Source organism: Ceratotherium simum, chromosome 3 (assembly GCF_057802395.1).
Source record: "Ceratotherium simum simum isolate JZ-2026a chromosome 3, ASM5780239v1, whole genome shotgun sequence".
NCBI classification, from domain to species: Eukaryota; Metazoa; Chordata; class Mammalia; order Perissodactyla; family Rhinocerotidae; genus Ceratotherium; species Ceratotherium simum.
This window is the reverse complement of record NC_141902.1, coordinates 18,021,236-18,093,324: the sequence shown is the minus strand read 5'-3', so window position 1 is coordinate 18,093,324 and position 72,089 is coordinate 18,021,236. Positions and strand designations below refer to the sequence as shown.

Below are 72,089 nucleotides of genomic sequence, written 5' to 3'. Positions count from 1 at the left end.
CTTGTCTTTCTTGGTTCCTAAAACATGACAAGGATTCAGCTCTTTGTTGGGGAAACAAATTATCAGGTTTGGTTCTGATGCTTTCTCTCTTTTTTAACCTTATATTTCACATGCTTTTCTTCCAAAACTCTGTGTCCTATTGAAGCCAGGCAAAGAAAACTTGTCCTTTCAAGTCCCAGACATATTACTAAGGCTATCCAGTCTGCCAATTCAATTTGCCTCATAGTGGGGTTTGATGTTCTTCCTATCAAAGTGGCAACTAATTCTCCGATTCCTGATTATGGGCCGACCTTACAAACTTGCTTCTAACAAATAGAAGGCAGCAGAAGGGATGCTGCATGACTTCCAAGGCTAGGTTAGGAAAGGTGATACTGCTTCCACCTGGCCCACTCTTGGAACCCAGCCACCAGTAGGATGCTGGCTCTTAGAACTAAGCCACCATGCTGTGAGGAAGCCATGGAGCTACATGGAAAGACCACCTGTAAGCGTTTTGACCACAGCCACAGCCAGCTGACAGACAGCATCAAATGGCAGATGTGAGTGACCCAGCCCTCTCAGCCGACGCTAAGTAGAGCAGAGGAGATCTGAATTGATGAGCCCTGCCAAAATGACAGATTTGTGAGAAAAACAAATGTCATTATTTTAAGCCACTAAGTTTTGTGGATATTTATTAGGTAGCAATAGACAACTGGAACAACACTGAAATGAATTGCAACCCAAATGCTAAGAGCAGCTCCTCAGAGAAGCTGCCAAATGGGCACAAGGGCCGTTTTGCAGAGCCTCAAACCCAGAAAGCACCAGAGTAGCATTGGTTCACTTGCCCTTTAAATTTACACTTGGATTATATTATCAGCAGAGCATAAGATGCAGAGAGTGGATCTAAAGCTTTTCTACGTCATGTTATTTATTACAGGTCTCCCCGCTTCTTCTCTTAACTCCCACGTGCTCTGTTCTCAACACAGCAGCCAAAGTTATGTGTTTCAAACATTAGTCAGATAATGTCCCTTTCCTGCCCCCAAACCCTTCAGTGGCTTTCCATCTTACACAGAATAAAATTTGAATTACTGTGGCCTAAAAGTCTACATAATCTGGCCCCTCAGCTACCTCATCTCTTCCAGTTCTGTCTCATTCACTCTATTTCAGCCAGTTGACACCTTTCCTATTTCCAGAACCTGCCAAGCACATTTTTGTCTCAGGGTCTCATTCTCTCACCTTATTCATATCTCTTTTCAAATGTCAATTTATCAGAGAGGACTTCAATGATCTCTCATTTTAAAATAAAACCTCCCCTCTCTCTATTACTTTGCTCTGTTATAGTTTTCTTCACAGCACTTGCCGTCATCTGACATATTACATATATATTCATTTACTTGTTTATTTTGTGTCTCCTTCCACTAGAATGTGAGCTCCATGGGAAAAGGGACTTTGTTTACTGCTCTGTCCTCAGGACTTAGAACAGTACCTGGCACTCAATAGTTATTGTTGACTATACGAATGAATGAATATTTTTAAAGAGGAGAGCCAAGATATAAACATTTTAAACCATGTATTATTGGATTTTATTCAGTCAAAATTCCATTTATACTCATTCTGATTGTCACCAGAGTACTAGTAAATGATGTTAGCCATATGACTACTGCTTCTGTTTACAGAAAAACAAGGACTTGTAAAGTGATTTTAATAAAAATCATAGACTATGAATTGACTATGAAATATATGAAATGAAAACTATCACATACTTAAAAGATACAGCTTGAAAAAGCTGAGATGTAGAAAAATTAATTGGCAATATTTCAGGGGATGTAATAGGAAATGTTTTTCCATTTATTTTATCTGTCATAAATTTGCTTCAAAGATATTTAACTTAATGCTATAGTTAAAGGCTGAAGGGGCACAAGCAACAGACAATTCCTGGAAACAACTTATAATGCTGTGATCATTCTTGACACTGTTTTACCCATTTCCAGAACTCTTCATCTCTTTGCAAAGATCCAAATCTCCATCTGGTATCATGTTCATGTTCTTTCTGTCTGAAGAAATTCCTTTAACATTTCTTATAGTAGGGGTCTGTAGGCAATAAAAGTCTTAAGAAGTTTGGAAATATCTTTATTTCTCTTTCATTTTTTAAAAAGATTTTCATGGGGTATAGAACTCTGGGTTGACAGTGTTTTTTCTTTCAATACTTTAAAGATGTTGCTTCACTGACTCTGGCTAGTGTAGTTTCTGTGGAGAAGTAAAATGATGGAAATAGATATATCACGCCCACAATAAACAAACAAACAAAAAAGCTATAGTGGCTATGTTAATATATTCATGGCATATAGAGTAGACTTCAGAACAAGGATTACTGGAGACATAGAAGGCCATTTCATAAAGATAAAGGGGTTCAATCGTAAAGATGACATAACAATCCTAAACATATATGTACCTAATAACAGAGTTTCAAAATAAATCAAGGAAAAACCAATAGGACAGCAAGGAGAAATAGATAATTCACAATAACAGTCAGAGATTTCATACCTCAGTCTCGGTATTTCATAGAAGATGTAGACAGAAAATTAGTAAGGATATAAAAGAATTCAACAGTATAATCAACTGACTTGACCTAACTGAGTTTATAAAAATACTACCAAAGAACAACAAAATACATATTCTTTACAAGTATATATGGAACATTTACCAAGATAGATCACACTCTGGGCCATGATACAAGCCTCAATAAATTGTTTTTAATTGAAGTATAGTTGATATACAATATTACATTAGTTTCAGGTGTACAACATAGTGATAATCTAAATGATTCAAGTCATACAGAGGATATTCTCTGACCACACGGATTTAATTAGAAATTAATAACAGAAAGATTTCTGGAAAATTCCCAAATACTTGGAAATTAAATAGGATAGTTCTAGGGGACGGCCCAGTGGCGCAAGCGGTTAAGTGCGCGCTCCGCTGCAGTGGCCCCGGGTTCGCCGGTTCAGATCCCGGGTGCACACCGGCGCACTGCTTGGCAAGCCATGCTGTGGTGGTTTCCCATATAAAGTGGAGGAAGATGGGCACGGATGTTAGCCCAGGGCCAGTCTTCCTCAGCAAAAAAAGAGGAGGATTGGCAGATGTTAGCACAGGGCTGACCTTCCTCACAAAAATAAATTAATTAATTAATTAAATTAAATAAATAAAATAAATAGTATAATTCTAAATAACCATGGTCAAAGGATAAATCAAAAAAGAAATTGAAAACATTTTCAACTAAAAGAAAATGAAAATACAACATATCAAATCTTGTGGGAAGCCATTAGAGCAGTACGTAGGGAGAAGTTTATAAAACTACCAACTATATTAGAAAAAAAGAAATGTCTCAAATGGCCTTAGTTTCTACCATAAGAGACTAAAAAAAGAGATCAAAGAAACACAAAGTAAGAAGAAGAAAGGAAATAATAAGAAAAGGGCAAAAATTAATGAAATAATAAACAGAAAAATGATAGAAAAAATCAATGGTTATGGTTTTTCAAGGATATCAATAAAATGGATAAACCTCTAGCGAGAGTGACAAAGAAAAAAGGAAAGAAAACACATATTACCAATATCAGGATTATCTTTAGGTAATGTCACTAAAGATACTCCAGATTTGTAAGGAAATATTATGAACAACACTATGAAATAAATTTGACAATTTAGATAAAATGGAAAAATTCCTTGAAAAACACAAACTACCAAAACTAACTCAAGAAGAGAGAGATAGCCCAAAATAGTCCTATATTTATTAAAGAAATTGAATTTGAGGTTGAAAATCTTACCAGAAACAGAACTCAAAGCCCGGTTGGCGTCACTGGTGAATTCTATCAAATGTTTATAGAAGTGTAATTGGACTGCAGAGTCCAATCGCCCAGGTTCTTGGTCAGCGTAAGAGAGGAATTGAGACACCTACACAACAGCAACAGCACGCAAGCCAAGATTTATTAGAGGAAAGTTCAGATACACTCCAAGTGAGGAGCAGGCAGTGCCAGAGAACGCATCTGCCCCGTGTCTTGGGTTAGTTTTATTTTCATTTGGGCCGTTTAGAAGGAACTTAGCATTATCTAGTTATCTGCCAATCATGGTTTTTCCTCCACCCACATGTCTAGAGGGGGAGTCCTTGACCTTCTAGGGGAATCTCCAGAACTGTCATGGCAGTCATCCCCCATGGGAGGGGGGCTAATGCATATGGAATTTGTATGTAAATTAAAGAAAGGTCAATGTCCTCTAGAGGTGTCTAGCAGAAGGCTTTGTATGCGCTGTTTCTGCACCTGTTATTTTTATCATCACGGTTGATGGCCTCAGACTGTAGTGGTGGCTCCAGGCAGGTCTCAGCTCCCCTTCATCTGCATTTGTAGGATGCCAGCAAGACGCTTCACTGATGCAGCAAGGTCTCCAACTATGATCCCCTGCTCATGTCTACCTAGCTAACTATCTCAGAAGAATTAATACCAATCCTATAAAAACTCTTCCATAAAATTGAAGAGAAGGGAATATTACAGAATAGGACCCCACCTGAGGATGATGGCTGGTTGCCAGGAAAACCAGCTATGTAATTAGAGGGTTGAGGCTTTCAGTGCCACCCTCTGACCTCCAGGGTGGGGAGAGGGGCTGGAAGTTAAGTCAGTTGCTAATGGCCAATAATTTAATCAATCATGCCTATGTAATGAAGCCTCCATATAAACCCAAAAGGATGGGATTTGGAGAGCTTCCATGTTGGTGACCATATGGAGATTCAGGAAGAGTGGCACCTGGAGAGGGCATGGAAGCTCTGCCCCCTTTCCCATATACTGTGCCTTGTGCATCTCTTCCATCTGGCTGTTCTTGAGTTATATTCTTTTATAATAAACTGGTAATATAGTGAGTAAATGGGTTTCCTGAGTTCTATGAGCTGCTCTAGCAAATTAATTAAACCCAAGGAGGAGATCATAGGAACCTCTGATTTATAGTCAGTCAGTCAGGGGGATAGGTAGAGTCTGAAGTCCAAGGAGGGGTTTGTTGGAACCACCAATCTATACCCAGTTGGTCAGAAGCACAGAGGATAAGCCGGGCTTGCATCTGGTATCTCAAGTTTGGGGGGGAGGGGCAGTCTTGTGGGACTGAGCCCTTACCCAGTAGAATCTGATACTATTTCCAGGTAGATAGTGTCAGAATTGAGCTGAACTGTAGGACACCCAGCTGGTGTCTGAGAGTTGCTTGATAATGTGGGAAACCATCCCTCACCACACACACACACACACACACACACACACACACACTGGAATTGGGTCCAGAACATTTAGGCTGTGTTGGACATCCTTTACGTCTCGTCTTACATCCTCTTGGCTCACCTTTTGTACAATAGGATAAAAATAAAGAAATATTTTTCTGGCTCATATTTGACTACACATTCTTATGAAAGATCTAATGTATTAGCTGTCTAGAAAAATCTGCTTTAAAAATTTCATTTAAAATTAGGAGCCTGGAAAAACACCATGTGTAGTGTTTGGCTTCTAATCAGAATTTTTATTGGAATGAGCCTATTATTTCTTCTGCAATGAAAATTTTTATTTACATCTTCTCTCTGCAACAAAATGTTAGCAAGAGTTAGCAAGGGTTGATTGAAGGCAATAGAAGGATAGCAGGAGGGAACCTGAATAAATGCTGGCAAGGACTTCCCTCCTGCTGACTTCACTGTTTTCAAAAGGCAAATGAGGAAGTATGGAATTTATTTAGTGGAATGTTTAATAGTTTTTAAAGGGGTTAGTTTCAGTGTTAAAACATTGACAAGGGCTATTGACGTTAATTTACTTGAATAGATGGAAACATAGTGAAACTTTTATTCCTGGATGTTATAAACAATAAATTTCATGAATATTTATTGCAAAATCTACCAAATTATGATTCTTTACAGTGCATCGTTCACCTAAAATTTCGCTGTCATAAAGTCATAGCACAGTTAGAGTCTGGAATGCCTGGTATAAACATTTACTAAATCAATTAGAATCAGGGGAGATTTCCCCACTATTCTGACTCCTTCCGATACCACCAAGGCTTTCTCTTCTGTACTGCCACACCCAGAGGTGCTCTAGGAGGTAAAGGACCCCATCCTCCAAGAGAGGAAGGTGCTTACTGGTGTCCTGTTAATAAGAGGAACGTGTTCATACGGTACATTAGATTGGATCCTCAACAAAGTCTCAAGGCGAAAGTAGATGTCCTGAGGAGGTGGCAAGGGAGCTTGGAAGAGAACAGGTATATCTGCATGTATTTTAGTCTCTTAGCTTTGTCTTGGTACTAATTATGGGCTTCTATCCTTTCAGGACCCTAATATTTTATTCTTAAGAGACTTAGCTGAAGTCTTAAAAATAGTAGAACTTGCATTGGTTTCTGTTATAACAATTTTAATTTTGCCCAAGATAATAAAGATAGCACTATCAACTAGAGAACACATTAGGAAGTTCAAGAAAGAAAGAAAAACACACAACGAAAGAATAGATAAGTCAGAGAATCAGAAAGTCTTCGTGTTGGAAGATGCTGTAAAATAGTTGTTCCCAACTACTTTTCAGTGGGCCAATGCAGAGACTGAAAAAGTTTTCACCAACCTTTGGTTGATGAGAGCGACAGAAAGAAACAAAGGAAGGGAAGCATAAAGAGGAGTCACGTTATTTACAAGGTTTCTTTTTGAGGTAATCAAAAATGTCCTAAAATTGGATTGTGGTGATTTTTGAGAAAATCTTTGTATACTAACTACCATCACATTGTACACCTAACATGGGTGAATTTTACGGTATGTGAATTATAGCTCAAGAAAGATGTTTGTTAGAAGTTAAAATCAAAGAAACAAAGACAGATAAATTCAAGAGTTTGCTGAGCACTGACAAAGTAGAGAAATGCATTGTTCTGAGGTCTGGAGAGAGGGGTGGATATTGAAGAGTCAGGGACTTAGAGAAATATTGTCTAGCACTTGCACTAGATATTTCCTTTGCTGGAAGGCTCTTCTCATTCCTCCACATCCATAAGGCTGGCTCCTCTTTATCATTCACATCTCTGGTTTAATATCACCTTTTCATAAAAATCTTCTCTGAATGCTTAATCTAGAATAGCCACCCATTCACTCTCTATCACATACTATATTTTAATTCTGGCATCACAGTTTTAACTATCTGATGTGTTTATGATTTAAAAGGATATCTATTGGTTTTAAAAATTGAAACCACACACACCTATAAGTTACTGTCTACATAAATATTACTTTATTATTCTGCTGTCTTCACTAACAAAACTTTATTATTGCTCTATCCTCATTGACATGATTTATTTTTCCAGGAAACTCTTATCCAAGAAGATAAAAGTTACAAACAATTTGTTTAAGTAGCTTTATTGAGATATAATTTACGTACCATAAAATTTACCCATGCCAGATATACAATGCAATGGCAGTTATTATATTTTTAGACTTGTATAAAAATCACCACAATCTAATTTTAGAATACTTTGATCACTCCAAGAAAGAAACCTCATGCCTGTTAGCAGTCAATCCCCATGTCCTCCTGACAACTCTAGGCAACCACTAATCACTTTCTGTTGTGAAAGATGACATGTGTGGAGCCATATTATAATAGACAGCTGGAGCAGCCATTTCAGATGAATTGCCTTGCATGTGTTGATTTCTTTATCTTCCAAACTGGACCAAACTGCCAACATTCCAAGAAATCAGTAAGGATAAGAATATCCTGTTTGTAAGGACTGATAAAACCGGACTTTGCTGATGACCAAATCTGAAGCCAATCTATGAAGCACAAACCTAGCCTTACCTTATCTAGCACCAATGAACTCTTCTTTAACACAATTTACCTCATCTTCCTCCCTTTTTCCCATAAAAACTCTGAGCCCCTCTTCTGTAATCGGGATGCTATTTGGGTTTCTACCTGAATCTGTGCTCCCTGAATTGCAATTCTTTGATCCCAAATAAATTCTTTGCCCCTTAAGCTGGTTTCTGTTTTTGTAGGTTGACACTGTCTCTACAGACTGGCCTATTCTGGATATTTCATATAAATGGAATCATACAATATGTGATCTTTTGCATCTCATTTCTTTCACTGAATATTATGTTTTTGAGACTCAACCATGTTGTAGCATGTATTAGCACTTCATTCCTTTTAATTGCTAAATAGTATTCTTTGTGTGGGTATACTAAATTTTGTTTATCCATTCATCAGTTGATGGACATGTAAATTGTTTCCACTTTTTGGCTATTATGAATAACAATGCTATGAACATTTGTGTACAAGCCTCTATGTAAGCATATAATCTCATTTCTCTTATGGAGATTCCTAGGAGGAGAATTGTTGCGTCTTATGGTAATTCGATGCTTAACTCTGTAAGAAACTGCCAAACTGTTTTCCAAAGTGGCTGCACCATTTTACATTCCCATCAGCACTGCATGAGGGTTCTGATTTCTCTACAACTTTGCCAACACTTGTTATTTTCTATTTTTTTAATTATCCCTCTTCTAGTGGCTATATTTCTTGTGGTATCTTTTGTGGTTTTGATCGGCATTACCCCACTGCCTAATGATATTGAGCATTCTTTCATGTGGTTATTGACCATTCGTGTATCTTCTTTGGAGAACTGTCCATTCAAAGCTTTGGTCCATCTTTTAATTGGGTTTTTTGTCTTCTTATTGTTGAGTTTAAAGTGCTTAATATATTCTGGATACAAGTATCCAGATTATATGATTTGCAAATATTTTCTTTCAGACTGTGGGTTTGTCTTTTACGTTTCTTCGTGGTGTTCATTGAAGTGCAAATCTTTTTAATAATGACGAATTTCAGGTTATCAAATTTTTATTTTATCACTTGTGCTTTGGTGTTAAATCTAAGAAATCATTACCTAACCCAGAGAATTTTATGAATTTCAATTTCTAATTGTTCATTGCTGGAATATATAAATATAATTCATTTTTGTGTATTGATCTTGTATCCAAAAGCCTTGTTAAACTCATGTATTAGCTCTAGTTGCTTATTTGTAGATCCCTTCAGAATTTTACATAGACAATCATGTCATCGGCAAATAAAGTTTTACTTCTCCCTTTCCTATCTAAATGCCTTTTATTTATGTTTCTTTAAATCCCTTGTTCTTAATATTAGTTTTTCTGCTTTTAGTCACTTGTTGGTACGAATCCAACATCTGGCTGCAGTTTACTCACGAAGTGACTAAAGCAAACAATCTTACTGACTCTTGGGTTTGTATATATTTTCCTTTGGGAGACGCTCACTTTCCTTGGCACCAGTTTCTTGTAATGACTCAGTTTCTTGTAACGAATGTCTGGGTAACTGGACTCAAACATTAGGCAATATTTAGGTGGTAAACAACATAATAAGCCAGATAGCCATAAATCTAAAATCCCCTATCATATCATTTCTGTGATAGAAATGGAATTGTCTATCTTTGCTGAAACAATATTTGGGGTGCTTTCACAGGAGCTAGCTTTTGTAACCAATTTTTTACAGAAATAGAACTTCAAAGAGCTCTAAGGAGCAGATAGTATATATTTGGAGGCTGTCTCACTGCCACAGACTTTACAAGTAAGACACACTATCTCTCTTTTGCTTTCAGTCTATCTAAGCATCTCAGTTTTACAAATAGCATTGTCTAGTGCCAGACCATGACTGATGCCAAAATGTTACCACACTATTTGACAACTCCTGCAGGTATTCTAGCAGAAAACAGATCATTGAGTGGCCCTCAATGACTGATATTGGATTTGTGGTACAAAAGCCTACTGGCTACTACCTGAAAACTGGGCAGGGCTTGTACCTTGGTGAGATGATGCCAGACATCACTTGGGATTCATTTTAGTCATCAATGTCCCCTCTTGGAAAAATAAATCTTTAGATAGCTTAATTAAATGGGCAGAAGAACTGAAGCTTGATTTGAGATCCAAACACTGTCTACTCAAGGGCAATTCTGGACTGCTTCCTTTTCTCCTCAATTTTCTTAAATATATGCTTTACCAAAGGCCCAGAAAGTTGGTAGGATGTTAAATGCGATGGGTTAGAGAATAGTAGAAGTGTTAGACAATGCCATCTGGGCAATTGACCTCCTCTCATGGGAGGCTCATAAAATTGGACAGGCAGTGCTTCAGAATAGAGCCACATAGGTATGATATTGGCCTCTCAAGGGGAAACACATGCTATTTTGAGAGAAGGGTGTTGTGCTTACACGCCTGCAGATATCTCTGGAATCTTTACTGTTACTAAAATGATCAAGGAAGCAAACAAAGAAATCTGTGGTATCTCCACATTGGGGATAGGATTTATTCTCTTGGTTTAATTTTGACACTTTTGATTCCTGGTGAAAAGTGGACTTCAAACTCTGATCATGACCCTTCTCTTAGCTAAATCTCTTCTCTTAGGTAAATATCTGTGATGTAGCGTTCATATGTGTTGTCTCCAGTGTGTTAAATGATGCTGCATAGCCAGTGTGCCATCAAATGATTCAATAAATAATCCTACTAAAACAAAGCAAAAACAATATCAACAACAACAGGGAACCTGAATATTTATGGAGATTGAAAAGCCAAAACCACACCTGGAAACCTGATTCGCAAACATGACACCTCAAATAGAGTGGAAGGTATGACTGATATGTCCCCAGACATGAATGGTCTATCTTTTGGCTTAGACTGAAAATGACCACAATGGAGGAATATTGAGAACAGGAACCATCTACATGCACCCAGCTTACTGTCTTCATTAATACAACTTTATTATTCTGCTGTCTTCACTAATATAACCTAACTTTCTACTGTCTTCTTCAACTTGATTTCACAATTCCAGGAATCTCTTGCCTAGGAAGGTAAATATTACAAACGACCTTATTTTTGTTTCAGGAACTTGCTGGAAAAATCCATTTAAATGAAATCAAACTCTTCAAATTTTCAGTAGATGGCGTCAAATAACTGTTAACTCCCCAAATCTCTTTGAAACCCTTGCTTCAAAATCTTCACCTTGCTTTGTCCACCTTAAGCTTATATAATGATCCTTACCCAATCCTAACCAAGTCTCCCCACCTCCATTGAAAGAACTCCCTTAACCCAAACTCTAAAACCTTTTGCTCTCTTCCTTTGGAAATGGAATGAATATTCAGTGAAGGTTGTGCTCTCCTTTACCATGCTAAGAATAAATGAAATTTCGTCTTATCAACCAGTTGTTTGGCAATATTTTAGGGGAGCCTTTCAACAGTATGATTATAGTTTTTCTCTTCCACTATTATGTATGCTCCATGAGAGCAGAGGCCTTGCCTTGCTTGTTCATCACTGAATCTCCAGAGCCTAGAATAGGCCCAGCAATATGAGGAGCTCACTACTATATACATTATTCATTAATACACTCATATTACTGTGCATGGGAATTAATGTGAATTTTTAGAATAATGTTTACTATGCTTAACTTAATCTTAATCTGCTGTGCTAAATTTAGAACTTAATTCCCTGGCAAAATGTAATTTCACCATATTGAATTTTTCCTAAAAGCTAAGCATTTCAAAGTACAGTCTTCTTAATTAGTTCCTTCCAATTTTTTTTAAGGCTTCAATACATGGTTGTGTATCCTAGTTGTTAGTTTTAGTTCTCTCTGTGAGCCAGCGCCACAGTACGACAACCAACAGATGGGTGATGTGGTTCCACTACTGGGAAACGAACCTGGGTCACAGTGGTGAGAGTGCTGCTGAATCTTAACCACTAGACCACCAGGGCTGGCTCCCTTCCAACTTTTTTGGTGGTAAAATATCCTTTCTTTTGTGAAAAGATCCTCCTGATAATGATGGAAGTCTGTTTTCTTTTCAGTGTTCTTACTTGGTGTTATAGGTTGGATTGTGTGCCCCCAAAAAGGATAGGTTGGAGTCCTAACTCCCCATACCTCAGAATGTGACCTTATTTGGAGCTAGGATCTTTGTTTTTTCTTTTTTTTGTGTGTGAGGAGGACCAGCCCTGAGCTAACATCCAACACCAATCCTCCTCTTTTTGCTGAGGAAGACTGGCCCTGGGCTAACATCCATGCCCATCTTCCTCTACTTTATATGGGACACCGCCTCAGCATGGCTCAACAAGCGGTGCATCAGTGCGTCGGTGTGCGCCGCGGATCAGAACCGGCAAACCCTGGGCCGATGCAGCGGGATCTAAAGTCCAAGCTCTTGAGGTTGTACTATTTGGTCTCCTTGAAGAATTTTCCTGAAAGAACAGCCATAAAGGTCTAAGCTAAGCTTTACGTAAGTGTCTGCCTCCTAAATGGTAATTCTGTGCCCTGGACCTTTGTGCGAATTTGAAGTTTTCTTCCACCCCCATCAAGACATGCAGGTGAGAATCCGGCTCTTTATAAATGAATCGCTTTATCAACTCACTTGAGAAGTCATTTTCCTCGAGTATTCTGGGAGGGATTAAAAAATCAAAGTACACAAAATAAACTGAAAACAGTTTTGATTGCCAGCAATTGTATCCAAGCATTTTTAAGATTCAGTTCAAACATGTTGTTCGTTACTTAATTTATTCCAGGTGGCATTACCAGTGTGTGCGCTTGCATTTGGAGTTACTCTTAACTGGAAAGAGGCTCTGATTTCTGTGTAAACACTTCAGGCCAAAAGATAGCAATTAAGAAAAGCAATCCAGACAACCATTTGTTTCAAACACCAACCTGGAGAAGAGAAATGTTACCGTGAACATATATACCTTTGACCTATATTGGAACATCGTGTCTCATATTGGCTACAAGCAAACTTTGAGCCCTTCTTGCTAAAATCACGCAGTTACCCAGCAGGAACAGTATCATTCCAAATCACTGCTGTTAATAAACCTGCTTATTATCCAAACAACCCTGAAACAAGAGACCTGAAACTGCTGTTTTGGGTGGTGCTTCCTGCTGCCAGGAGGTGGTGTGTTTGACTTAAAAGACACAGAACCACAGTTAGATTAAAAATTTAGATCAAAACATTCACGTGACTGAGACATTGAGAAAAAAATCTGTTTGGTAGCAAACAACAACCTGCTTTTCCTAAAATATATTTTGATTCCAGTTCAAAAATTGATGTAAAAAGGCTATAAGGAACATTTTAATGTACACATTGAAAACTCCATTCAGAAATTTATTAGCACTGCTGATAGCATAGTAGATGCTTGAAAAATACTTATTGATCCTGGGATCATACGCTAATAATGGTCATATACTTATTTTTACAGTATTCTCATTATAACTTGCACACAAGTGGTGATCAATTAATGGGCTAATTTCTTTTGCAACCATGGGATGAAAACTCTGTGGCATTAATGCCAAAATTAGAGATATTAAGTATATTCCAAAGTATTCAAATATTGCTGAGAATCATAGAAGAAAGCTTAAGAAACAAACAAGGAGAATGAGCACAGAGAGGGTAAGAAAAAAAGACCTTCATTAAAGGAAGAAGTGAAAAAAACAAATCTGAGGTAAATATGGAAGGAATAACAAAAAGATCATGAGTAGATTAGGAATATTTAAGATACAAAGTTAGTTAGGGAAAAAAGTAATTACTTCTATTTCTTGCTTTCAAATGTTTGTTAGAATTTAGTAAAATAGGGCCGGCCCCGTGGCTTAGCGGTTAAGTGCACGCGCTTGCTGCTGGCGGCCCGGGTTCGGATCCCCGTTGCGGATCCCGGGCGCGCACCGACGCACCGCTTCTCCGGCCATGCTGAGGCCACGTCCCACATGCAGCAACTAGAAGGATGTGCAGCTATGACATACAACTGTCTACTGGGGCTTTGGGGGGAAAACATAAAAAAATAAATAAAATCTTAAAAAAAAAAAGAATATAGTAAAATAGAATTTGGGGAATAGAGTCCCATTGTAAGTGAGCATAAGTGAGGCCATCTTGTTACACTAAATGGCCCCAGCCCCTCCTCCGTGTGACTACTCACTGTGCTGCACGTACTCCAAAAAGTTCCCATGCTCTCCTGATTTATGGCCTCCATTTACGTATGTACTCCCCAGTAGCTTGATAAATTAAAAACTTGGTTCTATGAGTTTCTCTCCAGGAACAGGCTGACCACAGGCGGGAAACACAAAGTATCCATCAGAGCTGACAGAAGAATGGAACAATGTAACGCCTGGGGCTGGTCATACCTGGAGACCAACATCCCTGGACCCCCTCCTCACTGCCCATTTTCTCTATATAACTGCCTCAAGATTCTGTAATCTTTGAAGATGGGTTTTTGAGACATTAGTCACCTGTCCTCCAATTTGCCGGCTAATCTAATTAAATTTCGTTTCTTGATCTCTAAGTTGTTTTGATTAATTGGCTCAGATCATGGCGAGCAGAGCGAGCCCATTGCTCGGTATCACCATGGTAACCTGTAGTCTTAAGAGGGACTAATTGTGACATATTTTAAGCTATGCTGGCCAATATGGTAGCCACTAGCCGTGGGTGGCTAATGACCACTTGAAATGTGGCTAGTACAAATTGAGATGTGCTGTAAGTGTAAAATATACACCAATTTCAAAGACTTAGCACCAAAAAAAAAAAGAATGTAAAGTATCTCATTAATAATTTATTCTACTGATTACATGTTAAAATTCTGTTTGCTAGCAAACATAATATTTTAGATGTATTGGGTTAAATAAATATATTATTTCAATTAATTTCACTTGTTTCTTTCGATTTTTTTTTTAATGTGGCTACTAGAAACTTGAAAACTAGATATGTGGCTAACATTTGTATTGGGCAACGCTGGTCTAAAGAACTGCTGAGGAGAGACTGAATGGGACCTATTCTACAGTTCCAGAAAGCAGGAGCAGACACCTTGCCTGCTTGTTGTTTCTTTTCTCCTTTTTTTAGTTGTTTTGTCACCATTGCACATAGTAGACTAGTAAGTAGAACAGAGGAAAGGTGGCATATAAGGGATAGGAGTAGAGGGAGAGGGGAGCCATTTGTTGCTCCCCTAGCATAATCTCCAAAAGAGGTACATTTTTTGTGAGGCAGTATGTTGATATTCGAGTTAAGTCTATAACGATATAATAAAAGCTATTGAAAAAAGAAGTGTGAAAGCAAGACTGGGCAAAATAAAAGTGACACCTTCTTTACATATTTGCTCACTTCCCCATCTACCAGTAGCCTCAGCCCCCTCCTAGCCCCCCAACAAACACCCACCCTCTCTTTCTAGGCTAGGTATCCTATTATAAGAACCTGAGTAAGCCTCTGATTAGACTTTTTGAATGGTCTCTTCTAGAAGTACTCTTCTCATTGTATGACTCTGCTAGGGTTCTGAGTAGCAGGAAACTTAATGTAATAAAAAGTTTTGTTCCAAGATCTCAGAGATGGTCACTAGTCATGGGAGCAGATAGATGAAGTGACCTTGGGTACCAGGCAGAATATTGATAGGGATTGATTTAAGGGCAGAAAGCTAGAAATTTATCCTCAGCGTGGACAGACATTCACCTAGCTGGGTATAAGAAGGGGAGACGAGGACCTGCCAAAAGTATGAGTCAAGTATTTGCTACAAGTATGGGTAGGTGTTATGAGAGGTTCGGGGATTCGATCGGAGACGTAAAAGACACTTCCACTCCAAACAAATGGACTGAAGGTATATTTTATTATATAGAGGATAGTAAAGGCGATAGTCTGCAAACAGATCTAGATAGGTCAAATATTAAGAGGGAAAAAAAATCAGCCCGACTGGAAAGGGAAAACACCCACATCGGCTGAAGAGAAATGACACAAATCAACCGGAAAGAGAAACACCAGGTTGACCGAAAAGAGAACACATCAAATCAATTACTTCATATCAAATCAATTACTTCACATCAAATCAGTTACTCACAACATCCACGCCCCACTGCCGGGAGAGCCCTGTCAATCGACGCGGCTGGGCAAGGATCACACGTCCTGGGCAAGGTGTCCCTTCCACAGGTGGAACTCTCACCAGGTCTCAGCTTCCAGCAGTTTTTATACCATCAGTGATTTTCAGAGTAAGCAATTACAGAGTTTGCAGAGCAAGCATTTAGTGTTTCCATGCACAAAATGGTTATCAGTGGCGTATGTGCACTGAGCCCCCTGGCTAACGTCCCAGCCCAGTAGTTGTGTACGTGCATTGTTCTCTTTGGTTATCGTCCTAGCCCGGCACAGATGGCCAGTCTATCCCGTGCTACGGCGCTCCAAGAGCCTTGAAATGTTACAACTTGCAACTCTCTCTGTGGGGGAAGGGCCAGTTCCCACCACACAGAAAGCAGCTTGGTATTTCTGTTTGTGCTGGTGGCTGTAGGTCAATGGAGCGGCCAAACATGGCTGTACTCATGTCAAGACAGTAGGAGATGATGATCAAGAAAATCTGACTCATATGAAAGGCAGAAAAGCTTATGAGAAGTTCAGTATGGCTGACCCAGGGAAGGAATGAGTTGCTGTAAAGGACAATTTAGTCCAACAACGTGTACTGATTCTAGGCGAGTGCTAATGGAAAAATGAGTGCCATGCTGCAGGGCCATGTTTATCAGCATTACTACAGAGCAGAATATTCCTACATTTCTAATTAGATAATACCGTTCTTCATTTTCATTTGTTTGTCTTTGGGGGTTCAATAGCCCTGACTCTGGAGGCAGCAGTTTAGGGGGCAAAGCAACACAGCTTTGTGAAGTCTCCTAATAGCATGGATGTACCACAACTTATTCAATCACCGCCCTCCTGATAGACAGTTGTTTCTTATTAGGAGTGCTTCAAAAAGCACTCGGATGATTAATTCTATGGGAAAATCCCAAAGTTTAGAAGATTTGGTCAAAGTGACTTTCCAAAAGAGTTGTAGCAGTGCATGCTCCCAGTAGCTGAGGATGTGCCTTTTACCACCACACTCTCCCAATATTGGATGTAATGAATTGTTTGAATTTTTGCCAATCCAAGAGAGGAAAATTCATTTTTGGTTGTATGGTAGTGAGATTGAGGATTTTTTTGTTTATTGTCCTTTCTCATTTCTTCTTCTGTGAATTATTTGTTCATTTCTTTTGTCCATTTTTATTACTTTATGAAAAAATAAAATTATAAAATTTTTTACATGAGTTGTTAACCTTGTATCATATGTATTATAAATATTTTCTCACAGTGTCTCATTTATCTTTTGATGTTTTATGGTGAATCTTTCCAAAAAATTACTTTAAACTTTAACATAGTCACATATATTTGGAGGGGAGGAAAAATTTTTTCTCTACTCTCTTATGTTTAGTATGAAAGTCCTGCAAATTAAACTGATCAAAGGCAGATTAATAGAAAAAAAGGCATAAAAATTTTCGTTTTAATTTTACATGCACAGGGGGGCCACAGAAAAGAGGTGAAAACCCAAAGAAGTAGTTAGGCTTGAGAACTCATATACCATTCTAACAAAGAGCAATAAATTGTGAACTGGCTAGACAAAGGAAGAGGTTTGGGCTTCTAGGAGCAGTAAATTGTGGGATGGTAAATATACGGGAGAAACCAATGGTAGATAAGTGGAGAAACCAATGGTAGATGTGTTACTTAGTAAAGCTTTCTTATGCAGACTCATCTCCGTGCCATCTCCATCTCCAGTGATATGGGGTGTTTTCTTCCTCCTGATACAAGAGAGAAAAAGGGGACACCTTCACAAAGGTAAATTTATGCCCTGCTCTTAGTTAGATAGGGAGAGGGCAGAGAGTTCTTCCTGTGTCTGCTTTTCCTCAACTGCCTTCAGCTCAAAATAATCTTTATGCCAAAGTGGCATATTTTGGGGTGGCATATTTATCTTTTATTTCATGGCTTTAAATTTCCTTCCTTCTTTAAGAAGTCTCTTCTAACCTAAAGTTTTCTAATTTTTCTCCCAATACATTTTTGCTACCTTTTTTATATTTCAATCTATGATCTTTCTAAAATTTATTTTGGTATATGGTGCAAGGTAGAGGCCTAACTTTGAATCTTCCGTATAGATAGCCAGTTATTGCTATTTCTTGTTAATTTATGAATGAAAACATCCTTTTCCCACTAACTGAAATGCTACCTTTGTAATTAATATTCCATGTATGGTTGATTTTTTCTGGATTCTCTATTTGTCTTTTTATGCTAATAATTTTTTCTTTCACTACTACTCTTTGATCATAGTAGCTTTGTTGCAAGTTGTACTACTTAGTAAGACAAATTGTCTCTGCTAATCTTCTTTTTCTAAAATGTCTTTTTTTAAAGATTTTTTTTTTATTTATTTTATTTTTCCCCCCAAAGCCCCAGTGGATAGTTGTGTGTCGTAGCTGCACATCCTTCTAGTTGCTGTATGTGGGACTCGGCCTCAGGATGAACGGAGAAGTGGTGCCTCGATGAGCACCCGGGATCCGAACCCGGGCCACCAGCATCGCAGCGCACGCACTTAACCACCAAGCCACAGGGCCGGCCCTAAAATGTCTTAACAATTCTTATATATTCATCTTCCATTTATAAATATTGAAATCACCTATGTTCTCCAATTACATCTTTTAAAATATCAGAACCTATACTTTTCTATAAAATTTATTTCTAAGCATTTTATTGTTATTGTCATTCATGTCAGTTGTGATAAGAAACTTTCAAAGTAGGTTCCAGGAGCTTTTCTGCTAAATCACTTTGTATTGGCTCTTGTGTGTGAGCTGATGACCATTGGCCCCACAAGTGTTTTTGTTTTGTTTTCTACTGCACATGGTGTGAGTAGGAGGAGGAAAGCAGGTAAGAGAGAAGTAATTTGATTCAAATTTTCTATAGATTCAGTTCTCAGCTAGTTCAGATAACCGTGGGGTTATCAGAAACTAAGTAAAATTCTTTGTCTATTTTTCTTCCATTTTTGCAGCTTTTATTAAGTGGAATACTCATATCAGTATATTTCACTTGACTAAAAAAATTTGTTAGCTATCAGAATGTCCAGTCTGATGGCTTGATTAGATTTAAATATGTCGTATAATGAATATTTTCTTTAGAAATTTCTTAAATCTGTATGTGCTCAGGCTCCTTAATTTAGTCAGTGGGTATTTATTGCAGATCTTCTTTGTTCACGAAATGCTGTCACATTACTTGAATACTGATTTGTATTCAAATTCACCTATACTCACTCTTGGAAAAAAACAGGAATAACAGTTTAAATAGTGCAAATAACCTGATATTCCGCTCAATAAACACCAGCCCTAGACAATTTTTGCAATTAAGCCTGGCTAGTCCTGTGGGAAAAAATATGTTAATGACTTTAAGGGGCTCTCCACTGCTGATGAGAAATTAATTGCATTGGTCTGGCTGATGGGGGATGATAACTTTATCAACATTTTGAAGGAAAAAAATTGAAGAATTCATTAAGGATCCTAAAGAAGGACTGCCTAAGGAAAACTCAGAGGACGAACATTAAAAAAAAAAAAAGTATAAAAAATTATATATATATGTAGTGTTTTACGATTGTTTTGGGGGCTTTCAAGGGCAATTTGAGTATATTTAACTTTTGCTTGCAGATTAACTTGAGAATTTAATTCCTGTGAAGGATGAAACTTAATGGTCGAAAGGTGACAAGAATTATGAAAGACGTAGGAAAATATGTGACAACAGTTTCTGCCTTTAAGGAACATGAAAGAACAATACATTTAATGGGGTCATATTAGAAATGGGGGACACTAAATAATACAACACATCATGAATGACAAAATATGCCGTCAAACCATTACCCTATAATTGTTGAATGAATCAATAAATGAATGAAGGGACACAAACTATTCAAACATTATACATGTAACATTTATTAAACCTGATTCTGTATCTAGAATATACTCAATTTCTAACAATCTTCTTTTGAGGCCGGCCCTGTGGCTTGGTGGTTGAGTGCGCGCGCTGCGATGCTGGTGGCCTGGGTTCGGATCCCGGGTGCGCATCGAGGCACCGCTTCTCCGTTCATCCTGAGGCCGAGTCCCACATACAGCAACTAGAAGGATGTGCAGCTACGACACACAACTATCCACTGGGGCTTTGGGGGGAAAAATAAAATAAATAAAATCTTTAATAAAAAAAAAAAAACAATCTTCTTTTGAAAACAATTAAAATTGCAAGAGTAAAACATGCTTGTTATTTTAAAAATTCACCTAGTTATAAAGCAAAGGGTAAACAGTGTCTTCCCATCCCCATTCACCAATCTGACTCTCGGAGATAACTTTTTACAATTTATGTATCCATTCAAGAAACTTTGTATGCCATTCGCATACACATACTTTAAAAGAAGGATACAACATACAGTCCTCCTAAAGCTGATTTTTTTCGTTATTTCATTTGAGTACCTACTGATCTACTTCATTATTTTTAGTGCCTGAACAGTGTCAGTATATTAGATCCTAAAGTATCATAACTTATTTAATCATTTCTGTATTGGTAGACATTTAGGTTATTTCCTATGTTCCACTATTAAAAACAGTATATCACTTAATAGCTTTGCACTCCCTTGTGTCAGATTATGTGTAAAATAAATTCCTAGAAATCGAGTGAATCTTTCCAATGGCAGTTTTGATGGAGGCTTGAAGGTGTTCTGTCATGGCTTGGTCTGAATTGAGCGGTTGAGGTAAATCAATGCTAGCAGAAGTGAGGATGATCTAGGGGGCAACGTCAATATCAGAGTCGTTTACTTTCCTTTTTTTCTTTTGGCCTAAGAACATGTTCAGTCCTTCCTTTCCTTTCTTAAAGCTCCCAGATGTATCCCTTCAGAAGCTTGAGACGTTTTGGATCAAGGATATATCGTGCGATCCTTGGTAACGGAAAATTACACTGTTGTCCCAAGAATCTCACAGGACAACTACGTAACAATCTCGTAAAACGGTCTCCTACAGAGGGGGAAAAAAGCTTTCTAACACTTATCCTCAAATATTTTACTTGGGACCAAGAACTGGTCGGACCACTTATTTTCAATTTGTGGCTGGAATAAGGCTGATTGGTGCACTTGGCATTTTTTCTTCCTCAGACAGGGGAGGGAAAGAGCTTAAAAGCCCTGACTGTGCGGGGATAAGACTAAGGAGGCCCAGGGAATCCCCGTACTAAGTGTGTGGAGGGCTTGTGTTTTCTTTCTTGCTGTAGCGTTGTGTACATGAGGGCGAGGGGAGGATAAAAAGTCTGGCTCCATTTCTCTTTTTATTTTCTCCATTCTGTGAAGGAAAGAAACTTCAGCAATGCTCTGTCCATTTCAGACACAAGAGAATCCCCTCAAGAGCCACGGGGCAGAAACACCAACCCCCCACCCGTTCTCTGTGGACTTAACTAGAGAAAGACATAAGAGAAGCTCTGGGGAAGACGAGCGGACCTCGCGGCTGAGGAGCAGCGCCACGCCTCGGCCTGCCCCACCTCCCGCGTCGTCGCGGGCCCCGCCTCCCGGGGGGCGGGGCCAAGCACTGCTTCCGGGTCGCGGGCGGAAGTGGAGAGATTTGAATCGTGTGGGCCGTTGGATGGGGCTGCTCGAGGTTGGCGTGTGGCGCTGCGCGAAAAGGGAAAAGTGTCGCGGCGGCTCTGGAACTTCTGCCCAGCGCGCCTTGGTGAGTGGACGGGGAACGGGAAGAAACGGAGTATTCCAGGGAGAGAGGCGGGCCCGTCGGGTGGGACAGGGGATCGGGAGGCGGGACAGTGTAGCGGGGGCCTCAGTGCTTTTGGAGGTGTGGGGCGGTCGGCGCCTTGGGAAGTCGCGGCGCTGGGGAGCGTGTCCCGGGCCAGCGCTCCCCACGGTCGGCGCTCACAGGCCGGCTCTGAGTCTTGAGGGTTCGGAGGCCTGACTGCCGCCGAGACTAAGCCTTGTTTAGTCTCTCATTTTCGGGTAATCGCAGTTCAGTATTTCCGCCAGTTTGGCTGGAATGCTGAAGCTTCATCAGCAGTTAAATCTCATTGCGACAGCGTTACCACAGGAAGAGAATCTGCCTTTATTAAAGATGGAAGGTTAGGGGCAGGTTTCGAGTGAGGAGATGGCCTACGTGGCTCCGAGTTCTAAGAGGGGTACCCGGAGTAATCCGTATTACTCTCGACTGCAGGCAAGTGACAGTCTTTGAAATGCTGGTGGGGATTTAAACTGAAATCTGAGTATCCTGTGTATTTAAAACCCGGATAGTGTTCTTTCGTGGTTGACATTTTTCGTAGACCGCAAAAATCCGAAACTGTTGCTCATTTAAACTGGTAACAGCGGTGACTCACGAGGGTCTTGGTTTGCCAACAATAGGGATAAGGTTTAGTTAGTTCCGCAGACCTGCCTTTTCACCCCGTTCATTCATTGGCCCGCGGAGTTATTGTGGAGTCATTTTGAAAGTACTCGACTAATATTTCCAGCATCGGGTTTTCTTTGTTTTGGTTCTTTGGTGTTTTTTGTTTTTGTTTTATTTATTTTTAGTGATGAACTACCTCACATATCTAACTCGATCCAACCCCGTAGCAAAGCCGTAACTTCTGAAATAGTTTAAACGTGTACCTTAAATGTAAACTGTAAATGAGTACTTTAAATGTCTAGAAATTCTATATCTTGCCTTATTGAAAACTGTCAGACTAATTTTTTGTTTCTTTAGAGGAACAGGTATTTTATGTTCCTTTAAAGATTTTAACACCACGGTGTGTATATCCCATACTATATAAATGTATAAATATCTTTTAAAAAGTAGGACTTAATAATATTCAGAATAGACAGTTCTCCATCCAGTGTTGGCTACTCCCACTCTCTGATCCCTGGTAATGAACTTTTGTTTCATTATAAGCCAGGAAAAATAGATTTACATATTCAGCATGTGTGATAGTTGAAATTTAAACATTTTGCGTAAGACTGCAGGAGACTTAGCTATAGTACTTTCCTAAGGATTGCAGACAACTATTCAGCTCATTTCATATAAGCTACCAGCAAATGGTAATATTTAAAAAAAATTAGTCTCTAGATTTTAATCTGTTCCTTTTCCTTACCTGAACTCTTATATCATTGAGTTTTTGCTCTATCTACCGAGATCAGTGAGTTTCAAATTTCAGTGTGTGCACATTACCTTGAAGGGTTTCTTAAGTGCTGATTCCTGCGCTTCAAATCTCAGAGATTCTGATCCAGTAGGTCTGGAGGATGTGGTTGAGGAATCTGTAAGTTTAACTGGAAGGCTAGAAAATTTGACTGAAATTTAAATTCAGAATTTTAAGAACACTGACTTGATCTTTCCTAGCGAGTCATCATGATACATTGGTTAAGGGCATGGAACTGGAGCCAGATTGCCTGGGTTTGAATTCCATCTCCAACCACTGAGGAGCTGTGTGATCCTAAGCAAGCCGATTAACCAGTCTGTGCTTCAATTCTCTCAACTATGTAACGGGGATAATAGCAATACCTATCTTGTAGGTATTGCTACCTACCTGTGAGAATCAAATGTGCCAATATGTATAAAAATCTTAGAATAGTGTGTGGCACATAGTAAATGATACATATAATCTCCTATTATATTGAGTTACTAAACATTGTACAAAATACATTACATACATTATCTCATTAATCTTTACAAATAACACTGCAGTATGTACTATTTTCGGATAGAAAACTGAGGCTAAGGGGGCTTCAGTAATTTGTTCTCACACAACTAATAAAATGTTTGATCTGGGTCAGGAACTAGATTTAGTATAAGAAAGTTTATGCCTCTTTTTTTTTTTTTTTTGAAGTAATGCTTCCTGCCTCTCTTTGCAGTCTCTCCTTCCAGATGTTGCTCTGTAAAAATCTCTAGTGGCTTCCCATTGTCTACCATATATAATTCAGATTTCTTAGCTTTTTCTTTTTTTTACGAAGCCTGTTTCAATCTGATTCCAACCTCTGTTTTGGAGCATCATCTGTATAATATTCCACCCCTCTTTTCCAACCTGTGAGCTCTAATCATACAATTATAATTCTCCAAATCTATTCTCTGTCTTTTTTATGCATTCTTACCCATCAATCTTTTTTATTTCCCCTTAAAATTTTACCCGGTGGGATTCAGATACCTTCCTAGACTTCCCCAGGCACAGAGTACTTCTTCCTCAGTGCAGTTTAGTTGTAAACATAGCCCTAGACGGAGAGCTCGTGTCCTGTTTGCCTTTATATCTGCAGTTCTTGGTGCAGAACAGTGAGTGCCCTTCTACTCTGAAACTGTGTATGTTCAATGAGTGCTTGTTACTTCTACAGTTGAACACATTGTGTCTTGTTAATGCTGAAAAAGTTAAAAGAAAAAAAAAGAGCTTTGCTTTTTTACTGAGATGATAGACTATAATTCTGTGTGGCTTAATAGAAAGATTTTAGTGATATCATATGGTTTGTAAATTTCACAAATGTGGAAAAATAAGTATTGAAATTATAGGCTCAGAAGACATTACAAGTGGGAAAAAAATTAAGAGCAGTATTTGGTAACATTCGCAGAACTCCAAATGCTTTATATGTGTCTGCTCACTCCTTAAAGCCATTTTAGTATTGTCCCCATATTAAGATGAAGAAACCGAGGTGAAAGATTTAGTAACTTAAAATAATTTTTTTTTTGCATTTAATTTCTCCCAGTGCAGTTTTTTTAAATTATAAGAATAATATATGTGTAATGAAAAAATTAACTTTATAGTAGAGAATTACCTTCATTTGTTCATGAATGTTCATTTCTACATTAATTCAATTAGAAATTAAGAAAATATTGGAGAATTAAAAAACAGAAAAGTTTGCCTTTCCTTTTCAGTTTGAACAGTTAAGACTGTTGTTACCTGACCTCCTTGCCCACAACCTTTTCTTTAAACACCTGCCCAGCATTGTAGGAACATCATTCTAAGGGCCAGTGAGTGGGTAGGGGTTGATCAAAGGAGCATATGATTCTAATATGCTCCCATCCCACACACCTTCTCCAGCCAAAGTAGTACCAGGTATTTGAATCAGAGCTGAATATCTGGTGTAGGCTAGACGATTCACATTATTTTTCTTGAATTTTGGAGTTGGGATACCAAAAGACTGTTGGGAGCCAAGCTGGAAAGGTCTTTATGTGCTGAGATGACAGTGGAATCATGAAGAAACATGGACACTGGGCATAGGGAGCCAATATGCAGCGCGGTGGGGGAGACCTGTTTCCTGAGGACTAGTTAGTTATAAAGTAAGTCAGTATAAACTTGTAATTTTATTGCTTTCCTCTTTTTTGTTGAGGCTCTATTTTTTTAGAGCAATTTTAGGTTCACAGCAAAATTGAGGGGAAGATAATAAAGATTTCCCATGTACCCTCTGCCCCCACACATAAGTAGCCTCGACCATTATCAACATCCCCCACTAGAGTGGTACATTTGTTACAATTTATGAACGTTCGTGGACACACAATAATCACTCAAAGCTCATAGTTTAAACTGTGGTTCACTCTTGGTGTTATACACTCTGGGTTAGGACAAATGTATAATGACATGTATCCATCATTATGGTATCATAGAGAATATTTTCACTCTTCTAAAAATGCTGTGTACGGTGCCTATTTATCCCTCCCCCCACTTCGCAACCACTGATCTTTTTACTGTCTTCATCGTTCTGCCTTTTCCAGAATTTCATATAGTCGGAATCCTACAGTATGTAGCCTTTTCATATTGGCTTTCTCACTTAGTAATATGCATTTAAGTTTCCTCCATGTCTTTTCATGGCTTGATAGCTTGTTTCTTTTTAGCACTGAATAATATTCCATTGTCTGGATGTACCAGAGTTTATTTATCCACTCACCTACTGAAGGACATCTTAGTTGCTTCAAAGTTTTGGCAATTATGAATAAAGATGCTGTAACCATCCATGTGAAGGTTTTGGTGTGGACATAAGTTTTTGCTTCCTTTGGGTGAATATCAAGGAGCATGATTGCATCATTGAGGTAAATCCCACTTGGTTGTGGTGTATAATTCTTTTTATACATTGTTGGATTTGATTTGATAATATTTTGTTGAGAATTTTTGCATCTATGTTCATGAGATATATTGGTCTGTAGTTTGGTTTTTTTCTTGTGATGTCTTTGTCAGATTTTGGTATTAGGATAATAGTGGCCTAATAGAATAAGTTATGAAGTGTTCCCTGTGCTTCTGTCTTCTGAAAGAGATTGTAGAGAATTGCTATAATTTCTTCCTTAAATGTTTGGTAGAATTCACCAGTGAACCCATCTGGGCCTGGTGCTTTCTGTTTTGGAAGGTTATTAATTATTGATTTCTTTGATACAGGCCTATTCAGATTGTTTATTTCTTCTTGTGTGAGTTTTGGCAAATAGCGTCTTTAAAAGAATTGGTCCATTTCATCAAATTTGTGGGCGTAGAGTTCATAGTATTCCTTTATTATACTTTCAATGTCCATAGGATCTGTAGTGATATCCCTTCTTTCATTTCTGGTATTAGTAATTTGTGTGCTCTCATTTTTTCTTAGCCTGGCTAGAGGCTTACTGACTTTATTGGTCTTTTCAAAGAAACAGCTTTTGGTTTTGTTGATTTTATCTGTTGATTTCTTGTTTTCAATTTCATTGATTTCTGCTCTAATTCTTTTTACTACTTCTGCTTAATTTGGATTTAATTTGCTCTTCTTTTTCTAGTTTCCTAAGGTAGAAACTCTAGATGATTGATTTTAGAGTTTCTTTTCTAATATATGCATTAAATGCTGTAAGTACTTTTCTGAGCACTGCTTTCACAGCATCCCCCAAATTTTGATAAGTTCTGTTTTCATTTCCATTTAGTTCAAAATATTTTGTATTTTCTCTTGAGATTTCTTCTTTGATGCTTGTGTTATTTAAAAATGTGTTGTTTAATCTCCACGTATTTTGGAATTTTCCAGTTTTTTTTTTGTTATTGATTTCTAGTTTAATTTCGTTGTGGTCTGAGAGCAGATATTGTATGATTTCTATTCTTTTAAATTTGTTAAGGGGCCTGCCCGGTAGCATAGTGGTTAAGTTCATGCGCTCCACTTCAGCACCCCGGGGTTCATGGGTTTGGATCCCGGGTGTGGACCTATACACTGCTCATGAAGCCATGCTGTGGTGGTGTCCCATATACAGAAAAATGGAGGAAGATTGGCATGGATGTTAGCTCAGGGACAATCTTCCTCACACACACAAAAACACATTTAAATTTGTTAAGATCTGTTTTATGGCCCAGAATGTGGTCTGTCTTGGTGAATGTTCCATGTAAGCTTGAAAAAAACATGTATTCCACTGTTGTTGGATGAAATAGTTCATTATATCCAGTTGACTGATGGTGTTGAGTTCAACTATGTCCTTACTGATTTTCTGCCTGCTGGATCTGTCCATTTCTGATAGAGAGGTGTTCAAGTCTCCAACTGTGATAGTAGATTCCTCTGTTTCTCTTTGCAGTTCTACTAGTTTTTGCCTCACATACTTTAACACTCTGTGATTAGGCATATACATGTTAAGTACTGTTATATCTTCTTGGGGAATTGACCCCTTTATATCAGGTTTTTCTCCCCCCTTATGTGGGACAGGATGGCTAGAGTTGGCTGGAGTTGGGTATTTCTCTTCCCTCAAGTCATTTAGGCTCTGATAATACTCCAGCAGGAGTATTAACCAAGTTAATACTCTGGTTAACTCCTGAGGGCAGGCCTTGTTAAGAACAGCTGAGTGCTTTGGCGAATTTCAAAAGGATACCATTTCCCCTCTCCCTGCCAAAATCACAAGGGGGTTTTTCTGTGGTATTCACTGTGGGATCCTGGTCAAGTTCCTGGTGATAAATCTCACAATATTGTGAGAGGCCCCCATGACTGGGTACCCCTGGAGTTTTTAACTCTCGAAGTTATCCATTTTGAGCCTCCAGCAATTAGTCAATTACAGTTCAGATTTTCTTACCGCAGCACTGGATCCCACAGCAATTTCAGCTGGTAAGTCTCTGCTCAGGTAAGCTGTGACTCCCTGTATTCACCTGTCTCTCCAGTATTGGGGGCAGTGGTTTGCCCTGTGTCCTCCCCTCTTACAGATCCAGGAAGTGTTGTTGATTTCTTAGTCTTTTCAGCTCTTGTTAGGTTGGAGTGGCAACTTACAAGCTCCTTACATGCTACTTTTCCTTTTAATTTAAACAAATATCTTTATTTTTTAATGAAGGTGGTTAACTTTTAAACATCTATCTGGTAATATAATTTGTATAGAATCAAATTCACCCATTTTAGGGGTATAGTTTAGTGAGTTTTAGTAATTGTATTCCATTAAATGAATATACCACAATTTGTTTTATCCATTGTCTGTTGATGGACATTTAGGTTGTTTACAGTTTTTGGCTATTGCAGGTAAAGCAACTATGGACATTTGTGTACAGTGGGCATATGCCTTTATTTCTCTTGGTTGCATCATATGGTTAGCTGTACATTTAACTTTTTTTTTTTTAAATAATTTTATTTATTTATTTATTTTTCCCCCAAAGCCCCAGTAGATATTTGTATGTCATAGCTGCACATCCTTCTAGTTGCTGTATGTGGGACACTGCCTCAGCATGGCCAGAGAAGCGGTGCGTCGGTGCGCGCCCGGGATCCAAACCCGGGCCGCCAGCAGCGGAGTGCACGCACTTAACCGCTAAGCCATGGGGCCGGCCCTAACTTTTTTTTTTTTAATTGAAGTAAAATTCACGTTCATAAAATTAACCATTTTAAGGTGTACAATTCAGTGACATTTAGTACATTCATAATATTGTACAACCATCACCTCTATCTGGTTCTGAAACATTTTCATTACCCTGAAAGGAAAACTCATACCCATTAGGCAGTCACTCTGCATTCCCCATTCCCCCAGTCCCTGGAAACCACAAATCTGCTTTCTGTCTCTATGGATTTACCCATTCTGGAAATTTTATATAAATGGGATTATACAATATGTGGTCTTTGGTAGTTGGCTTCTTTCACTTAGCATGTTTTTGTGGTTCATCCATGTTGTAGTATATATGAGTACTTCATTCCTTTTCATAGTTGAATAATATTCCATTGTACAGATGTACCACATTTTGTATAACTGTTCATCAGTGGATGGACAAATGAGTTGTTTCTATTTTTTAGCTATTGTGCATAGTGCTGTTATGAACATTTGTGTACAAGGTTTTGTTTGAATACCTCTTTTCAATTCTTTTGGGTAATTACCTAGTGTAATTGCTGGGTGATGTGGTAGTTCTATGTTTGATGTGTTGAACAACTGCCAAATCCAAGGTCATGGATATTTACATAACCCTATGTTTTCTGCTAAGATTTTTATAGTTCTGGCACTTACATACTAAGTCTTTGATCCATTTTGAGTTAATTTTTTTATATAGTGCAAGATAGGGGTCCAACTTGATTTCTTTGCATGTGGTTACCCAGTTGTCCCAGCACCATTTGTTGAAGAGACTCTTCCTACTGAGGGGTCTTGGCACCCTCTTCAAAAACTAATTGATCATAGATATATGGGTTTATTTCTGGACATTTACTTCTTTTCTATTGATCTATATGTTTATCCATGTGCTGGTACCATCTTGTTTTGATTATTGTAGCTTTGTAGTAAGTTTTCAAATTGGAAAGTATGAATCCTTCAGCTTTTTCTCTTTTGGATTGTCTTGGCTATTCGGAGTTCCTTGCAATTCCATATGAATTTTAAGGTCAAGTTTTCCGTTTCTACGAAAAGGCCATTGGATTTCCATAGAGATTGCATCGAATCTGTAGATTGCTTTGGGGAGTATTGCCATCTTAACAATATTAAGTCTTCCAACCAGGAACACAAAGTGTCTTTCCATTTATTTGGGTTCTTTAATTTCTTTTAGCAATGTTTAGTGGTTTTCAGTGGACGAATTTTGCCCCTTTTTGGTTACGTTTATTCCTAAGTAGTTCTTTTTGATGTTATTGTAAATCGAGTTGATTTGTTAATTGTTTTATGGATTGTTTTTTGCTATTGTATAGAAATACAACTGATTTTTGTGTGTTCATCTTGCATCCTGCTGCTTTGCTGAATTTGTTTATTAGCTCTAACAGTTTTTTGGGAATTCATTAGGATTCCCTACATATAAGATCATGTCTTTTGCCAATAGAGCTACTTCTTGCTTTCAATTTGGATGCCTTTTATTTCTTTTTTTATCTAATTGTTCTGGCTAGAACTTCTGGTACAGTGTTGAATAGAAGGGGTGAGAGTGGACATCATTGTTTTGCTCCAGATCTTAGGTGGAAAACTTTTAGTCTTTCACCACTAAGTGTGAATAGATGCCCTTTAGTATGCTGAGGGAGTTCCCTTCCATTTCTAAATTGTAGAGTGTTTTTATCATGAAAAAGTGTTGGGTTTTGTCAGACGCTTTTCCTGCATCAATTAAGATGGGCATGTGCCCTTTTTCTTTTATTTTGTCAATGTGATGTGTTACATTGACTGATTTTTCATATAATGAACCACCCTTGCATCTTGGGATAAATACCACTTTCTCGTGGTGTATAATTCTCTTAACAAGGATCTAGTTTGCTAGAATTTTGTTGATTTTTGCATCTATGTTCATAAGGGGTATTGGTCTATAGCTTTTCTGTGATGTCTTTAGCTTTGGTTAGCACAGTAATGCTGGCTTCATAGATTGAATTAGGAAGGGTTCTCTCCTCTTCTGTTTTTGGGCAGGTTTGAGAAACATCGGTGCAGTTCTTTTTAAAATAATTGATAAAATTCACCAGTGAAGCTGTCTAGGCCTAGACTTTTCTTTGTTGGGAGATTCTTGAAGTATTGATTCAATCTCTAGATATAGATCTGTGAAATTTTCTATTTCTGCTTGAATCTGTTTTGTAAGATTATCTAACTTGTTTAACTAGTTAATTATCTAATTTGCTGGCATACAATTATTTATATAATCCTTTTTATTTCTGTAAGGTCTATAGTAATGTTCCCTGTTTTTTATTTTAGTAATTTGAGTATTTTCTCTTTTTTTTCTGGGTCAGTCTAGCTAAAGGTTTGTCCATTTTGATCTTTTTAAAGAACCAGCTTTTGATTTTATTCTCTCTATTATTTTTCTATTCTTTACATTTATCTCCACTCTAATCTTTATGAATTCTTTCCTTCTACTGGCTTTGGTTCAGTTTGCTCTTCTTTTTCTGGTTCCTTCAGGTACAAAGTTAGGTTATTTTTTGGGGAATCTTCTTTTTTAATGTTTACATTTATAGCTGTAAATTTCCTTCTGATCACTTTTTGCTGTACACTGTAGGTTTTAGTATATTATGGGTTTGTTTGTTTTTTTATGTTCATTCATCTCTAAGTATTTTCTAATTTCCCTTGTGATTTCTGCTTTGACCTTTTGCTTGTTTAATTGCCACATTTTTGTAAATTTTCCAGCTTTCATTCTTTGGTTTGCTTGTTTGACCATGTTGTATTTGTTTTCTAAAGTATATGTTCAACTCCCAACCTCATTTTCTGAGACCAGCATTACCCTGATACCAAAGTCAGATAAGGACACTACAAGAAAAGAAAACTGCAGGCCCATATCCCTGATGAGTATAGATGCAAAAATTCTCAACAGAATATTAGCAAACCGAATTTAACAGCACAGTAAAAGGATCATACACCACGATCCAATGGGATTCATCCCTGGACGCAAGGAAGGTTTAACATATGCAAATCAATAAATGTGACATATCACATTAATAGAATGAGAAATAAAAATCAAATGGTCATCTCAATAGATACAGAAAAAGCATTTCACAAAATTCAATGTCCGTTCATGATAAAAATTCTCAACAAATTGGGTATAGAAGGAATGTACCTCAACGTAATAAAGTCCTACATGACAAGCCCTCAGCTAACATGATACTCCATGATGAAAGGTTGAAAGCTTTTCCTGTAAGATCAGGAATAAGACAAGGGTGCCCACTCTCACCACCCCTATTCAACATAGTACTAGAAGTCATAGCCAGAGCAATCAGGCAAGAAAAAGAAATAAAAGGCATCCAAACTGGAAAGAAGTAGTAAAATTGTCTGTTTGCAGATGACGTGATCTTATATATTGAAAATCTTAAAGATCCCACCAAAAAGCTGTTAGAATAGCAACCCAGCTAGAATGCAAGGCAATTTGGCTTACTTGATTTTATTACCTGTCTATTCCTGTGTAACAGATCACCCCAAAACTTAGTGGCTTAAAACAATAAACATTTACTATCTGACCGTTTCTGTGGGCCAGAAATTTGGGAGCAACTTAGATGTGTGGTTCTGGCTTAGGATCTCCCATGAAGTTGCTCTCAGGCTGTCAGCCAGGCTGTAGTCATATGAAGGCTTGACTTGGAGGATTTGCTTCTAAAATGGCTCACTCACATGACCATGGGTAAATGCTTCAATTCTTTGCCGAGTGGGCCTCTCCAAGGAGCATTATGACATGGCAGCTAGCTTCCTCTGGTGCAGGTGATCCATGATAGAGAGCAAGGAGGAAGTCACAGTGCCTTTTATGACCTAGTCATACATTGTCATTTCTGCCAGGCTTTTTGGTGGTAGCAGGTTACTAAGCACAGCCACATCAAGAAGAGGGAAATCAGGCTCTACCTTTTGAAGGGAGGAGTATCAAATATGAGGATCACTCACTGACCAAGTGGAGGTAAGCAGTGGAAGAGACTCACAATACCTCTTGACAGTGGCTTCCTGGAACTCTTCATTAAATTGTTAATGATTTCTCAAGGAATGGGAGAATAGTTTGATATTATTTCTAAAATCAAGTCTGTTGTTAAAGAGTTGGGCTGTTATTGAGATATATACTTACATACATCGTTTTCTTCCTTGCACTTAGGAAGTCTTAAAATTCACGTACTGGATGCAAAACAAATGATAAAATCCAACTAAAAATGTGTGAATAGTCCTTATTTTTCTGGCTCAAGTTTTGTATTGGAGACTGTTGTATGAGACAAAGCAATCATCAATCAGGATTTAGAAACAAAAGTTTTATTTCAGGTGCTGGTTATTAGAAAGAAGGCTAATGTGAACTGGTCAGAAGTATGAATTGTGTAATGTCTTTAGAACATCCAATTTGGGGGTAACTTTTAATTGTGATATAATATTAAACTGTGACAAAAGTTATAAGAATAGTATAAGGAGCTCCTATATACTCCTTATCCAGATTTACCAATTGCTTATGTTTTGTGCCATTTGCCTTATCATTCTTTCTCCAGTCTTAGCCCAGTCAGCCTAAAACCACTAGGGATAAACCTGTAGTGTGATAAAGTTAGGTTTATTGACTCATTGCAATGAGAGAGATTGCAGACCAGAAGAACCACAGGGCTTCTCACCAAACAAAGAGTAAAATAAATTTCTTATAGGATTTTGGAGAAGGGTGGCATTTAGGTGAAATTTAAAGGAAGTAGTGTTTTGATGGGGTCAAAGCAAAGCCAAGGCTGTGTGTAAAGGAGTCAACATCAGGTCTGGACTACAAAGTGGACCTAGGGTGTTTAGTTGTTTTATGAATTCTTTTAAGAAATACCAATCTTGATGGCACGGGTGATTTTGTAAGGAAGAACCAGAAAATATTGAAGACTGGGAGTCAAAGTGATTCAAAAGACTTGGACTGTGACTTTTTCTGAAACCACAAAAGTGATCTATGAGAAAATCAATGTTTAAACCCAAAACAGTTCTTATAATCAATATGAAATATAAATTCTAAATTATAAGAAAGCATTGATGAAATTTGATAATAATCTTTGTTTTTTTGTCCTTCCTTTGATATTTACTATTCTGTATTATTTATTGTGCTCTTTCATTATTTTCATGTGAAGTGGCATAGTCACTCAGTTATGGGTTAGTCTGTTCCCACTGAGGACTCTGTGACCTTGGACAAGTGTTTTAACCTCTCTGAGCATTGGATTTGCAACTATAAAATGAGATTACATTCACCTAGTAGCATTGTTATGTTTATTCTTTTCCACTTAAATTCCAAGAGCTTACACATACATTATTGTACTTGAATCTCATAACATTTCAAGTAGGCTTTCTTATAGCCTTGGTAAAGTGAAACTTTGATGTTATTAAGATATTGTTCTTCCTTCATTTGATCTTTTAGCACTAGAGAACAGTTAGAGAAAGTTATATTTCAGTAATGAATATGAGTAATTTCATTTGTTAACTAGTAGGGAGTGAGGAGACAGACAGATCAGTGTCTTTCAGTATGTAAATGGTTGAGTACTGTGCTAGAAGATGTGATGTGGCAGTCAGATGCTTGCAGCTCTGTATACAATCCCTGCAAATGCACTAACCATAAATATAGCCTGATAAAGGGTTGTTTTGTAGGCTACTCAAATACAAATGGCATTGCTATTAATGTTGTGATTTTTTTCCCCCCTAGACAATGAACACTTCTTGGTAAAATTATGAACAAAAATAAAATACAGATTTCATTGACTTACATAGGAGTTGTAGTTTGGAAATACTCATTTTGTCCTAAAATAGCAAGAAAAAAAAAGAGTTGATATTTATGTGTAAACTGCCTGTAGGTTTCTAGGTTGATGTAATTATAAATAGGTTGTTTTTTTTTTTTTTTTTACCTAGTTGAATGTCCAGCTGGAAATTTGGAAGTCTAGAGTATTCTTTGCTGTATAGGTCTGTTTGGTGCATTGCAAGATATCCTGCAATCCTGGCCCTTTTCCACTAAATGCCAGTAGTCATCTTAATCTTTCTGACATCTGAAAAACATTCCCTCCGATTTTAACAATGTCTTCAGACTTTACCACCCTTATTGAGAACTATTGGTCCTAGATGTGTGAAAGATGAGGAAGTTAAGTACTAGAGTAAGAAATGATTATGCAACTTATTTGCAATTATGCGTTGACTAAATTTAATTAAAATGGATAACTTGAGATTTTTAAAATTAAGATGGCTGTATTGTATGTTTTTATTTTTCCTAGTAAAATGAATGAAAATAAACCTGGTGACTCACAGAATCTTGGTAAGTAACTGTATTTAAAATACTTTCAAATATGATTTAAAATATTAAGATATTTTACTCTCGGTTTTTTTATTACAATAAATCCTTTTAGAATGCTACTCAAACAATAGGAATGAATTCCCTGATCCATGCTTAGTTCATATATTCATATACTAAAGTATAATATTGTATGTATTCATTTCAACAAAAATCTACTATAAGAGGACAATTTGCCAAATTTTATTTGTATTCTCTATATGTATTTATCAGGTATGGTTTGTATCTGAATAAAATAGTGTTATTTATTTAATAAATATAATTTTTTCACCTTTTTGTGTGACTTTTTCTTACAAAAGGAAAAAATGCAGGTGAGAACAATTTAAACAATACACACAAGTTGAACATGAAAACACACAATGAAATTGCTCACAAAAGTCTCCTCTAATAGATGCAGACCTTTGCTTTTAGTTGTTTTCTTCATTTATTAGTTATAAACAGTATATATTGACTTGCTACTGTGGAAGATGAGAAATTTAAATTGTTACTTTATACTTTTCTGCCACTACCTCTCCCCTCACCTACCCTTTTTAAGATTTCTTTTTGGATTCCCTTTCAAGTTAAAGTGTTACACTTCTCTCTATCTTGACCATCACTTACAGAGAGTATCTGTTAACTCCACACCACGTTGGATGAGGAAATTGTGCTCTTAAACCTCTCTCTGTTTTGCTTTTCTGCTTTTGCCTATAGACTTACTAAATATAATGAAGTCAGAACAATTTTATTGGAATTTAAACGTTAAAATTAAACAACAACAAAATCCAAATAAAAAACAAAATCTGCTTATAAAATGCATGCCTGAAACCTAGTCTGTTTGCATCCAGAGTCTCCATACTGGGTGAAGGGAGGAGGGGAGCAAACGGAAAGCCACAGGTCCACAGCATATAGCAGATACAGTTCCATCCAGCGTTCGTCATGAGGACTCCTCTTCTGTTTCATTTGTTAGTGCCTTCAAGTAGATTCCGACTCGTAGCAGCCCTGTGTACAGCAGGGAGGAATCCTGTGCCATTGTCTTCACCATCCAGCGCTGTATCAGACAATTCTCTGCTGTATGCATAGGGGTTTCATGGCCAATTTTTTGGAAGTGAGTGGCCGGTTCTCCTTTCTAGTTTGCTTAGTCTGGAAGCTCCACTGAAACCTGTCCACCATGGGTGACCCTGCTTGGTATATGAAATAGCAGTGGCATAGCTTTCAGCATCACAGCAACATGCAACTGCCACAGTATGACAACTGACAGATGGGTGGTGTGGTTCCCTGACCAGAAACAAAGCTGGGCCTTAGCAGTGAGAGCTCCAAATCTTAACCACTAGACCGCCAGGGCTGGCTCTTCCGTAGTCTCAGCTAATGCCTTGTATTCCTCTTCCTCTTGATAACTGCATGCACACTTATAGCTAAAAGTATAGGCACTGGAGATGAAGGAGTTAAGGCGGGAGCTGCTGGTGTCAGATGTCCAATAAGCACATGGCAATTTGCTGGAGTTAATGTCAGTGACTTTGTATGGGAAAGGAAGGGGGGCTGAAATCTTTTAAAAGATTGGGGGAAGGGGCTTATAGTTATGGCTTATCTCATTAAACTGGAGTGAGGGAGGGCAAATATAGGGGGGAGATTTCACAGTATTAAATATTAGCTCATGCTGTTTCTTTCCAGTCCTGGAATCTATTTTGTGAGTAGCCTATTAACGAATATACTAGTACCTTTCAACACGTAACGTCCATTCTTGATTCCATGTATTAGTTAAGGTGAATAAGACTAGCTGCTGTAATAGGTAAACTCTCAAGTCTTAATGGTTTAACACAATAAAAGCTATTACTTGCTTATGTTGTAGTCTAGTGTGGATTGGTTAGGGGAAAGGGGATAGATAGGGAATTTCTGCTCCATGTAGTCATTTAGAGATTCAGGCTCCTTCCATCTCGTATTGATCTGCCTCCTTGAGATCCTCAGTGTTTTTTCTCTTCAGCTAGTGATCTTCTCATTGTTTTATTAATATGTTATTAGAAATTTTTTATACAAGTAAACATCTTAAGGTAGAAAAGATTGATAATTATAATGCTAACATTTATTTAGTTCTATCTATGTGCTGCACTCTTTTAATTATATTACTATATACTATCTCATTTAATCCTTATTAAGGTGTAGTTTGAGGTAGGTACTGTTGTTGTCCTCATTTTAAAGATGAGGAAACAGAGCCATAAAGTGTTTATGTGACCTGCCCAAGGTTACATAGCAAGAGCGTGGAGCTGAGTCTTAGCTCAGATCTCTCTGACTCTACAATTTACCTTTTTAAAATTATATTATTATTGTGGTAAAATTCACATAACATAAAATTCACCATTTTAACTATTTTGAAGCGTACAATTTGGTAGCATTTAGTACATTAACAGTGTTGTGCAACCATCACCACTATCTAGTTCCAAAACATTTTCATCACCTCCAAAGGAAACTCTGTACCCGTTAGGCAGTCACTTCTCATTTCCCTTGTCCTCAGCCCCTGGAAACCACCACTCTGCTTTTTGTCCGTCTCTGTGGAGTTACCTATTCTGGGTAATGTAATCTATTGTGAGCTTTTGTGCTTGGCTTTTTTCACTTAGTGTAATACTTCTGGGCTCCTCCATGTTGTAGCCTGTATCAGCACTTCATTCCTTTTTTTTTTTTTAATTAATTATTTTTTTCCCCCCAAACCCCAGTAGATAGTTGTATGTCATAGATGCACATCCTTCCAGCCGCTGTATGCGGGACGCAGCCCCAGCATGGCTGGAGAAGCCGTGCGTCGGCGCGTGCCTGGGATCCGAACCTGGGCCGCCAGCAGCAGAGCGCGGGCACCCAACCGCTAAGCCATGGGGCCAGCCCACTTCATTCCTTTTTATAGCTGAGTAGTAGTCCATTGTATGGATATACTGTATTTCTTTATCTCTTCATCCATTCATTGATGGACATGGGTTTGTTTTCACTTTTTGGCTGTTGTGAACAGTGCTGCTATGAACATTAGTGTACAAGTATTTGTTTGAACATCTGTTTTCAGTTCTTTGGCATATATACTTGAGTGGAATTGTTGTGTCATACAGTAGCTATGTTTAACTTTTTGAGGAACTGCCAGACTATTTTCCAAAGTGGCTATACCATTTTACATTTCCACCAGCAGTATATGAGGGTTTCGATTTCTCCAGATCCTTGCCAACATTTGTTATTATCTGACTTTTTTTTGTTGTTTTTTTTTGAGGCAGATCAGCCCTGAGCTAACATCCATGCCAATCCTCCTCTTTTTGCTGAGGAAGACTGGCCCTGAGCTAACATCTATTGCCAATCCTCCTCCTTTTTTTTTTCCCTTTTTCTCCCCAAAGCCCCAGTAGATAGTTGTATGTTATAGTTGCACATCCTGCTAGTTGCTGTATGTGGGACACCACCTCAGCATGGCCGGACAAGCAGTGTCTCGGTGCACGCCCACGATCCGAACCCGAGCCACCAGTAGCGGAGCGCGAGCACTTAACCGCTAAGCCACGGGGCCGGCCCTCTAACATTTTGATTAGAGCCATCCTAGTGGGTGTGAAGTGGTATCTCATTGTGGTTTTGATTTGCATTTCCCTGATGACTAATGATATTAGACATCTTTTAATGTGCCTATTGGCTATTTATGTATCTTTGGAGAAATGTCTATTCAGATCCATTGCCCCATTTTAAAATTGGGTTGTGTTTTTGTTATTGAGTTGTAAGACTTTCTTATACATTCTGGACACTAGACCCTTAACAGGTGTATGATTTCCAAATATATTCTCCCGTTCTGTAGATTGTCTTTTCACTCTCTTGATAGTGTCTCTTGATGCACAAAAGTTTTAAACTTGGATGAAGTCCAGTTTATCTTTTTTCTTTTATTACTTTTGCTTTTGGTGTCATGTCATATCTAAGAAACCATTGCCAAATCCAAGTTTATGAAGATTTACCTCTATGTTTTCTTCTAAGCATTTTATAGTTTTGGCTCCTACATTTAGGTCTTTAATTTGTTTTGAGTTAATTTTTGTATATGGTGTGAGATAGGGGTTCATTTTTTATTATCTTGCGTGTGGCTATCCAGGTGTCCCAGCACCATTTGTTGAAGAGACTATTCTTTCCCCATTGAATGGTCTTGGCGTCCTTGTTCAGAATTAATTGACTATAGATATATGGGTTTATTTCTGGACTCTTCTTTTCCATTGATATATATGTCTGTCCTTATGCCAGTACCACACTGTTTTGATTTCAGTAGCTTTGTCATAAGTTTTGAATCTTCTCTCTTTTTTTTCTAGGTCACTCTAGCTAAAGGTTTGTCAGTTTTGTTGACATTTTCAAAGAACCAATTTTGGTTTTTATTGATTCTATTTTTCTATTCTCTATTTCATTTATCTCTGCTCTAATCTTTATTACTGCCTTCCTTCTGCTAGCTTTGGGTTTAGCTTGCTCTTCTTTTTCTAGTTCTTTAAGGTTAAATTAAGTTAGTGATTTGGAATCTTTCTTTTTTCTTATGGGTTTGCACAAGCCTAAAGATCAACTGGAGGTGAAAGCTTAGGGTTTCTGGGGTCTTTTCTGAGCATGCATCCAGCCCTGGGCATGTGAGTGTGCTTCTAGCTTCCCTGGTGTGTGTGGGAGCTTTTCAAAGTCCTTATTCCCCCATGTATCCCCTTTTCCCAGCCTCCTCTTTCCTAGTTTTTTTGCTCTGTTACCTGCTTGTCCTTTCTGTTATCCTTTGCTCCAGGCTACTACAGCTAGTATATTTGTCTTAAATGCTTTTGGCAAACAGTCAGGCTCCAGCCCGGAGAAAGTTCTGAGGCAGGTGAAACAAAGGCAAGCATCTGAGTCCATCCCTCAGGGAGCCACCACACAGATCAAAACACACAATCACATTTCTTTGAGAACAAGGTCCATATTACCTCCTCTTGGACAATCCATACCAGGAACATGGGCCATCCTACCTAGGACTGTTGCCCAGCTAGAGAGTGGGGGGATGGTAGGTGAGTAAGTTAAAATGCCACAAAGCTCTCATCAAAATTTAGCAGCTTGTTTCCTTAAAGCATTCTGCTGATTGTTGTAAGGTTTTAAATTAGATTTCAGGGTTTCTGAAAAGTTGATTCTGACAGTTTTTGGCAGCTTAATTGTTGCTTTAGAGGAAAGATGGAGTTTTGAAGTGTTCTAATCTGTTATTTTCAGTGATGATACCCTACAAGTTGCCATTTTAATGACATAGTGGAATTCATCATTAAAGATTAATGAAAAAAATTTCAAGTCACATTATTGTTTTAGAAGTAGATATTGGAAATTCTAAGTTACTGATAAACAATACAATGTGATTTGCTCTCAGAAAGAATTGAACACATCAATTGAGAGATGCGCCGATTCCATAGGTTCTTTTTGAAAAATTTAAAAAAATTTTTTTGTATCTATTTACTTTTTTCACTGTTAGCTTGTGTTTTCTGTCGGAAAAATGATGACTGTCCTAATAAATATGGAGAAAAGAAAACTAATGAGAAATGGAATCTCACTGTACATTACTATTGTTTGGTGAGTATAATTTATAATTAAATCCTAGAAATTTGATATTCTTCTAAAGAAGAGAATTAGATCCTGATGGCTGGTTTCTGAGAATTGGATAAGTCATTTAACTTCTCTGGATCTCATTTTGCCTATATGTAAAAATAAGATTTTTTATTTATCAAATTCTAAGATTCTGAAATTACTTGGTATGTATAAAGACCTGTCATCATTACCTGTTTATTTTTGTCTAACCCTTTAGGGCCTAAGTGAAAAAAAGGAGAAAATGGTTAGATCTCCAGGGGAGTTTGTTCTTATTACCACTTTCTTGTTTCCATTGTTGCTAGTGATAAATCTCAGAAAAGGCTAGTTTGAAGGTTCAGGGAGTAGAAGAAAAGTATTTTATTTCACAGAGAACCTGGAAAGAAAAGTTCTGACTAAAGACAAATATTTGTGGGAAAGGGAATAGACTAATATGGGTCGCTCAGAAGATAGAAGAAGTGATTTTAGACTGAGAATTAGTCTCTCTTTTGTTCCCCCTTAACTCCACCAACTTCTCACATCACTGAATCTGTGCCCTAAGGCATCAGTGGCACCATCACGGCGTTAGCATGCTAAGGTTGCATTAGTACACACAATATTTCTTGATATTCTCTTAGTTACGTAGTACCGCTTAACGAATTATCCTGAAATTTAGCAGCTTAAACAACATTCATTATCTCAAACAGTTTCTGAAGGTCAGGAATCTGGTATTGGCTGAGCTGGGTTGTTCTGGCTCAGGGTCTCTCATGTGGTAGCAATTGAGATGTTAGCTAGGGTTCAGTCATCTGAAGGCTTGACTGGGTTTGGAGGATCTACCTCTGATGGCTCATTCACATGGCTTTTGGCCTCAGTTCCTCCTACCTGTTGGCAGGAGGCCTCATTCGTTACTTCCTGTACACCTCTGTAAGGCTGCTCACAGCATGGCATCTGGCTTCTCCCAGAGCAAATGATGAAACAAAGAGAGAGAGAAACCAAGACGGAACCATATGACCTAGTCTTCACAGTCACATACCAGTGTCACTTTTGCTTTATTCTGTTTGTTAGAAGTGAGTCATTAAGTCTAGCCCACACTCCAGGGGAAGGGAATTAGGCCCCACCTCTTAAAGAAGGAGTATCAATAAATTTGTGGACAAATTTTTATACCCACCACAGCATCCATGTTAAAACTCTTTAGATAGCTTCATTGAGAAGCCATCTAACATATTCCTTGGTGGTTCTCTAAGACTACAGTTTTATGTCTCAGGTACCCTGTGGGTTAAATAGACTTATAGACTGGTCTAGGAACCAAATTACTTTGTACCAAGACTTAAGGGAACATGAAGTTAGCATTCTATATTTGTAAGTTGGAATCTGTTATATTTTGCATCACAAAAAAAAAAAAACCTTTTCATTTTTCTAAGTTTATTTTACTTTTTATGCAGTAGAATTAGGAGAGCTATTTTATTAGTCCGCGGGTTATTTTTTCATAACTAATTTTTAAGTAATATATATCACTTTTGGTCTTCTTTAGGATGTATTATACTGATTAAAATAAGCGTCTTCTCTAATCACAAATTGGAAGTATTTTTGAATTATTTAATATATTTAAGTTGATCATATCAAAATTTCCCTTATATTGTCTTATTTTATTAATGAGTATAATAATTTGAAAACATACTGACCCTAGGCTCAGCACTTAAAAGATTCTATTTCATTGTGAACAGGCAAGTATAGTAATGTTACAGATGGTAATGGAATGTTAGAGCTGAAAGAGACTTAGACACAATCTAGCCCCGTGTTATCATTTTTGTGTTTAAGGTCGGAGACATTAAATTACTTGCCTAGGGTTCCAGAAACTTGGACACAGAGCCTGGTTTGCAAGTCATGATTTCTTACTCACAATTCTGTGCTTTTTCTTGATTCATGCACTCTTAACATATTTAAATTGAAGTTAAAATCAAATTTAAAAAAATTTAAACATTTATGTTAACTGCAATTTAATGTTTCCCTGTAAAAATGCCTTTTATGATTCAGAATCCAGCTAGATTTAAAGTTAGCCTGAAAATCACCGATAATGTGAATTATCTCCATTGTATTTACTGTTTTGCACCTTTCAGTGTTTACCACTTTTTTTTTCTAAAACTTAATTATAGGTGTTTTTTGTTTTCCTGCCTTCCTTTTTCTGTTATTTCCTGGAATACTTTCAGAAACCAGTTTGGTTATATGAACTGTTAATGCACAGTGTCTTCCAAATCAAAGAATATGAGTAGCCTCTTACTCTGACCATGAAAAATAACTATTGTAGATAAAAGGTGCTTGAAATCTAAATTATTTTATGTCCATTTTTTATTGGAATATTATAGATATGTAGTTTTTATTCCAAACTAGTTTCTTAGAGTTTATTTTCTAATTGAGAATATGTTCATAGTTGATGTCAAGTGGAATTTGGCAGAGAGGTAAAGAAGAAGAAGGAGTTTATGGTTTTCTAATAGAAGACATCAGGAAAGAAGTGAATAGGGCTTCTAAACTGGTAAGTAAATTATTTTACTCATTACACTAAATGCCATAAATATTGTCAATACTAGGGACGCCTTTTTCCATCAGTTTCTCTACTAGAAATTTATGACTGATTCTGTGTTCCAATGCTTATTTTTGTCAAATACAATAAATTTTAGAAGAACATTTTGTATTTTTGCAAATGAAAGAGTTTAACTGACCCTGGATAATATATGTGACAATACTGATTTTACTTCCTTATGTTATTCCAACCTATCCATGATTTCACTCACTTTTACCATCAGAATTATGACCATACTTCCACTCTGCTGTTCTTCAAACCTTCAATCCTGAGTCAACCTAACTGTTCACTTTTCATTCTTATATGGGTTGGAATGATGGGTTGAAGTGGATATTACACAACTATACAGACCAGTAAATTATGATCTCCACACCCTTTATGGCCCTTCTGTGGCATCGTGTGCTTGTGTTCAGTGCCTTCTTGTTCTCCAAGATAAGTACAGGCCTACCTAGTTTTATTGCATTTCGCTTTATTGCACTTCACAAATACAGTGTTTTTTTACAAATTGAGTGTTTGTGGCAACCCTGCGTTGAGCAAGTCTATTGGTGCCATTTTTCCAACAGCATTTGCATTTTTTAGCAATAAGATATTTTTTAATTAAGGTGTGTACATTGTTTTTTTAGACATAATGCTATTGCACAGTTAATAGACTACGCTATCGTCTAAATATAACGTTTATGTGCACTGGGAAACCAAAAATTTGTGTGAATCGTTTTATTGCAATATTTGCTTTATTGTGGTGGTCTGGAACCGAACCCACACTATCTCCGAGGTATGCCTGTATTCTAAACTTTAACCCCTCATTCATTCAATGATAATTTGTGAATCTTCTGTGTGATAGCTACTATATTATGTGCCGGGAAAGGACTGTGGGTCTCCATGTGGTATAGAGTTAGAGAATAAGAAGGTTGGAAGCATAGGAGTTCTGTTCAGAGAATTTGATACTGGAATTGATGATTTCCATGGTGGAGCAGTTTTGGGTGATGATAGGATTCATCATTACACAAGAGTGGACACGAAGGGCATTGACACAGTATAGTTTAGGAAGTCCAAGAAAGGTTGTTTCATCAATGCAGAAGTTGTTTAGAATGATAGCAAGAATTAAAATACAAAGAAAGGTGCCAAAGTCTGGAGGAGGGGTGGTGACCTGGAAGTTAGCAGGTGGCAGAGGGTAAATGTCCTTAGGCTCAAAGGACCAGATTTTTTTAAGTATGAAGATAGAGTGGTGACCTACAGTCTACGACAGAAAAGTAAAATAATGTTCTATTTGTCCACCTTCCTGTCTCTGTCCGTATCCCACTCCCACCCCTTGCCAAGTCTGGAAATTAAGGAAGATGGGAAAATAAGCAGCTTCATCAAGCAATTCTCTAAGGGAAGCATGTAGAGACCTTTATTTTAGTTGAGGCAAAGAAATGGAGGCAGTTATCTTTGAAGATGTTGAGGATGCAGGACTGGATGGTAAAATAGAGGCTCTGGGGCACAAGGGAAAACCTTGGGAGAAAGGTTAGCTGTAGCATTTATCTAAGGGCCATGTGACAGTGTTAGTATCAGAATTCCTCCACCTCCTAATGATGGTGAACTTGTGAAAGATGGCTTCTAAAGGTCCCCTTATGGTTTGGAAATACCTGTTTTCTTAAAGCATCTGAATCTTTTCTGAGTATATTATGAACCTTTGAGAGTATCTTGATCCTGAAGAGGTATCTCCATTTTTGACCTTAAACTAGAATTCCATCTGTCAGTGGGAGACCCTCCTGTTGACAAGGTGTTCTCTCTAACGGGGTGGTGCTTTAGGAGTCAGCAGTAAGACTGTATAATCCCTCCGTCAGTGACTATTATAGTGGCCATCTCAAGGGTTCCAAGATGTTTTAAGTACTGTTCTGTATTTTAGTAATGATTGGTTCATCTAATAGTCTTTCTGTTTATATACCACTGTTATATTTCAGTTAGTGGCAGTGGTGTTGTATTTGTTTCCTAGGGCTGCCGTAATAAATTACCACAAACTGGGTCACTTAAAACAAATTTATTCTCTCTCAATTCTGGAGACCAGAAGTTTCAATTCAGGCTGTCAGAAGGATTGATTCCTTCTGGGAGCTCTCAGGGAGAATTCATTCCATGCTTCTCCCCGAGCTTCTGGTAGCTGCTGGCAACCTTTGGCATTCCTTGGTTTGTGGCAGCATAACTCCAGTCATTGCTTCCTTTTTCACATGGCCTTCCCGTCTGCCTTTTTCACATGGCCTTCCCGTCTGTGTGTCTGTGTCTTGAATCTCCCTCTCCTTTCACTTACAAAGGACATCAGTCATTTGATTTAGAGACCACCCCAAATCCAGGATGATCTCGTCTTGAGATCTTTAACTTACTTATATCTACAAAGATCTGATTTCCAAATAAGATCACATTCATAGGAATTCGGAATTAGGACTTGAACATATCTTTTTGAGCATCACTATTTAACCTAGTTTGGGTATCTAACACTTTTTCATTTGTTTAGGATAGAGTGATCCTAGCCAATTTTTTACAGATCGATTTTTAGTATAGTTTTGCTGTTCTCCTTGGTGAATATTTCCTAATTTATGTGTTTTCTATTGAGATTTGAATGAGACTTTCATGTATACCCATTATGTTTACAAACCCTTCAGTTTAAAATATTTTAGCAGGTAAGAAGGAAAAGAAACTTATCAGTCTCATCCACATGTTAGGTTACAGATGTTTCCTTTATCAGAAATTCTTATAGGGGTGAATCTTTAGTGTCTTTAGACTGTTTCTGGGTAGAACCGTTTTTTCAGGAAATTTCTTTAATATACCATCATCACAGCTGTTGTATGATGAAAATAATTTTCAGACTCCCCACAAGGAATATTCATTTGTACCTTGGTCATATTTTATACTCAATTTTTTGTATGTAGTGACCCCTATTTTCATATTTTCTTTTAGAAATGCTGTGTTTGCAAGAAAACTGGTGCTTCAATTGGATGTGTTGCACCTCGATGTAAACGAAGTTATCATTTCCCATGTGGACTTCAGAGAGAATGTATTTTCCAATTCACTGGCAATTTTGCGTGAGTTAATTAACTATTGAATATGAAAGATGAGTGTTAAAGAAAATTGGAAAATGGATATGGCTATCTCAGTGATATAATACCTTTGTAAAATTTCTTTTCAAAGCTGCACTGAGTTTATACGTATACATTATATATATATATAATTTCTCCCCTCCTTTTTTATGGAATCATTTCTGTCTGCAGAGTCTTGAGAATTGCCATGTCTGGAATGGGCTTAATGATTAGTATTCACCTTCAGCTTTCAGCTCTAGAATATAATATGGAACTGTTAATTTATTCATATTCAGTGAAAATTTCCACCTTACGAAATTCTAGATTTTTATGTCACTCTTTAGATTTAATAGTCCACTTTTCTTTCACAGGGCCATATATATTTCTCATTGAGTAAATTGAAGGCATGTAAGTTGGTGGAGTCCAAAAAATAAATAGTATGCCCTAGGATACCCCTGAAAATATTTACTTCTCAAGTCCAGCTTTAAACATCAAGATTTTATGAATTTTGGTATCGTAGTCCCCCCTTATCCATAAGGGATACATTCCAAGACCCCTGGTGGATGCCTGAAACCGTGGGTAGTACCAAACCCTAGATATACTATGTTTTTTCCTATATATATATACCTATGATAAAGTTTAATTTATGATTTAGGCACAGTAATAGATTAACAACAATAACTAATAAAAAAGAACAATTATAACAATAGACTGTAATAAAAGTTATATGAATGTGGTCTCTCTCTCAAAATATCTTATTGTACTTTAATTACCCTTCTTCTTCTTGTGATGATGTGAGATAATAAAATGCTTACATGATGAGATGAAGTGAGGTGAATGATGTAGGCAGTGTGATATAGTGTTAGGCTGCTATTGACCTTCTGACCATATGTCAGAAGGGGGTTTATCTGCTTTAAGATCACAGTTGACCGTGGGTAACTGAAACCGTGGAAAGCAAAACTGTGGGTAAGGGGAGGGTCTACTGTATTTGGTATCAGGAATGTTCTATTTATTTTAGTCTTTGTGTTCTTGAACTATTTAATGGATTGTTACCATGCACAAAAATGAAAGTTTAGAAATACAAAAGAAATTTAGTGGATTAGAAGTTATTATTTGTATTTTATTTGTTACATGATTAAAATATTTATTTTTAAGTTCTTTCTTTAATTTTATACAGTGTTGAGTACAATGGTGTATATACTCTGTTGCTAACAATATTACATAGGATTCTCAACGTAATATTAGTTACTGAAATTCTGTAAAGTAAGTCTCACCACCAAAAGTTCACATTTTGCAAGTCCAGCTCTCCTTGATCATAGATTGTAAGACTGATTTATAATGCCAAGGTTCCAGTCTATAGTAGGTTAATTATGAAAGAGATACAAATGAATTTTCTCTTACAAATGTGAATTGTAATGCTAGTCTATTTGTGCTTTGTCATTTATTAGATGTTGTTTTTAAATAATTTGCCTTTTTAGATCGTTTTGTTGGAACCATCGACCTGTTCAAATAATTACATCTAGTAATTATAAAGACTCTTTACCATGCACCATTTGCCTGGAATTTATTGAGCCTGTTCCAACGTATAGCATATTACGAAGTCCTTGTTGTAAGAATGCTTGGTTTCATAGAGACTGTTTACAGGTAAGATGTTTTGTAAGCTTTTTCTGATATGAAGTTTGTTGCTTGCTGATTTGAAATTTTATTTATTTATTTTTGCTGAGGAAGATTTGCCCTGAGCTAACATCTGTTGCCAATCTTACTCTTTTTGCTTGAGGAAGCAACATCTGTGCCAGTCTTCCTCTATTTTATATGTGGGTCACCGCCCACGAGTGGTATAAGTCTGTACCCGGGAACCGAACCCGGGCTGCCAAAGTGGAGTGCACCAAACCTAACCACTAGGCAACGGGACCGGCCCCTGATTTAAATTTTAAATTGGGAAGAATTGACGTGTATATTTTAGCTCTTACTACTTGTAACTTTTTAAAACAGCTTTATTGAAGCATACTTTACATATAACATTCACCATGTTGAAGTGTACAATTAATATTTTAATAAATACTTTAGATACTAACTTTTAATATATATACACACTTAAAAAATTTTGTTGGTTTTATCTAAGGATTTTGTTTGTATTTCACAATGAATAAAACACAGATTTTAATTCCCAAGTTCATTTACATATTTAAGCTTAGAAAACCAAGATATGTGAAATGATAATTTAACTGTAAGCTAAGGTATTTAAATGTTAACAAGCTTTTTTTTTTAACTACAGTAAACACTTTATCATAACTTCTTGACAGGGAAGTGATTACTGTCTAATGAATTAAAAGTATTAGTTCTTTGAGAGCCACCTTGTATGTCAAATCTAATGGCAAGTTTTCAAGTAAATGAAATATAAAACACATGAAGTTAAACAAGATTTAATATTTCTTTGATTCAGAAGGTACTTGAAAATTTTTTAAAGATCCCAGTTATTGATAACATCACGTGTAGTATACATGTGTGAAAGTTCCAACTGATAGACAGTTGTCATTAATAGGATGCCAAAGTAACAAAGGATTTATTTAAGTTTAATACTGGTATATAAAACCTGGCTTTTATTGTTTTTTAGTAAAATGAAATGTTATTATTGATTACAAATTATTCAGAAAAATATGTTTTAAAGTTAGGAAATGTTGTAAATCCTCTTATATTTCAATAAAGTCATAAAAGTACTAACAATAGTCAAAGTAGTAAAGCTTGATTACTTTCTGTTCTTTTGTGTGAGCCTTGAACTTTTATATTTAGGATTAGTCAGTTAAAATGGCAGGATGGAGCCTTTGTTGTTGGGTAAATGTTAGAAATTCTGTTAATTCTTATAAAGAAGTCTTTGTAAAAGGATCCGGAGAGTGCAGTTTGTAAACATCATGAAGTGTTATCTTTACCTATTGAGGAAGAAGTTCACATTATATGAGAATCTTAAAAAAGTAATTTATCTAAAGTAAGCATTTGTATTTGAATAAATGTAATTGCTACCAAATGTATCATATTGTTAATTTTATAACAAGTATATTTTTTTCAAGATGAATAAGATTTGCCTCATTTATGTGTTAATAATGAAACAGAGAGGTTCTCAAACTTAACCTAGTATTCATAGGGCTTTTTGTGAACACTCTGAAAATATCAAGTTTCTAATTCAGTCATTAAAAAGTAGAAATAATATTTCTAACAAAAATGTAGGTCTGCTTTATGCAAATAACATATAAAATCACAGCCATATGGACACCTATGGTACAAATATTAATAAGCAGTTGTTACATGATTAGAACACACCAAGACGAAGCTAATTCTTGAGTCATGTTCTCTAAAGGAGCTTCAGTGGCTTTTCCACTCAGGTACTAGAGTCTTAACTGAAATAGTAAATGGAGTCTACGCTGTCTGGATAGCTGTAACAATACTTGAAGAAATTTTTTTAAATCTCTGAACTTCATTAATATAAGAGTCAAAGGAAGAAAAAACCTATGCAATAGAATGAGAATTGTATGCAGTTAAGCATATTCATTATTTGTTACTGCTACAAATGCTATGTTGGGATTTTGTAAGGAGAGACTACAGATTAATATCAATGAAACTGATGGAAACTTCACTCTGTGTATGTAGAGAATTGTCAGTATTCTTGTTCAGGTTGGATTTCTCCATCGTTGCTATAAGTCTTGTTGGTAACTTCCATATGTCCTATGTTGTTTTTTTCCCTCTATTCTAGACCCTTCCTTGTATCATATCCTGTATTCACTAAGATCTTGGTATCGGGGTACAAATGCGTGAAGATCCTTTAGGTTCAGGGGTTTCAATAACTTGTTGCTTCCCTTGCACGTGCTATGTGTATATGCCCTTGCTAGTTGTTTGAACCTGGATTCCTCTTTGTTCACTTCTTCACCATCCACAAATCATTCCCCAAGTCTGTCAGGTCTATCTAACCAATATTTTGTGGGTATCCTTTTTTGTTACTACCCTGTGCTTTAAACCCTACGTGATTTAACTTGAAACACTTTTTTTTTTTTTTAACTAGACTTTTGCAGGAGCCTACTAAGCTGGTCTTTCTCCTGCATGCTTTATTCCCTGTCAATTCTTCACACTGTTGGCTTTGATTTACCTGTCTATCCTCATTACTTGGTTCAGTATGGCCGCCATGTAATCCCCAAGTATATTATCATTAGTTCCCTAATCACAGGTGCTCTTTCCACTGAGACTTGATATGTGCTATTCCTTATCCTTGTGATGTCTTTTGTCCTATTTTCCTGGCAAACCCCTATTGCTTCTTCCAAACTTAGCTTTGACCTCACCATACCTGTGATGTTTTTGTCAGGCTCTTATACAGACTTAGATACTTATTCCTCTCTCTTCCATGAAGAGACTTTTTAAAGGCTTTATAAAAACACTTGTACGGGCCAGCCCAGTGGCGCAAGTGGTTAAGTGCGCACGCTCTGCTGCGGCGGCCCAGGGTTCGCCAGTTCGGATCCCGGGCGCACACCAACGCACCGCTTGGCAAGCCATGCTGTGGCGGCATCCCGTATAAAGTGGAGGAAGATGGGCACGGATGTTAGCCTAGTGCCAGTCTTCCTCAGCAGAAAAAGAGGAGGATTGGCAGTTGTTAGCACAGGGCTGATCTCCTCACAAAAAAAAAAAAAAAAAACACTTTTACGCTGTATTATATTGTATACCTGTGTGCCTACTCGCAAGGATTTCTTGAAGTAGGGTCTAAGTCATTTTATGTTGCTATTTTTGGTACATAGCATATTGTTTAGCACCTATATAGTAGGGGTTACATGTTTGTTAAATGAATGTGTACTACACATTTTTTTTATTGGGGATGGTCTACTCTTTCTAGTAGGCTTATAATTTCCTGTCTCCTCTAAGTACCTCTGCCTGCTGCTTCTGTATTTGTTATTTGCTGAAGCGGTGAGAATAGATTTTATACTTTGACCCTCTTAGGAAGAAAACTAACTTAGAGATTGAGTTAAAAACAGAACCAGGGATGCTGTATATGTAACACTTATTTAAACATCCTTCCTAGATGAAGTAGCTCAAGATTTTTACTGTGTTATTCACAAAGAGTGATGGACAACACAATATTTGGGGACAGAAATGACATTAGATATCAAAGGTTGAAAAAAATATATGGGTGATAGATGTAAAGCTAAAAACAGGCAATTTATTAGCTTACTTTTTTTTTTTGACCATTAGGAAAAAAGATCTCCAAATTTTAGCAGTGGGATAACTTAGTTTATCAAAATTTGAGAACTACTAGCATAGAGAATGTTTTCACAATAAATTAAGTGAAAAATAGCACATGTTCTGTTAACTCTATAATTCATAACCTGATAATCTGTTAAATTGTTAACAACAGATTTTCTGTTTTCCACTATAGGTTCAAGCAATAAATGCAGGAGTGTTTTTCTTTAGGTGCACAATATGCAATAATAGTGATATATTTCAGAAAGAAATGTTGAGAATGGGAATTCATATTCCTGAAAAGTGAGTAACATTTAGTTTTTTAACAAAAAGGTGTTTTAAATGTAGGATTTAATAACAGTAGAATTTATCATTTCTGTCTGATTAAGTGATCGTGGACAAGTAGCCATTTCAAATGGGGAAATGTAAAGCCGTCCCGCCGCCTCCCCCTTTTCCTCTCCAGGTTGCTAGTTCTTGAGGGCAGGGACTGTGACTTCAGTGTCTCATTAGTTAATAAACACCTCAGTCGTTACTATATAAATTGATTGATTTATACACAAGTATAAGAGACTTCCAAATGGTATGTATGAATTATCTAAGAGAACCAAGTTGTGGTTTAAAATGTATGAGAAGAATTTTCTTAATACTTAAAGATGAGGAATCCAGAAATGATACTAAACTTTAAATTAAAAAATTGGAAGTAAAATATTAGGAAAAATTTTAGAAAATTTCTGCTTAATTTTTCATTTAGCGTTTGAAAATTCACTGAGACTAATTATCTGTAGGATAAAATGACACTAATGGATTTATATCTTGAAGAGAATGATTACTTCTAAAAAGAACAAGTTTTATCCTTGTTCCTAAGTATGAGAGAAGTTTTTATTTTTAGATTCATTACCAATCCTTTTATGTAACATTTTAGGTCAAAGTATATTTTATATCCTGCTTCAATTACAGAGACGCATCTTGGGAATTAGAGGAAAATGCTTATCAAGAGCTTCTGCAGCACTATGAGCATTGCGATGTCCGAAGATGTCGTTGCAAAGAAGGGCGAGACTATAATGTGCCTGATAGGTATACCGGGCAGTTTGTTTGTGCTGAGTGTCCTTATTTAAACCTTCAGCTGAGAAAGTAGGTTTTCTAGCTAGTAAAATGTACTGTTGCTCTTGGATGTTTGAAGTTTTAACTTGAGATGAGGTATATTTATTAAATGTATATTTACATCTATTGACAGAGAAATTACTGCAGTCAGCATAGTTGTACCTTATTTTTGTGGTGTATTTTCATGAGGCTCCATTTTCTAGAGCTATACTGTCCTATGTGGTAGCCACTAGCCCCACATGGCTACTGAGCACTTGAAATATGGCTATTCTAAATTGAGAGGTGTTGTAAAATACACACCAAAGATTTAGACTATATCTTAGTTTGCTAGGGTTTCCATAACAAAATACCACAAACTGTGTGGCTTAAACAACAGAAATTTGTTTTCGCACCATCCTAGAGGCTAGAAGTCCAAGATAAAGGTATTCGCAGGTTTGATTTCTTCCAAGGCCTCTCTCCTTGGCTTGCATGTGGCTCCCTTCTAGCTGTGTCCTCACATGATTGTCCCTCTGTCTGCATCCTGATCTGCTTTTCTTATAGGGACACCAGTCATAGTGGATTAGGACCTATCCATATGACCTCATTTTATCTTAATTATCTCTTTAAATTATCTTAATTATCTCTTTAATTATCTCATTTATCTTAATTATCTCTTTCAAGGCCCTGAGGTACTGGGTGTTAGGACTTCAACATATGAATTTTGGGGGACACAATTCAGCCCATAGCAGTAAGAAAAAAAGAACTTAATAAAATATCCTGTTAATAATTTTTTATATTAATTACATGTTGAACAAAATGATAATATTTTGAAAATATTTAAATTCATTTCACCTGTGTCTTTTATCTTCTTAAATCTGGTTATTAGAAAAATGTAAATTACATATGTGATTTGCATTGTATTTCTATTAGATAGCACTGTTCTAGAAGTTAATTTAACTAGATTAATCTAGCAGTGTTTCTTTTGGATCACTATAAAAATGGTTTGGTGTTTGAAATTTATTGATTACTCTTTTGTAATGTCAGTAGATACTGGCTCTAATTTCAATCAACAATCATTTTTCTGCCTTTTATGTACACTATACTGTGTTAGATACTAGAAATCAAGAGTATCTTCATTTTTTAAGATGCAGAATAAAAAGTAACAAATCCAGTTCTGTCAAAATTTATGTAGGAAATTTCAATAAATTTTATCCCTGTTATACAATCTTACTTAACATGGCAAACTGGAGCTTCAAGTGCAGAGCAGAATATTAAGAACCTTGTTTCTGGTGGAAAGTGATTGGCTGGATCACCTACTACTTATTTGTGAAGACTCAGCTGAGGTCTTGCCAGCTTTGGAAAGTTTCCCCTGAGCAGCTTTTACCACTCCTGATTCTCCATTCTGGGCTGGGTTTTCGCTTTATCATGCTTGTTACAGTGTAATAAATTTGTCTTTGCCATTAGACTAAAAATTCTTTAATGGCAGAGATCTCACTGAAGATGTTGAGTAATGTGTATTCTTGCCTATGTTACTTAATCTGGTGACCCTGTTTATTCATTTATAAACACTAATAATACCCCTCTCAAGGGATGTGCTGAGGCACAGATGAGATAATGTGTATAAATGAGTTTTGTAAGCAGTAAAGTGCTTTAGAGTTTTAAGAAGCAATACATTCATTAATATTGATATTTGCTAAATTCATTTAGACTGTTTTAATTAACCTATATATATTTCTTGTATACTGCTGGTCACCCAGTCAGTAGCTACCAAACACCCATTTCTGTCTGGCAGCTAGACAGAGGCAAGATTGCTATCCCTTGCCTTTTCTCCTGGGATACAGATACCTGCCATCTGAATGCTTTCTTTCCTAATCTCACTTGCTCTCATCCTAGTGATAGGAAGGCAGTTTTGCTGAAAGCATGGTGTGGTGGTTAGGAGCATGGGTCTGAAGCCAGGTAAACTGGGGTGGAAACCACACTATGAGACTTATGAGCAATGTGAACTTGATTGGGCAAGTTATTTATCCCCTATGCCTTGGTTTCCTCTTCTTTAAAATGGATGTCACGGTGGTTTTCCCTGCCTTTTAAAATTATGAGGATTGGGTGGGCCCCGTGGCTTAGCGGTTAAGTGCGCGCGCTCCGCTGCTGGTGGCCCGGGTTCGGATCCCGGGCGCGCACTGACTCACCACTTCTCCGGCCATGCTAAGGCCGCGTCCCACATACAGCAACTAGAAGGATGTGCAGCTATGACATACAACTATCTACTGGGGCTTTGGGGGGAAAAAAGGAGGAGGATTGGCAATAGATGTTAGCTCAGAGCCGGTCTTCCTCAGCAAAAAGAGGAGGATTAGCATGGATGTTAGCTCAGGGCTGATCTTCCTCACAAAAAAAATAAATAAAATAAAATAAAATTGTGAGGATTAAACTTTTCATGTAAGAATGAAAATTGGGCCTGGTGTATAATAAGCACTCATGTTATCTGTCATCTTTCTTTCTCTTCATCATCAGTTGGCAGAACTATCTGGGGAAGAGGGAGGGACACATACCTACACACCCATATCCACACAGAGGGAGATTTGCCCACACCTACCAGAGGGGAGAGTATCCAGCTACCTCTCTTATCACTCACACATCCACATAATCACGGAGTATATCCATTTCTATACAGAGAGGGTGTGCTCATAACCATGCAAAGAGGAGGCCCCACACCACAACCTACACCCACACTCGTACAGGAAATGTGAATATGGACGGCACATGTCACACAACACAGTGGGGAAACATGCGCCTGAGGGGTTAGGGGGAATAAATGAGAGAGAATACGAATGTGGGCCAGTTAGTAAGTCTGGATCCTCTTGAGCTGCATATACCTGAAGTGTCTGAGTAAGCTTGTGGCAGGAAATAATTTGTCACCTTGCATGGGAAAGATAATGTTTTAGGTAAGATGATGAATTTACTGAATGGTTCTTCCAAATTAGGCACACTGACAGAGCAATCTTTCTATGAACAGAGTCATCTCCAAATATAAAAGAAAAATTTTTTTCCTCCTTAATCATATTCTTTCTGATGTTCATATTTTTTGTGTCTGTGCATGTGCCTGTACGTGTTGGGTATTTAGGTTAGGTATTTTAAGTTAGAGAATATTTAGAAGAGGAGGTCACAAGCATCATAAATGAAATAAAAAAAAATACTTTAAGGAAAAGTAATGCAGTTTCAAAGCAGATAATCTATTTTTCCTGCTTTAGTAAAAGGGTCAGTTGTTTGCGTGCAACAGACAGTGAGGCCTGTGGCAGTGGTTGGAATTAGACTAAGTTAATACCAAAATGTAAACATCTGCTTCCCTTTATGTCCTCAGCAAATGGGAAATAAAGCGCTGTCAGTGTTGTGGTTCTAGCGGAACACATTTAGCCTGTTCCTCACTACGATCATGGGAACAAAATTGGGAGTGTTTGGAATGTAGAGGTATTCTCTATAATTCAGGTAATATTTTGTAATTTTGAATAAAGATGTTTTCATTCAAATGCATATTACTAAAAAGTTTCTACCTGTATTTCTATTATGCTAACGTTGGGATTTAAATCTGCAGGGGAATTCCAAAAAGCCAAAAAACATACGTTACCCAACACTAATAATGTGGGCATAACCGATTGTTTGTTGGAAGAATCATCACCTAAATTACCCAGACAGTCACCTGGAGCCCAGCATAAAGATCTGCTGAGGTGTGTATTTTGAATTGGAGAAAAATATAAAACTCTATTTTGAGAAAATTACAACAGAAAGTGGCTGTGTACACTTAGAATATTAGCTGATCTTACAGAAGTCTGGAAGAATATTTTTCAGACTCTAAGACCCAGCATTTGGTAATGAAATCAATGCAAACAACATTAAAAAAAAGAAAAACAGGATAGAATAGAATATAAAATATCAGATTGCATTACTAATAGAACGTATATGAAATATTTTTAGTTGTGTACTGAGTCATGATGAAAAATATATTTTTTATTATAGATCATTTTCAAGATAGTTTAAAAAGCACTGATCTAGCAAATGTGCTTAAAATTTTATTTGATTATAGAGTAAGACAGGAAATTAAAATATCAAGCATACCATGTTACTTTGTTAAAAGGAAAGAATCATATTTAATAAGAGATGGTTTACTTTTTAATTTTATAATCATTTGTTTAATATACATTTAGTGTCAAGATCTAAATGTCAGCTCTTTAGAAAGCTTAAGGCATTCTTACAAGTATTATGTATTAACGCCTAACTTTTTATAAAACAGCAAAATAAGTAACTTGCAAAATCATTCATAAACATTTAAATAACACTAAAATTACGTCTTCATGCCGTGTCAGGTATTCGTTCAGTTGAAGTTAGTATTTTTAAGTACATGTAGCTTTGCAAAAGGGTTTGTATAGAACGTTGCTTTTAGCCAGTAGGAAAAATAGACAAAAATAACATTAGTAGTTAAGCATGATGAAGTACTTCCTTGTTAAAATAGTATTGTTAAAAGTGAGAGGGAAGAGAGAATTTTTATGAAAATATTTGATAACTAGATTTGTAGATAGAAGTGAATAGTAGATTACTATTCAAAAAGTGAAGAATTGCTGTTTTAAGATACCACTTGTGTTAACTGAAAATTTTTATAATATTTTTATTATCAAAAAATATTCACATTAGTTTTAAATAATTTTAATATTTAGATTTCCAAAGATGTTTGATTTCTTGCTCCTGCTTTTTTTGTGTGTGTGAGGAGATCAGCCCTGTGCTAACATCTGCCAATCCTCCTCTTTTTTTTTGGCTGAGGAAGACTGGCCCTGGACTAACATCATGCCCATCTTCCTCCACTTTATATGGGATGCCGCCACAGCATGGCTTGCCAAGTGGTGCATCGGTGCGTGCCCGGGATCCGAACCGGCGAACCCTGGGCCGCTGCAGCAGAGCGCATGCACTTAACTGCTTGCACCACTGGGCCGGCCCTCTTGCTCCTGCTTTTAACATCCCATCATATTCTAGAATAGCATGGGCATTCCCATTCCAGGCAGGAGCAAGGAAGCAACCTGCTACAAGAAGGTATATTTCTGAAGGATTATTGTCAGAAGACTTTGGATTTCCTTCCACCTAGGTTAATGAATAGGGGGTTGTGTGAAGAAAGAAAAAGCAAAGCCTTGCCCACACTAGGCTATTATAATGTCTTAGGATGGGAAAAATTTATACTTGATATAGAAAGATGATCCATGGACGTTGCCCCAAACAGGATTATTTTGAGTACATCAATCTCAATTACAGATGGAGAAACTGAGGCAGGGAGCAATTGAGTTAGTTCATACAGTTGCCTGGAGGTCTTGTTAAGAGACAGATTGCTGGGCCTCATGCTCAGAGGTTCTGATTCTGTCTTTCTGCTGTGGGGCTCAAGAATTTCTGTTTCTAACAAGTTTCCAGGTGTTTGCTGCTTCTGCTGATCTGGGACCACACTTTGAGAATTACTGGTATAGACTAAAAAGTACTGTATAAAGAGTTGTGAATTCTGTTTATCATATTAGCTCTACTGTTAATTAACTTTATGATTAAAAATACATTGTGTAATCTCTTAAAGCTATAGTTCTCTCATATAGTCAGCAGAGATTATGTTTGCTCTATTTTTAAAGGATCTAGTGAACGTGAAATATAAGATACAGTTAGGCGAGTGTATATTTTAGCCATTGGCCAGAAAGGTGAGAGTTTGAGCTTCTGAATCCACTAAATTGATCAAATTGAGATAATCATCTATCGGCATTCTCATAAATCATTTATGACATTAAATGATTTTAATTTGATAAGACTGGGGAGAGGAAATCAAGAATTTAGAACTAAGGTTATCAAATAACTGTATTTGGTTTCAGTGGCAGCCATTGTCTGCTTTTGGGTGGGAGTTGGGGAAGAACTTCCTTTTAATCTTTTGTTCTATTCTTTTTTATTAGCTGTATAACTATTATGTCACATAAAGTACTTTAGAGTACTTACCTCTGTTTAAATTCATGTTTTATAGGCAAGGCAGCAAATTTAGAAGAGATATTGCAAGCATTATAATAGAACTAGGATTTCAAATTAAAAAAAAAACTAAAAGATTATATGTCAACAAAGCCAATATCTGGAATAGTGCCTTAAATGGATTCAGAAATAAAAACTTTAATCCTTCATACACAATTGAAGTAGTATATGTTGATGACAATGATAATTTTGGAAGAGAATATCCTGGATCAAAGCAAGAATTCCTAAGTCTCTTAATGCAGCGTCTTGAGAACTCACCATTGTTTGAAGGGTCCTTGTCAAAGAACTTGTCTCTAAATTCTCAAGGTAATTATTTTATTTATTATTGTACATACTGAATATACCATGTGTAAAGAAAGAGATAGCTGATTAGAATTAATACTCAATACCTGTGGTCAAATGTGTAATTCACTTTGTTAATAAAATACCGATAGAATCACAGGAAAGAGAGGAGGAGATGTGATATTTTTAAAAGTAAATTTTGTAATGACACGTTTTGTGTTTAAGAATATCTGTAATTTCTTTATAGCAATATCCTCCTTGAAGTGATTCCATAATTAAGTGTAACTTCTTAAGAATGTACTTTATATTCGTTCTAATTTTGTTTAAATAGAGTAGCCAAATAGGATGGATGATTATTTGAGCCCTTCTTGTTCAAATATTCGGAATTTGCATTTGGCCTATTTCTTTACAACCTAGGGTTTTTATAGTGTAATTTTCTGGTCCACATGAAACAGATTTTTTAATGTACTTTAGCTTTCAAGAATTTTTCTTACACAATTATGTATATGATACTTTTCTATCTTTACTTCTTGCTAGGAATTGATGTGATTAAAACAGATCTCTCAAAACACTGGTTAATTCTGGCATTCTTTTTTAGGAGCTTTTATAAAAAAGAGAGTGAGAAGACTTATTTCATTCCATTTGAGTTTCCTCCTATGTATTCCTTAGAACTTCCTCACCATTGCCTGAAGCATCATTAAAATAATTGAGAAACTACCAAGGATCATTTGTACTATATATAATACGCACAGCTTAATTCTAAACTCCCTCAAAAAAAAACCACTCCAAATAATCAGTAATGTTCACTCAAGGCAGTTTTGGTACAGTGGAAAGTACATGAATTTAAGTCACAAAATCTAAGTCAGTGTATACACATCTACTTCAGTAGCCTTATATCCTTGGATTAATTACATAGCCTCTCTGGATCTCAGTTTCTTCATCTGTAAAATGTGACTACTAATGTGTAGTATATAAGGTTATTGTTGAGATTTTATTATTGGTTCAGGTATTGTTATGTTGCTTGTTAATAAATTGCTTTGAACAACTTTCAGAAAAAAAGGAAAATTTACATATCTTTTTGACTTAACAAAGTAGCTAAAACCTTTTAAATGACAATTTAAAAAATATTGAAAGCTGTGATGATATGGTGATAGAACATATATTGTTGGGAGTAAATTTGTGCTATTTTGGAAGATAATTTAGGACTATGTAATCAACAACCTTAAAAATGTTCATATGCTTTGAACCAGGAATACCATATGTAGGAATCTATCCTAATCAAATAATCAAAGATATATAACCAAGAATATGTAAATAGATGTTGATTGTAACATTGTGTCTCATAGTTGCAAATGTTACTCAGCCAGGGTAGCCAGTAATAAGGGGATGGTTTACATAGTAACACCTCTGTAAATTAGTCTTAATACATTCATTAGCTGTAGATTTGAATAATTTTGAATAATATAAAAAAAGTTTACAATATAGTAAGTAGAAAAAAACAGAAGTCACACTATTTATATTTATATACACAACGGCAAATACACCAAAGTGTGTACACTGGTTATTATGGTGGTAGGATTATAGGTGTTGCTTTTTTCTTTTTTTAAGATTTTCTGTATTTACATTTCTTCTACAATAGGTTATTACTTTGTATTCAGAAAAATATATTTTTTGTATATTTTAGGTGAGATCTGTATTTTATACATGATTATAGCTTCTATGAATTGTTATTTTACATTTATCTACTGCTTAGGGTTTTTTATTTTTAATTTATTATATATGTATTCATTATATATGATGGTTATCTTATAATAATAAAAGAAGTATATTTGATGTATTTTCATCTGTATTTACAGCTCTGAAAGAGAATCTTTACTATGAAGCTGGAAAAATGCTTGCCATTTCTTTGGTTCATGGTGGTCCTTCACCTGGTTTCTTTTCTAAAACCTTGTTTAACTGCCTTGTTTATGGACCAGAAAATACCCAACCAATTTTAGACGATGTTTCAGACTTTGATGTGGCACAAATTATAATCAGGGTAAGAAATGTACCTGTGTATTAAAATGTAGGCTACATCCTAGGTATATTTGAATATAAATAATGGATCTGCAATAGAATAATAATGCTCTTTGTGGAGTAGTTAAGAAGTGTCAATATTTCTGTTTACCAGCAGAGTTCACAACCAGTTAAGAGATAGATGTAAAGGTCAGACAGCTAGAGATCAAAGTACAGGTTTAATGTTGATAAAACCAGTTGGATACTGTGACTTCGATCTGTGGTCAAATGGCTTGCTAACACTCCTTAGAACTAGATGGATTTATCTACCCGGCCAGAGAAAATATGAAGCAACTTCCTTGTTGCAGCTAGAGAGCAGATGAAAGTGCACTTTCCTGCAGGCAGGTGAATCTGAAGAGGGGAAGGACTTGGCTTACTGGTCAGAAAACTTATCCTTCCTCCTACAAGGAGGTATGAGTGACAGGTGGAGAGAAAGACCAGGCTGAATTTCTTCTATATGGAAACAAGTGGGGAGACTCAATGTTCCCACCTAAAAATAGTTACCATTTATTGAGCCCTGTACTACACGTTACATGTACAGATTGTTTAGTTATAATGCCCTATGAGATAAGTATCATTGTCTACATGTTACTGATTTGGAAATTAACTGAGACATTGAAAGCCATTCAACTTTTCTTCCCTCAACCTCCCCCCTACTTAAGCCTACTCTATCCGTTGTCTTAATTAATAAGCAGTATAGTTGAGGGTCCGGCCCAGTGGTGCAGCAGTTAAGTGCGCATGCTCTGCTTCTGTGGCCCAGGGTTCGCAGGTTCGGATACCGAGCGCACACTGACACACCACTTGTCAAGCCATGCTGTGGCGGCGTCCCATATAAAGTGGAGGAAGAAGGGCACAGATGTTAGCTCAGGGCCAATCTTCCTCAGCAAAAAAGAGGAGAATTGGCATTGGATGTTAGCTCAGGGCTGGTCTTCCTCACCAAACAAAAAAAAAAAGAAAGAAAAAAAACAATGTAGTTTAATGGTTAAAAGCAAATACTCAGAAGTCAGATTTTACTTTGAAATGACTGCTATAAGCTGCGTGACCTTGGGCATGTTAATCTTGTTAAACCGTAGTTTCTAAACCACAAAGCAAGCAATATGGAAGTGTGTTGTTATAATAATTCCATTTATTTGGCCCAAGACTTCTCATCCTAAAATGGTAATTTAAATTGACCCTTTAAATCTTCAACTTATTTTTCCTTTTCTCCTCTTTACCAAAAAATGTACTTTAGTTTAACTTCATTTTCTCTACTTTCTCTTTCCTGTTATTTCTTAACTTCTTATCATTATACTTCTGTTCTCACCACCACTCTTCCAAGTTAGATAGTCATAGCTGATATCCAGGGATCTAAATCTCCACATGCAAAGGCCTTTCTTCTAATCCCTCATCTTCTCTGACTTCTGCAATCACCACTGTCTTCAAATTCCTCTCTACTGTTTTCTTTAATGTTGTACTCCCTCTTACTTTTGACTGCTACTGTCTTTTTTAATGTTTTTTCTTCCTACCCCTGAAACTTACATATTTTTCAAGACTTCCTACCCCTGAAACTTAACGTATTTTTCAGTCTTAACAGTCCTCATTCTATACTGTTTGGAATGCTTCCTCTCACCCATAACCTTTCTTTTTTTTTAAGAAATGTTTTTTTTGTTTGTTTTTTTATAAGCTTTATTTTTATTTATTTTTTGTGTGTGAGAGGAAGATCAGCCCTGAGCTAACATCCGTGCCAATCCTCCTCTTTTTGCTGAGGAAGACCGGTCCTGAGCTAACACCTATTGCCAATCCTCCTCCTTTTTTGTTTCCCCGCTTTGCTCCCCAAAGCCCCAGTAGATAGCTGTACGTCATAGTTGCACATCCCTCTAGCTGCTGTACGTGGGACACCGCCTCAGCATGGCCGGACAAGTGGTGCGTTGGTGCGTGCCTGGGAACTGAACCCCGGGTGGCCAGTAGCGGAGTGCGTGCACTTAACCGCTAAGCCACTGGGCTGGCCCACCCATAACCTTTTTGAATGATTCCGAGACCTGTATTTTTGAGCCCCTAGACTTTTATATCTAGATAGGATCTGAGTCTTGCTATCACTTTGAGCCCAACATGTTTAAAACAGAGCTAATGTTTTTCCCTGAATTTGTTTTTGGCCTGATTTTACTATTCTTTTCAAGAGATTTCTTACTTCCAGGCCATTCTGGAGAAGATACTGTTTTCATTCTTCCATACTCCATTTATCGGTATGTGTCAAGTCATCTGTCTCTAAGACTGGCTTATCTTCAACCTTTCCTTCTTATTTCCAGTGTGTCTACTATACCAAACTCAAATTATATCTAGCCTTAAACAATTAGGATATTATTCTAATCTTCTTATTCAGGGTGATTCTTTCAAAACTATCGTTTTGACCACATTCTTCCTCTGGAATCCTCAGTGGCTTCTCGTTGCCTGTTGAACCAAGTTCAAGCTCTTCATTAGGGCATTTAAGACTTCCAACTCTCATGGCTTTATATACTCCTGTTTCTGTACTCCTATTCAGTGTTTGTTTGTTCATTTAGTCAACAAATACTCTGTACCCTGTACTGTTTGATCACTGAAGACAGAGTAGTGAACCAAACAAAATCCTTAGCTCCATGGGATTCATTTTTAGAGGGTGGACAGAAGATAAATATATAATATACTGTCATATAGTAAAATGTATTATAAAAATAAATAAAAGAAAAGAAAGGAGATATATAATGCATAAGTATAATAAGTTAGAACTTAGGCTAAGCCTCTGTAAAAAGAGACTCCAGAAGACAATGGCTCAAAAAAAAAGCAGATAGTTATTTCTCTCTAAAATCTCTTATCTAGGGCCGGCCGGGTGGCTTAGCGGTTGGGTGCGCGCGCTCCGCTGCTGGCGGCCCGGGTTCGGATCCTGGGCGCGCACTGACGCGCGCGCTTCTCCGGCCATGCTGAGGCCGTGTCCCACATACAGCAACTGGAAGGATGTGCAGCTACGACATACAACTATCTACTGGGGCTTTGGAGAGGGGGGAAATAAATAAATAAAATCTTTAAAATCTCTTATCTAGATTTTAGGGTAAGGGTTGGCAAATTATGGCCGTAGGCCAAGTCTGTGCTACTGTCTCTTTTTGTAAATAAAGTTTTATTGGACTACAACCACACCCATTGGTTGTGTGTCTATGACTACTTTCTCACTATAATAGCAGAATTGAGTAATTGTGACAGACACCAACCATATGGCTCACAAAGCGTAAAATGCTATATCTGGCCTTTACAGAAATGGCTCTTATTTTAGAGATACAGTTGTGATATATCAAGTCATCCAGAGAACGGGATTACTTCCTGTCGTTGTTGTGTAATCACTTAGGATATTGTCTTCATATACATGGCTGAAGCTTGCTCTTAAGAGGGAAAGTGGAAATAGGGTACAGGGAAGTTTGCCGCATTTTCACTCACATCTTATTGGACAGCTCTTAGTCACATCTAGCTGTAAGGAAAGTTTGGCTTTGTGCCCAGCTAAAACTCAGGGTGGTGGTTTGGAAGGATGAGGCAGCATAGACCCAAGTATTAGTCTCTGACAGAGTGTGATGGTGGTATTTTGAACCAGGTAGTCAGGAAAAACTTCTGAGATTTCAGCAGAGATCTGAAGTGAATGAGGGAATTGTGTAAATATCTGGGAGTAGAGTTTTTTGGAAAGAAGAAATAAGAAGGAAATTTTCCATTCAAATGTACTATTAACTGCCTCCTGTTTTTATCTTTCTCCCTCTGTAACTTTGTCCAAGAACTAACCTATATGAACATATGTGGCATATAAAATGGTCAAGTATTTCTTTGTTTATGCTGTTCCCTGAAATACTCTTTCAGTTCTCTCCATCTTTTAAGTCTCAGTTGATATTCTTTCTCTTTCATGACATCTCCTCAGGTCATCTCTCTTGCGCCTCTAGTGGTATCTAACTGTTCTGTGTCAATTATTGCCTTTTATGTAAATAATTTCCTGGGTTAAAGTGGCGTTATACTCTAGATTTCTTGAAGGCAGAAATATACAATATTTATTGAACTGAATTGTCAAATATTTATTCTAAAAAGATAATTCTTTGTATACTTTAACTCCACCTGGTGTTCTCAAGAATTGAGTATAAAGTAATGTGTCATTTGAAATGTAAATATTCACAAGTAAATGGGTAAGCTGCATATATTTTCTTCATTACAGATAAATGCTGCAACATGTACAGCTGACTTAAACTCAATAGTAAATGAATGCTATAACTACCTAGAGCTTACTGGATGTCTAAGAATTATAACATCATTAAGTGATAAATATATGTTGGCAAAAGACCTACTTGTTTGCCATGTAATTAAGAGAGTCCAAGCACCCTTTGAAAGGTAAGTTGTTTATATGTGAAAGATACTCTCAAATTACGTGTTTAAAGTGGTTAATTGTCTTATAATGGGAGATATATTTGATAAAATAAAATAACATTTAAATTTTTATTTATTTAAATTTATTTTTAAAGATAAAAATTCTTTTTATTCCTGCCTCTGAATTTCCTGTTTGGTTGTTTATGTTTTGGATTAGGTTAGTTTCTTCCTTCTTGTGGTCATTTTTTTTTTATTGAGGTAACATTGGTTTATAACATTATATACATTTCAGGTGTACATCATTAGATTTCAGTTTGAGTGTAGATTACAGCATGTTCACCACCCCAAGACTGATTACCATCCATCACCATACACGTGTGCCTAATCATTCCTTTTGCCCTCCACCCTACCCCCTTCCCCTCTGGTAACCACCAATCCAATCTCTGTCTCTATGTGTTTGTTGTTCTTTTCATCTTCTATTTATGAGTGAGATCATACGGTATTTGACTTTCTCCCTCTGACTTATTTCGCTTACCATAATGCCCTCAAGGTCCATCCATGTTGTCGCAAATGGCAAGATTTGTCGTTTTTTATGGCTGAGTAGTATTCCATTGTGTATATATACCATATCTTCTTTATCCATTCATCCTTTGACGGACATCTAGGTTGCTTCCATGTCTTGGCTGTTGTGAGTAATGTTGCGATGAACATAGGGGTGCATGTATCTTTACACATTCGTGTTTTCTTGTTCTTTGGATAAATACCTACCAGTAGAATAGCTGGATTGTACAGTAGTTCTATTCTTAATTTTCTGAGGAATCTCCATACTGTTTTCCATAGTGGCTGCACCAGTTTGCACTCCCACCAGCAGTGTATGAGAGTTCCCTTTTCTCCACATCCTCTCCAGCACTGGTTATTTCTTGTCTTGTTAATTATAGCCATTCTGACAGGTGTGAGGTGATATTTCATTGTAGTTTTGATATGCATTTCCCTAATAATTAGTGATGTTGAAAATATTTTCTTTTTTTTTTTTTTAAGATTTTATTTATTTATTTTTTCCCCCCCAAAGCCCCAATAGATAGTTGTATGTCATAGCTGCACATCCTTCTAGTTGATGTATGTGGGACGCGGCCTCAGCATGGCCGGAGAAGCGGTACGTCGGTGCGCGCCCGGGATCCGAACCCGGGCCTCCAGCAGCGGAGCGCACGCACTTAACCGCTAAGCCACGGGGCCGGCCCGAAAATATTTTCTTGTGCCTGTTGGCCATCTGTATATCTTCTTTGGAAAAATGTCTGTTCAGATCTTTTGCCCATTTTTTAATTGGGTTGTTAGTTTTTTGTTGTTGAGATGTATGAGTTCTTTATATATTTTGGATGTTAACCCCTTATCAGATATATGGTTTGCAAATATCTTCTCCCAATTGTTCGATTGTCTTTTCATTTTGTTGATGGTTTCCTTTGCTGTGCAGAAGCTTTTTAGTTTGATGTAGTCCCATTTGTTTATTTTTTCTGTTGTTTCTCTTGCCCAGTCAGACATGGTACTTGAAAATATGCTGATAAGACTGATGTCGAAGAGCATACTGCCTATGTTTTCTTCTAGAAGTTACATGGTTTCAGGTCTTACATTCACGTCTTTAATCCATTTTGAGTTAATTTTTGTGTATGGTGTAAGATAATGGTCTAGTTTCATTCTTTTGCATGTGGCTGTCCAGTTTTCCCAGCACCATTTATTGAAGAGACTTTCCTTTCTCCATTGTATGTTCCCGGTTCCCTTGTTGAAAATTAGCTGTCCATAGATGTGTGGGTTTATTTCTGGGCTCTTGATTCTGTTCTATTGATCTTTATATCTGTTTCTGTGCCAGTACCATGCTGTTTTGATTACTATAGCTGTGTAGTTTGTTTTGAAATCAGGGAGTTTGATACCTCCAGCCTTGTTCTTTTTTCTCAGGATTGCTTTGGGTATTCGGGGTCTTTTGTTGTTCCATATAAACTTTAGGATTCTTTGTTCTATTTCTGTGAAAAATGTCATTGGAACTTTGCATTGAATCTGTAGATTATTTTTGGAAGTATGGACATTTTAACTATGTTAATTCTTCACATCCAAGAGCACAGAATATCTTTCCATTTCTTTGTGTCTTCTTCAGTTCCTTTCAACAATGTTTTAAACTTTTGTACAGGTCTTTCACTTCTTTGGTTAAATTTATTCCTAGCTATTTTATTCTTTTTGTTGCAATTGGAAATGGGATTGTATTCTTAATTTCTCTTTCTACTACTTCATTGTTAGTGTATAGAAACGCAACTGATTTTTGTATGTTGATTATGTATCCTGCAACTTTATCGTATTCATTTATTATTTCTAAAGTTTTTTAGTTGATTCTTTAGGGTTTTCTGTATATAAAATCATGGCATCTGCAAATAGTAGCAGTTTCACTTCTTCCTTTACAATTTGGATCCCTTTTATTTCTTTTTCTTGCCTGATTGCTCTGGCTAGGACTTCCAATACTATGTTAAATAAGAGTGGCGAAAGTGGGCATCCTTGTCTGCTTCCTGTTCTTAGAGGGATAGCTTTCAGTTTTTCTCCATTGAGTATGACATTAGCTGTGGGTTTGTCACATATGGCCTTTATTTTGTTGAGATACTTTCTTTCTGTACCCATTTATTTTTTTTTTATTTTTTATTTTTTTGGTGAGGAAGATCAGCCCTGAGCTAACATCTGATGCCAATCCTCCTCCTTTTTGCTGATGAAGATTGGCCCTCGGCTAACATCCGTGCCCATCTTCGTCTACTTTATATGGGACGCCGCCGCAGCATGGCTTGATAAGCCAGTGTGGTGTTGTGTGCCTGGAATCCGAACCTGTGAACCCCGGGCCGCTGAAGCGGAACGCACACGCTTAACCGCTGCACCGCCAGGCCAGCCCCAGTATACTAACTAGCTTTGAAGTGTAAAATACTTCAGATGTCTACTTTTTTCTTCTTAATAAAAAATTGTTGGCTTAATTTTAAAACTATTCTATAAAGCCAAATAATGTGGCATATAAAATATTCATTTTACATTAATATATTTGCTTGTTATTGATTTGAAAGTATCATATCACGTATAGTACACCCATATTTTTATATCTTTTTCCTCACATTTAACTATCTGTGGTAGTATATTAGCTAGAAATGTTAATTCCCTATTCTAATATCAAACATGTGTATAAATGTTGGCTCATTATTTTTCTTCTCTTAAGTTTTAAGCAGGGTCTGAAAACTCTTGGTGTTTTGGAGAAAATTCAGACTTATCCAGAAGCATTTTATAGCATCTTATGTCATAAACCTGAGAATCTTTCCACAAAAATCCTTAGTGATCTTTTTACAGTACACACATTATCTGACGTACAGACTTTGGGGTTTTGGAACAGTTACTTACAAGCTGTTGAAGGTATGTGGATGTTTTATTTTTGTTTAACTGTCTTAGAATGTTTGTTTCAGGATATTAGTTTATTTGCTTGAGTTTTGCTTTTTGATAATAAGACTTTCATCTGCTAACTATATATTTACAAAACTTATTTCAAAACAAGTTTATATGACTGAGTTGAAAGTGATGATGAGAAGTTACAGAGTAAAGTTATATTTTGCAGTTTTTTTTCCTCTAGCTAATTTGGGGTGAAAGGCATTCTTCCTAGAAAACTTTAAATATATGGGTGATTGCCACAGCATAGAATAGTCTTAAAACTTATCATCTATTTCATCTTTTTTAGTTTTAAGTTAAATTGAATTATTGTTCATCCATTGGTTGGGGCTATGATAATGATGTTTATCACTGAGCATTATCAATGTAAAGTGATTCCATTTAATAGAGTGGGAAAAAATTTAACTTTTAATTGCAGTGTTTTTTAGCTAGGTTGTTTGGTTGTTTGACACCATTTAGTTTTTCTCTCTGCATTGGTTGAACTAGTTTATCAAATAGTGATGATCTAGAAGTGATTTAAAATTGTTTTTAGTATCATACCCCCAAAAAATGGAGTTTTAAAACCCACAGAACCTGTTGGACTATATGATAATTTTATATTAGAGAAGGCATTCAAATATACAATGAGTATTTCAACTAAATGATTTTATGAGTCCTACTTTGAGATTCAAATAAACATTTATTGACTGTACTGTTTTCCTATTACAACACTTGACTTAGTGATTTAGTTTGCCCAAGATAAATGTGGGAGACTCTTGCCTTTCAACATTCCTAGTCTAGTTGAGGAAGAGTCTATGATGGTAGCAATATATAACATGGATTTATTTTTCTTTCTTTTCCTCTTTTTTTGGTGAACTTTTCAGATGGTAAATCTGCAACAACAGTGGAAGACATTCTTAGTTTTACAACTGGTTGCAATTCTATTCCACCTGCGGGATTTAAACCCACTCCTTCAATTGAGTGCCTTCATATGGATTTTCCTGTTGGAAACAAGTGTAATAACTGTTTGGCTCTTCCAATCACCAATACATATAAAGAATTTCAAGAAAATATGGACTTGGCCATAAGAAACACGCTAAGACTAGAAAAGGAAGCAAGTTCTCATTACATTGAACATTAAAATGTTTTGAACAAAGAGATGCTTCTTTAAGAGCTGCTGTTGATACTTTTTGTTTCAGAAATCTGTCCATCATCACTTTTGAACAAACTTGTCAGCTTCTTGGCCCAATAAAACTATAATATGAACATAAGGAAATGTTTTGGCCATTTAAGCTAAAAAAATTTTTTTGTTAAGGTGTGCCAGTCGAAGTTGATGCTATTTTTCTGTTTTCTTAATATACTTTCTTCTTAAACTTCAATATAAATACTTTCAGAATGGCTGTACAGACTTACTTCAAGTATAATAGCATGGTATATATATATAAGAGAAAAACTTGTACTCACTGTTTTTGTAAATTAGGGTTAGCTATAGGATGCCACAGTGATTTTTCTAGTTATATGCAATTTTCAAACTATTATTTTAAAGTATTAAATAGGAAAGCTAAAATGATAAATCCTGTTATATAAGTCAAAAGCATATATTCTGGGATGTGTGTTATATGTATCCTTTTCTAGGATGGCACTAAATTGGTTGTTAAAATGTTTTTAGATTACTGATTTATATTAGAATAGACCCACACTGCAATTAGATTATGCCTGATGTGAAGTATTATATAAAAAGCAGAATTGCACAAATATTCTAGAATCTATGGACATTCCATAGACTTAAAAATGCTTCTGAGGTGGGTAAAATATAGTTGGAAATACCTAAGAAAGTGTCTTCTTTAAAACTTTGGCTTTGACAGTTAATTATCTTCAAGATGTTTGTGTGATAGGTAAGCTGGCATCATTGCATTATACAGTTATCTTCTTTGATCTTGAAAGATATCTATTGTATAAACAATGTAGAAATATGTAAGAAAGAAATACAAATAGAATGAAAAAAAAACACTCTAATCTCACCATGCAGAAGTAACTACTGTGTTTCTGTGTAATCTTCTATAAACTCTTTAGTACTTAGGTTTCCTTTCTTTAACTTGATTAATGCCACTAAAAGTCAAAGAATACCTAAAAGTAACAGGAAATCATGTAATAACAATTTGAAGATACATAGTTCCATAGTCATGTCCTCATGTTTATACTCTTGCAAAAGAAGAAATTGGAAAAGTCTAATGTCTCTAATCTATTATCAAATATAAATGGGCTTTCCACCAAAGTAAATCGTATGAGAGGTAAATCATTATGAGAGGTAAACTGCTTGGTTTTAACCACATTTTCCTTGATACACAAAGCAGTTATCATCTGTTGTCAAATTCTCATTCTCCCCAAGAAACATCCTTAAATTATCAGTATTTTTGAAGAAAAATAACAGGATTGATTGGATACTGGTAATATATCTCAATACCAAAGGAAAACTAAAACATAATCCTAATATAGTTTTCTTTATTACACTTACTAACAGACCCAGCAAATTAAAGTTTCACTTTAACTCGAAGTTTTTAATTACATTAAACAAGGCATTTCTTTGTCTTGTGTTGAATTCTGTTAGATTATGGAAAGTAATTAAAGGATCAATTATCAAAAAAGAATTTGAGTATCAAACTCGCCATACAGCTTTTATTCCAAATGTGTTGATAAATTGGGTATTTTATGTCTTAACTTACCTAGTTTTTATAAAATTTAAAAAACCATTAAACCAATACAAACCAAAAAACCTAATTAAAGTTATTTTATGGTTATCTGTAATTTTAGTTAATTTCCCCTACAGTGGTAATTAAAGCTGGTGAACACTCAAACACTTTTTGGGTGAGGAGGCATGTTGGGGAGGCAGTGTGCTTGGGTTGGCTACAATTTAAAACAGTACTTCAATTCCTCATTTCACTCACTTTATGTGTAGACAAGGCCTTAGGGATAAGGTGGTGTAAATAATAATTTAGAATATTCACATTTTAAAGTGAAGCATAAATATTCATATTGCAAAATGTTTTCTGGTTTTAAGAATGTTCCATTAGTATGACTTTTGGATTAATATGTGTAGTCAAGGCATATCAGAGAAACCTGTAGGTTATTTATTTTCTGCAGCGTTACTATGTCAAATGGTCGGTATTATGATTGTTCTTTTTCTATTCATTGTTATAGCCAGTGCACAATGCTTACTGACATTGATTTTAAAAAGGAATTATGCTATAAACCTTTATAAATGTGTATATGTATTTCTTAAATATTTCAATCATCTAAATGCCATATATTTCAAGCTTGTTTTCTATTGCTTTCAATATCGAGGAAAACCATAAATTCGCCTATTATACATCTACTGTTAATGGTCTGGTTAGTTTTATTTTCACTGGTTTTAAAGAGTTTTTAAACTTTTTGTTGTGGTAACTTCGTCTGAAGGCCTTTTATACAATTCTCTACTATTCTTGTACTCAAGTCATTTTACTGTTTTAGTATTTAAGGTAAAGATTCTTTAAAATATCAGAAACTAGCTTATGATTTTATACTTTGTGATATTTAATTTACATATTGTGAATAAGCCATTATTTGTTGGGGTCAAGTAAAAAGCCCTC

At 36.6% G+C, this 72,089-nt stretch overlaps 1 protein-coding gene across 2 annotated transcripts; it reads left to right on the top strand.

Annotated features, from left to right (window-relative positions):
• The first annotated feature begins 21,419 nt into the window (after positions 1 to 21,419).
• On the top strand, positions 21,420 to 71,836 carry G2E3 (G2/M-phase specific E3 ubiquitin protein ligase). Of its 2 annotated transcripts, XM_004421148.3 has the most exons (15): positions 21,420 to 21,524; positions 34,805 to 34,845; positions 40,310 to 40,407; positions 42,827 to 42,928; positions 45,908 to 46,032; positions 47,505 to 47,670; positions 51,437 to 51,543; positions 52,198 to 52,314; positions 55,676 to 55,800; positions 55,907 to 56,039; positions 58,349 to 58,656; positions 60,489 to 60,670; positions 64,883 to 65,055; positions 68,264 to 68,454; positions 69,348 to 71,836. In XM_004421148.3, exons 2-15 carry the CDS (start codon positions 34,809 to 34,811, stop codon positions 69,602 to 69,604), a joined length of 2,121 nt encoding a protein of 706 aa, XP_004421205.1. In that variant the 5' UTR covers positions 21,420 to 21,524; positions 34,805 to 34,808; the 3' UTR covers positions 69,605 to 71,836. The 2 variants fall into 2 exon arrangements, with proteins under 2 accessions (XP_004421205.1, XP_087279191.1); XM_087423065.1 differs by lacking the exon at positions 34,805 to 34,845 and having other exon boundaries at positions 21,463 to 21,524.
• The last annotated feature ends 253 nt before the right edge of the window (positions 71,837 to 72,089 follow it).

Excerpts from the sequence above, each read along its gene's own strand:
- G2E3 (XM_004421148.3), top strand. The coding sequence starts at position 34,809 with ATGAATGAAAATAAACCTGGTGACTCACAGAATCTTG. Across the intron at positions 42,929-45,907 it reads TGAATAGGGCTTCTAAACTG|AAATGCTGTGTTTGCAAGAA; the intron begins GTAAGTAAATTA and ends ATTTTCTTTTAG. Across the intron at positions 51,544-52,197 it reads GGAATTCATATTCCTGAAAA|AGACGCATCTTGGGAATTAG; the intron begins GTGAGTAACATT and ends CTTCAATTACAG.